The sequence below is a fragment of the Fistularia commersonii genome, chromosome 6 (assembly GCF_037954325.1).
Source record: "Fistularia commersonii isolate RoL2024-O1a breed Wild chromosome 6, RoL_Fcom_v1.0, whole genome shotgun sequence".
Classification (NCBI taxonomy): Eukaryota; Metazoa; Chordata; class Actinopteri; order Syngnathiformes; family Fistulariidae; genus Fistularia; species Fistularia commersonii.
In genome coordinates this window covers 3,253,168-3,315,000 of record NC_141289.1, presented here as the reverse complement: position 1 = coordinate 3,315,000, position 61,833 = coordinate 3,253,168, and the positions used below count along the sequence as shown (strand labels likewise).

The following is a 61,833-nucleotide window of genomic DNA, read 5'->3' as shown; positions in this document are numbered from 1 at the left end:
ATGAATGAGAGGGTGAATGGTTGTACGTCTATATAAAATATAAACAAAAGAGTGAATGGTGTTTTTTCCAACATGGCGTGAATGAGGGGGTGAATGATTGTAAGTTTCTGTTGAATGAATGAATGAAAGAATGAATGGTTGTAAATAATGCATGAATGAGAGGGTGAATGGTTCCATGTCTATATAACCTGTGGATGAATGGCTTTATGTCTATAAGATAAAATATAAAACATAAACAAAAGGGTGAATGGTTTTTGTTCCAATATGGCGTGAATGAGAGGATGAATGGTTGTTATTCCAATATACTGGTAAATAAGAGGGTGAATGGTTGCATGTCTCTATATAACGTGTTGATTAATGGATTTATGTCCATATAAAATATAAACAAAAGGGTAAATTATTGTTGTTCCAATATGATGTGAATGAGAGGGTGAATGGTTGTATGTTTATACAGCGTGATTGACCTCTCGTCCAATCACAGCCGGGATAGGCTCCATTCCCCTTGACCCTGAGCGCAGGATAAGTGGCCTGGCTAATGAAAGAATGAATTAGAATTTTATACATATATATTTTTTACCTTTTTAAATTCGCTATTAATCAGAATCTGGACGGGACGGATTCATGTCCTCGTCTTATCTTAAAACTCACCAAATAACCTTCCTGTCCAAAACGAACCGTAAACGTTAGTTTGCAATGGTTCTCCGGGTCGTTCGGTACCTGAGGCGTTGCCGCGGACGACGGAGGAGAGCCGTCTTGTCTTCAACGGCGGGATCGATTATTGCGCTCGTACCACCCGCTCCGTCGGAGTTTGTCGATGAAGTCGTCAGTCAGACTCCTCCGATATCGGACTTTTTTTTTTTTTTTTTTTTTTGTTTTATATCCGACCTCCTCCCCTCCTGTGCCGAGCGGACGTTTCTTTTCGCTTCGCTCTTCATCTTAGTCTCACGCCTGATGAGTTTTCCAAACGACGGCTAGGCGATCCTAGGGGGGGGGGGGACGAATCCAGTGATGAATCTCGGAACATCTGCTCATTTTTTTTCTGTTTTTTTTCGACCGCAGCAGTCGCCGCGGCGTTTTCGGAGATCGCGCCGCGTTGTAAATTTATACCGGCGTGCATGTTAACGCCGTCAGCCCCTGGATTAACCCCGAAACCCTCGGAGGTCAAGGGGGGGGGGGGGCCTAAAGCTGGAGGGGGGGGTCAAATCATCACAACAAATCGGACAGCGTCTTCTTAACCTCCTGGTGGGTTTTCCAGATCTGGCAACATTTTCCCCGCTTACGCCACGACCTGAGGCAACAATGAATGAATGCTAATACCGTTAGCGCTAACAGATACTCATAATAGAAATAACAATAGTTACAAGATACTATAACTTGTTTTCCATTACCCGGCGTTCGGGGAAAGGTTAAATCCCCGTTTAACTTGTGTTAAACGCAAGTTAACCCAATATTAACCAAGCTAGCCCAACCAGTTAGCTTAGCATCTTAGTGGCTGAAAGTGCTGTCGCCGCTCACGTCTTTTGTTTTGTAGCGAGTCACGAATGTTGGAGTTCATGTTGCTTGTTTTCTGTGTGATTTTGGGGTTTCTGGGAATTTTCTGGATGTGATTTGGGGGTGCAAGGATTTTTTTTTCCACCTGAAATTGAGCGGGAACAGAGTTGTATCGCTAGCGTGGCTGCGGCTAACGACACCCTATTGCTTATCAAACGAACGTTTTACCGTCAACCGGGTGTTTTCCCAGCCTAAAACCCCCACCACCTCCACCTCACACTTTTTATCACCTACTTCGGATACTCTTTGAGTACAGTAGATTGCTTTTAAGCTTCCTTGTACCCTCACCTACCCCTGTACAACTCCGACTTCGCCGTCTCTTAGTTTCGGATCCCGGACGAAGGTGATCCTACCGGGCGGTGGACAACAACAAGCGAGGGCTTTGTGTTTGGGAGGGGGTCAGGAGGTCAGGATGGTGGAAGGTGGGGTGAGGAGGTGAGGTGAGTTGACAGGGAGACATAGTTTGGGGAGGGCGGGTTGGGGGTTTTGGGTGACAAGGCTTCAGTTGTTTCGCTATAACGGGGAGGAACAACCCTGACATTATGACACCGTGGACACAGAAAAACACACCGACGCACACACACTCCGCTGCCGTGACCCCGCCCCCCAACCCCCACACCCACCCCACCCTCCCGAGAGAAAATAAAACCACTGATCAGGTGGAAACATTCACCCGCTCCCTTTTTTTTTTTTTTTTTTTTTTCCCCTCCTCCCCTCCGTAAAATACGTTTTTTTTTCACGGCTTGCGGAGGGATTTTCAGGGGCAAAAAAAAAGCATCATACATAAAAAAAAAATAATAATAATAATATTAACAAATAAAACTTTAAAAGTTTTGGGGTAAAATTAGCTTTCCTCTCATTAGCAAGAAAATTAAAAAAAAAAAAAAAAAAAAAAAGGAGCTATACCGAAGGCAGCCATTAAGAATGATTGGATTAATGATGTTTCTTTGCACGTTAGCTTTCAACAAGTATGCTTTCAAGTCGCCGGGGCGGGTTTTTTTTTTTTTTTGTCTTTCTTTTTTTTTTTTTTTTTTTTTTAAACTCCTCCGGTAATCCGCCTGTGAGCGAAAGAGGGAGAGGCGGAGGGGAGAGCTCGCAGGGACCACAGTCCACGTTCCTGCCCGAGGTCAAAATGTCACTGTGGGTTGCAGGGTAGAAGTAAACAGGAGTGGAATAAGCCTCCTGTCTTAAGAGGCCCGCGGCATAAATCCTTAGAATAAGAGAGAGGCCGCAAACACAGGGTCAGCTTTTAATCGCTGGTAATAGAAATCCTGTTGTGTTAGCTGAATAGAAGCCGCGTCTTATCAAAGGTCCCCTACTTAAACCTCTGGTGGCGGGATTTTGTGTTTTTAAAAAAAAAAAAAAAAAAAAAAAACAACTTGCGCCTTCCTCCGGGTCGCGCAGTCGAATGCAAACAATGCGAGGCAGAGGAATGCCCCGACACACACACACACACACACACACACACACACACGCCCTCACCCGGGGCTGTGAATAGTCATAAATTCATTAGCGGAGCGCGGCGCGGGCCCGATGCGCAGGAATGAGCGCCGCGGCGATGATAAACCAGTTGACCCCGTCAACTTGGCAGCTGTCATGACCTCAACCTGTGGAGGTTTCAGATGAGGGAGAAGGCGGTGGGACAATATTTGTTTAAGCTGATAACTAGAGGTTGTAGAGGTTGTGTGTGTGTGTGTGTGTGTGTGCATATTTAGTGTCTTGTTTATAGAGCACGGGACTGGGAGAGAGCATGTGTTAAAAACAACGGCGCCGGCACCTTCAAAAGGCCTGTTTATTCCAATAAGCCCCGCCTCCAAACTGGATTCAAATCAAATATTTATGTAAAAAAAATATAAAAAATAATAGCGGCCAATTTTTTTGAAGTAATTTTTCAGCTGTTTATTTTATTTTATTTTATTTTTTTATTTATTTTTTTTTTTATCAAATACATTTCAAACTAGTGCAACATGTATGGTAATTAATTGATTAATTAATGGATTGATTAATCAACTGGTAATCAAGTTAATCAACTGATTAACTTGATTAATTATAATTAATTAATTAATTGCGAAAAAAAAATCAATATTTTTAGATGCAATTAGATATTAAGGTGGCGCGGTGACGCACTTCTGCCACATGGAGTCCAGATCTGTGGATGAATGAGTGAATGTCTCTATGTGCTGTGTGAATAAGGGAAAAAATTAATTAGATATTAAAAACTAAACCCTCAGGGTGAAAATAAAAGTTCGGTTCTACCGGGTTGGAACTCTGGACCTCGACAGGTTCAGTTTTTTGGCCTCCGAGGACAGTTTTGGGTGACTTTCGGGTTACCAAGGAGACGAGAACCGGCCCAAACACCACACCGGGGTTTTTTTTTTTTTTTTTTATTTCCAGCTTTCAGCCGATTGCACGGAGGATTTCCAGGCCAGGTCGCGCTCTCGATCTCCTCGTCTTTTTCTTTTGCACAGGAATGCCGTGCCGTAGACCGCGGCGCGAGGGGCGGGTGCGCGGTAAACATGGCCCGCAGCAACCGCCGCCGCCGCCGCCGCCGCCGCCGCCGCCGCGCATCATTAACATTCCAAGCGCTGAGATTCTGGCACAGGAACACGACAGCTACACATCACCTGTCGACGCTCTGGCGAGGTGATTAAAAACGTCACTCAGCGACTGACGGATCATTTCTCATCGTGTCTGTCGGGGCTATTTGTTTTTCCAGGGGTCCCCAGGGGCCGCCCGGCCCCTCCTGCTGACTCATCCAGGTGTTTACCGCCGCCGCAGCCACCCTCCCTGTTTCGCCCGCCGGCCCGGCTATATTTAGCTCGGCGGTGTTTTGATGGAGTTCCTTCCAACATGGCCGCCGGCAGGTGTTGACACGCGGCACAAGAACCTGCCCTTTAGAAGAAAAAAAAAAAAAAAGAAAAATATTTACAAATACAGGAGAAGGAGCTGCAGAAACGGCTAATATAGGAAAAAAAAATAAAATAAAACATCGGTCGTCACGGTCGCGCCACCTCGACGCGTCTATATTTTAGTAAATACCCAAATCCCATATCCTGTCACTGCTGTTTTGAAAATTTCTAATCAAACACCAATGATGTACGCAACTTTTTCCCCTCCCTTGAAATTCCTTTTAATTTGCAGAGGAATGTAATTAATTACCGTAATCTTTAATCACTAGTAACCAGTAGTTGTTATTAATTCCGTAAATCGCAGTTACTTTGCACCTGCTGCATAAAATACGCAGGACAAGAACTGCAAAGAACTGTAAAATTGTAGTACTAGTAGTACACCTGGTATTGGTTAGTAGTTTTGGTTAAAGATATTCCCACTCTCCAGCATTCTCCAGCATGCCGTGGCCCCAGTTTACCTCTGACTAAAAGTATTGTGGTTTAGTTTATATCATTCCTTCATTTCATTTTAACCCCTTCGCCCATGCTTGATTTTGACGTTGCTCTGAAAGTTCAGACGCCCCAATTTTGGCCGTCAATCATCGTCAGACGTTTGGCTGTTTGCTGACACGTCTGTCAGTGATTCAACCGATTTCACAACGACTTTGTTATGAAAAAAAAAAAAAAAAAAAAAGTACCTTCACCTCCACAGAGCTGTTCTAGCGAGTCTCCCTTTCAGTGGGTTCTCCAATCTTTGACATGGATAGTCATTATAAGAACAGGATATTCTTCTTAAACCTTCAACATGGGCGCCACCGGTATTCGGAGTTTCCTCTGGAAGGAAGTTCTCAGAATATCGGATAGAAAATTTCCAAGAACTGTTGATCTGGGAGGCCAAACTTTTCAGTTTGGCCTTCCCGCAGGCCTTGAAACCCCTTGCAGACCAGAAAAGCTCGGACTTCCTTGGTCCATTCCTTGGTGGTTGTCAATTTCTTCTGGAGAAAACAGTCGACCATTAACAGAGTAAGCTTTTTAAAAAGGTTTGTATCTGGTAATGGCTTATGTGTTCCACCAATCGGCAAGTACCGACTGGTCCCTGGTGAACCATAAAAAGGCCCTTCCTGGGAGTAGAAGCTAAACTGTTTCTAGGAGCTGAGGTTCAAGTTGTACCTCTGCTGCCTGAAGGGCACAAAAGAGTTGCCTAGTTCCTGAAAAAGTTCGAGGAAGTGCAAAAAGTCGACTGTTTTACTGTTCTGCATTAAACCGGTATCGTAGCTAGGTAAGCGTAGCTACATAGCCTAGCGTTACGTGCTGTGTCTTCAAAAATGTGGACCCCATTTTTGCAGCAACGTTAAACAACAGCAACAATGGCAAGAAATTGAGTATTTTTATGGACCGATGATGAGGCAGAAGTATTGCAAGGGGTGACCCAGAACAGCAGGGCTGGGTAAATTGCAAGAGAATGGAAACCAGTTGAAATACTGAAGTACTATGAGGTATTGTTGTCATAGTCTACCTACTCGAGTATGGCACTTAGTGTTGCTTTTTCCACATCTCTTTGGAGTCCGAGGTGATTTCAAATCTTTCTACTCCGGATCCTGTTTCCGTTTTTTTCAGGCGGCGCGAACCGACGTTTTCACCTGTCAACATTGTCGCGCAAACGGGGCTTCTGGTAACTCCGGTAAACGGTTCGATTTCGGGCGTTACTTTCCGAGGAAGCTTGAACACATGATGCATTCAGGGCCCGCTGTTGAATTTCAGGTTTTTTTGTAAAAGCAATTTACAAATGACTGCCCACGTTGGCCCGACGCGGCGGACCACGTTTCATCATCGCCAGACTGAGATTACCAGAGTACCGAAAGCAGAGCCCTGTGGAACGCCCAAATTTATCCGCTTGTACTTTTTTCACATTCGTAGGAGCTTAAACCATTGTATCCGATCAACATGACAACCTTCTAACGGTTGGGAAGGATTTAAAATGCCGTCTGGTAAATTAAACGTGGGAAAACTTCGGAAAAAAGGAACATTCCGATTGAAGGACTACTTGGTACTTCTGGAGGGATGATTTAACCCGGCGGGCCTCAGTGGAACCCCACATGGAAACAATAAATTCAACAACATTTTTACACGTTTCACCTGAAACTCGTAAGTAACATATATAGCAGCGGGACCGGACGCAACGCGTGTAATACGAAACATGTATACACGACAATAAATTTAAAATCCAATATCCTCGGTAAATATGTGCAATATTGGGTTTATAGGAGTTGGACGTTTATGGGACTTTCTCTTCATTATCCTGTCAGAAGGAATCTTTCGGCGATCTCGAGTAAATCATGGAGCGGGAAATGCAAGAGACGGACAAAGCGCATCCATCAGAAAGATTTACAACTGGAGGAAATGGGAAATTCTTTTTTTTTTTTTTCTGTAACGCGGGGGGGGGGCAGCAAGATTTCTTTTCCATATGTAGTCCCTTTGGACTACAAGCCAAGCTGTATTAGATGCAGGTAATTATTTAGCTCCCTCCTCGTTAAGTGGAACATTCCATCTTCCGCTAGCAGGAAATTGTCTCACGCCATGGTAACGCATCCAAACAAGCGCTCTCATCTTCAAAAAAAAAAAAAAAAAAGGGACGTTTCCTTCGTTTCCAATTTGGCAAAGTGGTTTACGTGACCCTTTCAGCACGGAGTTGTATGCTCTTCCTTCATCAGAGCTTCTGTTTGGTTTAGCCCAGTTTCCTAACCTCTTATCTTCTCCCGAGTCCCCGGGTTCTCTCGTCTTGTAGGTTCCCATGGGGGACGGCTTGATCTACCGCCACAGTCCTACCACCGTTGTTCTACTTTACAAGTATTGAAGCTAGTAATGTATCCTTTCAGGACCGCACAGTGATACGGCACTTTCTCTTCACTGCAAGACGGTTCCTTTCTCCGTTGGGTTCCTTCAGGTTCCAAGAACATGTTTTTTTGGAGACCCCAAATTGTCCAGAGAGGTGAGCGAGAGGGTGAATGGTTGTATGTCTTGATTTGATATGATGCTTGTCCAAGTGTTGTTGAGCAAGGCACTGAACCCCTAACTGCACCCCTGGCGCTGTTCCCTAGCTACCTTCTCCTCATGGTGCACCCATGAGGGGTTAAATGCAGTGGTCAAATTTTGCTCCAATCAGATGGTTGGCGGTTAGATCCCTGGTTCTGCCTGTCGGCATGTTGGGATGGGGCAAGACATGTAGTCCCCGCTTGCGCCCGATGGCCTGGTTTAGCACCTTCAGGGTGTGAAAGCATGCGTAAAGGCTCTATTCATATGACGAGTAAATTTAAGGGTGAATGGTTAAATGCTTTTTAATCGACCGGCAACCGGTCCAGGGTGAATCCTACCTCTAGGCCAATGACAGCTGGGATAGGCCAAGTTGTTCCGAGGCTGATACTTCGACAGAGAAGCCGAGAAAGAAGAGGTAGATGACGAAGACGTCACCGACCCTTCCTCTTCCTCCCTGGTTTCTCTGTGGGTGGATTATGACGTCGTGTTAAACCGTCCCATTGATCGGTTTCTCCAAACAAAGTCAGATAAGAGTAATTTACCCAGGTTGGGGTCTCAGGAGAAGCAACCAAAGACGTCCCTTTCCGCCTCATCCGTGATCTGCAGGGACGGCGATGCATCGGTTAGCGCTTCCATCTCACAGCACGAAGGACCCTGGTTGATTCCCACGAGGGGACCTTTCAGTGTGGACTTTGCGTATTGGATGGATAAAACATGCGGCAGGTTAAATGGAAAAAATTGGGGAAAATTTGCCCCAAATGAGTGAGTGGATGTACCCTGCCTCTCACGACCCTGAGTGCAGGATAAGCGACAGAAGATTAGTTTTTATTTAAAGCAGCAGAAATGGAGAAGAATCAAAATAAATAGTAAAATAGCGAATAGTGAAAAAAAAAAAAAAAAGGATAAAAATAAATAAATTAATTAGTAATAATAATGGGTTAAAGGTATATAATATATGTAACATAAACACATGTGTATTTACAAGTGTGTATACAATTACATATATTTATGTATATAAATGAGGGTGCTTCTGTGCTTCACTGTCCTTGTGAAGAAGGAGCTGAGCTAGAAGCTCTCAATATATTATATTGAGAGCTATATATATATATATATATATAGAATGAATATATATTATATATATCATATACGTTCCTACCGTCGCCTATGGTGACCAGCTGCGGGTCGTAACTGAATAAATATAAAGGTCATGGATCCAAGCTGCTGAAATGAGCGTTCTCTGCAGAGACAGGGTGACGAGGTCATCCGTGGAGAGTCAGATGAGGTGGCGTCCTTCAATACAGCAATGTCTTCTTTTAAAAAATAAAAATAAAATATTAATAATACCAGTTATGAAATATTTAAGAAAACATTTTATTTTACATAAAACTGTACAGGTGACATTTATTCGACTAGATGATTCTTAAAACAGGAACTAAAAAAAAAAAAAAAAAAAAAAAAAAAAAAAAAATCACGTTTTTATTAAATAGAAAACCGAAAACAAAAAAAAGAATTAAAGATAAACCCGAGAAAAAAAAAACAAAAAAAAACAAACAAGTTTGCGTATTGTACAAAATAAAGAGATTGAAAATAGAGCTAAGAAAAGGAAATCATATATTATACCCTGATATAGTAGGCCTTTTCCAAACGCATATTTGTACACAAAAAAAAAAAAAAAAAAAAACTCAATGGCCTGGCCATCCTGGTACGACGTCTCGGCCTCTTTGGTTCCATTAATTAGGTAAAATACATCTGAAGACAAAAAAAAAAAAAAAAAATCAATTTACTTCTATAAAAATAACATTTCAATGGCAGTTCTTTTTCGTCGTTTGTCGATTTCTTTTTAATTTTTTTTTTTAATATTCGCCATGTATGTGTGTGTGTGTATGTTTGTGTGTGTGTGTGTGTGTGTGTATGTGTGTGTTCGCCAATCCCGCAACTTTTTCAGTGCAAAACGTCACGACAATCATTCGCTTTTTTTGAAGGGGGAAGGGAGGGGGGGGGGGACGGGAGCGAAAGATTTACATTTCAAGTATCGATAAAGAAGCGAGGGGCCGAAGAGAGTGTGTGTGTGTGTGTGTGTGTGTGTGTAGGGGGCGGGGCTTGAGACTAATGGACGTGGGTTGCTATACATTGCATAGTTGGCGTGGCACTTATTCTGCGATAGGACAGGACACTCGGTACCCTCGGAAGGCATTTCTTTATACAAGTGCTATTTCAGGGTGTGCATTTCAGTCTCTGCAAGTGCTGCGCCGCACCCGTGGCGCCCCCCGCTGGGCCGGAGGACCAAAAACAACCAAAAAAAAAAAAAAAATTAATTTACGAAAAAAGACGACCCCCTCCCCCCGTCCCGAACCCGTGGAGTCTCTCCCAGCGCACCCGGTGGGTTGGGGTGGGAGCGAAGTGCACTTATGAGATCTAAGTTCTTTGTCGGCGCCGTCGGCGGCGCTCCTCTGGGTCGGGTTGGGAGTAAGCGGGAGGGGCGACGGCTCTCCGTGAAGTCCGAGTGGGAAGTGCTCGTGTTCTGAGTTGTAGGAGCCGATGAAATGTTCAGTGCTTTAGGAAAAAAAAAAAAAGAATAAAATGTGCTTCAAGATGGTGGCGTCCGATCCCACTCCCCCCCCCCCTCGTCCTTTTTTCTCGTCTTCATCCGACGGGGAGGCGCCAGAGGGGAGCGTCGTTGTCGTTGTTGTTGTTTTTTTTTAACTAGAAATGGCAAACTAGAGCGAAAGTTTTTTGGTGAGAGTCATTCCCTTCTCGTCCCACCCGCCAACGGACGGCTGACGCCGCCGCTCGGCCCCGGTTGTATGCGCCGGTTTTCTAAGCGTATCTGCGTTTCATTATCGCCCAACTGCGTTTTAGTCAGTAATGTAATAAGTGAACATCGGAGGACCGAAAGCGGAGCCTTGCGGGACGCCTGTATGCTTTTTGTCTGCTCCGCGCCTCCGGTAGCTATGGATATATGGTATATGTGTACCGTAAGGTGACGTCCTGTTTGTACAAAAGGCCCGGGCGGGAGCGCGGGCGGGCGTAGGTGGGGACGGACGGAGGTCAGGCGCAGCCGCACTCCTCCACGATCATGTTGGGCACGTCCCTCTTCACGATGTTGTACTCGTCGTCGAAGTACAGCATGGACATGGTGCTCAGCTTGGTGGGGATGCAGCAGGAGTTGACCGACCCCGGGCTCATGCCTCTCATGCGGTACTGGTTGACCACGGCGGTGTGGAAGGAGGAGGCGGAGCCCGGGACGCCCGCCATGTAGGCCGGGCAGCTCCCCTCGCAGTAGTTACCGTAGTAACCGGCCGGCGCGATGATCCAGTCGTTCCAGCCGATGAGGCGGAAGTCAATGTAAAACTGCTGGCGGCAGCAGAGGCCGCCGCTGGTGCCGTCGCATTCCAGCCCGCGTTTGCGGATGCGGTGCTTGCCGTCCGCCTGCCGGGCGCGCACCACCAGGAAGGGCCGATGGGAGGGATCGGCGGCGTCCACCAGGACCGGCGCCACGCCGGCCGCCTCGCAACCGTCGCAGTGGACTTCCAGGTCCTGCCGCCGACCGCCCTTGCCGAACGCGGCGCGCACCGCCTCCAGGAGGGGGAAGGTGTGCCAACCGCTCCGTTTCAGATCCACCCGCTTCTCCACCAGAGCCCAGCGGCCGGTACCCCTCCCGCCGCCGCCGCCGCCGCCGCCGCCGCCGCCGCCTTCCGCCCCCCCACCAGCCGCCGCCGCCGTCGCCTCCTGGTAGTGGATCTTGACGGTCACCTTCCTCCGGAGCCCCTTCTCGGGTCCGGCCGGCAGCACTCGGAAGTAGAGCCACAGGTTGGCCTGGGAAGCGAACAGGTTCTGGTTGCCTTCGTTGGAGATGAGGAAGAAGAGGCTGGACTTGGACGGCGTGTATTCGTCTGCGGAGACAAAGAAAAAAAACGACGCGCGAATTCTTCGTCAGTCAGAAAAAGATCCGGTTTTAAAGGGTTTTTTTTTAAAGCTCATGACCTCCAGAAATAAGAATTACCATAGTTTTGTCATTCGCCCTTGCACAAATTTCGCCCCAAAGATTTAGTCAAGAATTCCGTCATCCGTCAAGAGGGCACGTCATATCACCGCTGGACCGTTTCCATGACAACCAAGCACAGCGACATTTAACCCTTGTGCGATCTTAACATTTTATTTACTCCCCTTGTCCTAAAAATGACTAATAAGACAATCTTTGTACCCTAGTGGTGTACAGCTCACATGTAAACAAAAACAAAAAAAAAAAGAAATAACACTTTTTCTAATTATGGGGTCTCTTTCGGAAAAGTCATAAAATTTCAAATTGGAAAAAAATAGGTTAAGGTGTTTTTTCTACAGCTAAACATGGTAGTGGGTCACTTTTGACCCGCAAGACAACACAGGGGTTAAACTGTTCCAGGTGTGTGTTGTCACATCAGTTGGACAACACACACCTGAACGGCGGGTTCAACGAAGACAAATGGAATCGGTTTATTTTTCACGCCGGTAAAAACACGGGTTTCGCATGTTTTTGTACACACAAGTACTTCTAAGTACTCGAGTATCAATGCGGTAACTCAACAACCGCCCGAGTGAGACGCCTCCTGTCACCTAAGCTGACAGGAGGCGCCCTGTTCTCCCTCTGCGGTCAATCACTCTGTCAGGTGACCTCGGCGGCCGTTCCCGATTGGCCGTCGGAGCCCGGAGCCGGTCCAACTGGCGGCGAGGTCCGGTTTTGTCAGGGGGGAAAGAGAGAGTGGAATCGAGGTGGGAGGGTGGTGGCCGAGACTCCTGGGTTGGGGGGGTTCACCGAGTTCACTGTTGGTACCCCAGTGAACCCCACCCTCCTCCTTCTCCTCTTCCTCAGAGTGACAGCACAAAGCCCACTGTGAGGCGCCGGGAGACGGCAGCGCCGCGCCGCAGCGCCGGCCATTCAAACGCGTGGCTTTCCAGCGACGAGGGCGGGGGGGGGGCGGCGACGGGCGGGGGTCCATTTACATGACACAGGGTACTTTTCTGCGACGTACAATGAAGAGATTCCGGGGTGTCCAAAAAAGGTGGCGATGGGCTCTCCCCTGGCACCTTTTTTTTTTTTTAATTTCACACCCCCTCCACCTCATCCCTCTCTCCCTCAAAGCCCTAATGATGTCTTCCAAATTGCCTCCCCCCCCCCCCCCAAAAAAAATCCCCCACCACCATCCTTCCACCCCGAGGCGACTTGAAAGGTTTCTATTTCAGGCGATCCGGTGGCGACGTCCTCGAGCGTAGCGACGCCTTGAAAGCGGCTAAATTACTTTGTTTGCCGACTGATTAGTGCGTGTCAGTGTCAACATGTGGCCACCAAAGGCGGAGGGGGGGCAACCCCACCTCCACCTCCCCCCCAACCCGCTGCCCTTCCTCTTAAAGGCGCCTCTTCCCGCCGCCCGCAAGCTTTGCATTCGCACTCGGACCTGTTTAGACCGGCATCGCGCACATTCACGTCCACCCATGCTGAACCAGAGCTGGGAGGGGGGCATCTTGAGTTTTTATGGTTTTTTTTTTTTGGGGTGGGACGCTATTCTTGTTTGTCCGAATAAGGGGATCTGACTATCCAGCATGTATTTCTGTAAACGCATGGCTAATCGCCTGGGTAGCCTATGCTGTTTATTCTCCCTGGGTAGCCTATGCTGTTTATTCCACAAATTGATTGATATTTACATATTTTAAAAGAATTAATTCATATTTTCCCGTTGACGTTCCTCCCCTGGTGGATCAGAGCGGTTAGCAATCGGTTAGCCGTTGTAGGCTAACTCCACTGGGCGATATGACATAATATCTCCATCTCGGGCTGCACTCACACCGTCATTAGCGGATGCTAGTAAGGTCACATCTGGAAGCTTGGCCTAATGTACTATTCGTAAAAAAAATTGACTTTTCAAAAAATTTTGATAATTAGCTTTCTGCTCCTGAATGTACACCAATGAATATTATGAATAGGAACGCTTTATTGGTGAAGCTAAGTATCAATGCTAATGCTTTTCATAGCAATTGATCAATGAAAACCCCCCGCACTCTTTTCTATCTCTTTCCATCTCTCTTTTTACGCCGACCGGTCGAGGCAGAAGGCCTTACGTGGGAAATTTCCCCCCGAGAAGACAGTTTGGCGCCTCGTAAATAAAGAAATGTAAGACTTAAAAATCCGCCGCGGTTCTCATTTCGGCCCCAGAACAGTTCGCGGGGAAGCTCGGGGGGGTGCAAATAAAAAATAAACAAAGTTACATGTCAAAATAAAAGGGGGGGATCCCAGAGATGGGAAATAAAAGCGCTGGGGAAGATAAGCGCGCCGTTGTTATTTGTTCAGATGACTGGTGGATGACTGCGTGCGTTCATAAGGTTCCCATTCAAGTTATTTTTACCCACCTTCGGGAAGGTCGGATACTTTCAAAGTTAAGATTTCTCGCTCGGGTTGGGGGGGGGGGGGGGACCGTCACGCCACTTTAGCCACTCGGCAAGGTGATTTCCGAACGGAGACAGTGAGATAATTCAACGCAAGACTGGGGAGCGTTTTTTTTTTTTTTTTTTTTTTTTGTGTGTTTGTTTTATGACGCTGTCAAAAACTTTGAAATTCCCCCTTATGGGAAAACTAAAAGGGGTGGTGGTGGTGGTGGTGGGGGATGGAAAAAAGCAAAAAAAAGTCACGACTCCCTCCAGATATGTGTCCCGCGCTTTGTTTGGACCGCTTCAATGTGCAGGGAGGGAGGGGGTTCCCAAACTGGAGGTCATGAGACAAGGATGCGAGGAGGGGAGGAGGGAGGGGGGGGGGGGGTCACAAGATTATTATTAAAATAAATTTTAAAAAACTCGCTTTTATCCTCAAAATACATATCAAAAAGTCCCCCCCCCCCCAAAAAAAAACAAAAAAACGCAAGAAAATTCTTCATCGCGGAAAGTTTTTCTGTTGTTTTTTTCAGCTTTTTAGTTAGAATTCATATGCTGTTTTTAAACCAATTTAAAGGTTATAGTTATAACACTGCGACACCGATTCCAAAAACAGTATTTTTACATTATATATATATATATGTAATAATACAAAGATAATTTGTTTTTTTCTTTCTTTTTTAGGACAGTGAGCCTCAGCCCTTCGACGCCTAACATTCAAGCTGTTGTTACTTTGCTGCTTCAACAGAAAGTGGAAGCGGGAGCTAACCGCTAACCGCTAACCGCTATAAGACCTGGCTAATGCTCGTCTGCCAGTCTGTGAGGCTGGTGTTGCCGTGGAAACGTGGATGACAGGGGGCAACCAGATGATGGTTTAATGATGATAAGGTAAGTAATTACTTTATAAATAACAAAAAATTGTGATGGCATCCGGGTGGGATGATTTGTTTATCAAAAACACACGCAAACATGACGCAAAAATCCCAATTCGATTGTTTAAATGAGACACGACAGGACAATAAGAGGATGTACGGCCGATTGTGTGTTTTAAATGTCATAGCGGATGAAAAACAAAAGCACTAGAGCCGGGCGTTCTCCATCTTTTTCACACTCTCAAGGTGTTCCCGCTAAACTGACACCCGCCCACCGACGCTTTTTCCTACGCGACGCCCCGACAACGCGGATCCGGCCCCGACACGCCCGGCCCGCCGGGATCCAGGCCGTCAGTCAAAGCCGCCGTCGACAGGACCACACGCGGCGAGGGGGGACACGGGTGTGGCGTGGCGGGGATGAGCCGCCGCGGAGGCCTCCGGGGACGGGCTCCGCATGAGGTGAGGAGGAGGGGCCACGTTTGAAGCGGCAGCAGTTTGGCTCTAAAAAACACCAAGCCTTTGTTTCGAATGGGAGAATGCACGCCTGCTATTACATAGGGAAAATAATATTATTATTTTTTTTATTATTTTAATTATTTATTTCATTATTTATTATTATTATTATAATTACTTTAATTCAACTTTTTTTTTTTTTTTTTTTTTTTTTAAGACCTTAAAACAGTTGATAGCCTTAACTTTGACACTTTATATTTTATTGTATTTCTTATTCTCTCTCCTTCCTACTATTATCTATGATTGTTATGTTTAACTTGAAACTCTGGCACAACAATTTCCTTCGGGATAAATAAGGTTGTTCTTATCTTATTTTATTTTATTATTATTATTATTATATTTTTTTTAATTCAACGTCATCAAAAATCCTTTTAATCGTGACAATTTAAACATTTCAATCGCCATATTGATCAAAACTTTAGGTTCAAAACCCCATTGTTTTGCAAGTCAGTCTAGTTATTACCGCTTTTTTACAAGTCGAATTTCAGCGGTCAACCGGCGGAGGCCGTCTGTGCCGCCGTCGCCGTGGCAACTCGACTTTCTGTTAAATTCGGGATGCGGCGCTGAAACCGATAAAAAAAATTGGATGGTTCTTTCTGATTGGTTCAGCCCCAAACCCCATGATGACCTGTCAATCATGCTGTGTGTGTCCACGTGTGTGTGTGTGTGTGTGTGTGTGTTGTGGTAATGGCGCACAATTCTCATTCGGATCAAACCAAACAGTGAGCGGTGCTCGATTGGGTCGGTCCATTCACCTGGGAAGGGGGGGGGTGGGACAAGGGCTCGATGACCGCCATTTTTTTTGTCAATGACGCCGCATGAATGATTCATGGGGGCCGCTGGGGGACGGAAACACACACACACACACACACACACACGTGCACTCGTGAGGGCTCTGCGTCGAGCGGCTCCAGCAGCCGTGATTGACAGCTCCCTCGAGAAAGACCCGTGTCCCCAAATAAACCCGGCGACCTGAACGGAGGAGGAGGAGCGTCGCCCGAGTTAATGACCTCCCGTCCTCATTCTCCGTCTCGGACGCCGCCGCTTCGACGGGCTCACGGAACCCCCTAGCGGCCGCGACGGGAAGCGCACATTGACGAGGGGCGAGTCGTCGTGAAAATGTTGATAAAAAAAGAAAAAAAAAAAAATGTATCGAAAAATATTCTTGAAAAAAAAAAAAAAGTCCAAAAGGATCCATTTAAAAAAAATAAATAATCATCTGGAAAAATGAATAATAATAAAAAAAAATCACCTGAAAGAAAAGCAAAAATTGTCATGAAGAATTTAAAAAAAAAAAGTGTGGCGATAAAATAATAAACACTTACAAAATAATCCGCCATGCCCCGACCAGTTTTTAAAAAAGAAACGGGGGAACGGGTTCCCATCCTGGAAAAGAGGGGTCCATCTCCACCCCACCCGTGACCTCTGACCCCTAGAACCCCCAAAAGGAAAGAAGGAGCGCCGGGATGAGCCGGTAGCGGGAACCCGCCCCCCCAAAACACACACACACACACACCTCATCCCTTCCCCTTGGCTCGCCGCCGCCTCCACACATGCCAACCCCCCCCCCCCAAACTAAACTGTGACAACAACAACCCCCCCCTTTTTTTTTTTTTTTTTTTTGAAGGGAAGGGGGGGTTCGCAGCTCTCTGGAGACCTCGCCTCTGAGCCGCGGCCCCGGCTGGCAGCGTCCGATCTGTGGGGTCGCGAGCCAGCTGGCCAGGAGGCAAGACTGGAGGGAAGGGAGGGGGACCGGGGAGCAAAGGGAGCAAAGGGAGCCGGGCCAGAGCCGGCGCACAATAACACACAAAAGGCTCAAAGGTGTGAGGAAGAATAGAACCCGGAGAGAGAGAGAGAGAGAGAGAGAGAGAGGAAAAAGTAGAAGATGAAGAAAAAAAAAAAAAAAAAAAAAAAAAAAAAAAGGAGCCCAGTGAACCTTTAGAACCACAAAAGCATTCTTTACAACGCTGCAATATGGACACACACATGCACAGACGCACACACACACACACACACACCCTCAGCCCGCTCCGTGCTCAAATGTCTCATGCATTATTCCGGGTGATTTCCTTTTTTTCAAATTCTTTATGTATATATATATATATATATAAATATATATACGCAAATATACACACACACACACACCAATTATCTGTGTGTGTATGTGTGTGTGTGTTTATTTTGTTCTTTTCCAGGTCTTTACCGTTGACATGTGGGCTCAGGAGAGAACACAACGAAGCTGTTCTAATAACCGCTGGCTTCTTTTTTTTCCAAGTGTGTGTGTGTGTGTGTGTGTGTGTGTGTGTGTGTGTGTGTGTTCTCTGACGTGCCTGGGGGGGGCGGCACACAGATCCGCTACCGTTCCAGCTCCCAGCCTGTACCGGGCTCCGAGCTGGTGGGAAAAGACACACTGTGTACATGTGTGCGTCAGTGTGTGTGTGTGTGTGTGTGTAGGTGTGTGTGTGTGTTCAAAGAACTCAAGACACTGTGGTTCTCACACAGCCACCTGACAATTAGCGGATTTTGTCAAGTGGCTGATGATTTCAATTGTATTGTGAGTGTGTGTGTGTGTGTATGTGTTTGTGTGTGTGTGTGTGTGTGTCCACGCTTACACTGTGAGAGGACAGAGACAAGCAGCCAATCAGAGAACTCCTTATTGGTTCCCCACCTAAAACTGGGTTCTTCCATCCAGTGACCTTTATGAGCATCTGCCGGATTATCAGTTGAGCGTGTGTATGTGTGTGTGTGTGAGTGTGTGTGAGTGTGTGCGTGTGTGTGTGTGTGCGCATGCACCCTGTCATGTGCACCCCCTTATTTATATCAGGGTGTGTATGAGCACGTTCGTGTGATCATAAATGCCCCCCTGAATTATCAGTGGATGGTGTGTGTGTGCGTGCATGACACCCCCCATGTGCACCCACTGATTATCAGTAGTGTGTGTGTATGTGTTTGTGTGTGTGTGTGCGCGCATCACCCCCCCAAATGCACCCACTGGTTATCAGTGGAGTGTGTGTGTGTGTGTGTGAGACCCCTTGATTTTCCGTAACATAAGTGTGTGTGACCCCCTTTATTATCAGTGTGGGGTGTGTGTGTGTGCGCGTGCGTGTGACCCCTTCATTTTCCTGGAGTGTGTGTGTGTCTGTGGGTGTGGGAGACCCCCCCCCCCAAAAAAAAAAAAAATCAATATTAAAAACGTTTTTCCCTTGTTAACATGAGGCGTGCGGGTTCATGCGGGTCTGTGTGTGTGTGTGTGTGTGTGTGTGTGTGTGTGTGGGGGGGGGGTGATCGATCGAGTCGATCGATTACCTGATTCGGCGAAGCTTATGATCTCCGAAGTCTCCGCCTGGACGTCGTTGCCGTAGGCGGCGTGTCCGTCCAGTGCGGGGATCTCCACCCGCCCGTCCTCCCGCACCTTGCCGGCGTGAAGCCTCCGCAGCGCCGTCACCATCGCCGCCTTGGGGATCGGGTGCGTGATGTTGGGCCGGTCCCGCATCTGGAGCCGGTTGAGGATGTGGCGCTTCACCGCCTCCAGGAAGTCCACATTGACGCGCTCCGCCTGCTCCGCGCGCGCCCGCAGCCCGCACGACGCGCACGACTCCCGCACGACTCCCGCGGGCTCCGCACCGCCGCCACCGCAACAACAGCGCGCCGCCAGGACGCACGCCAACAGGCACGACCACGCCACGCCGTACGCGCTCATGTCGCGAAAGGGTGGAGAGGGGGGGGGGAGGGAGGGAAATCACGCGAGATTAAACAAAACAAAACAAAAACAAAACAACGATGACGAGATTTGAGAGAAGAAAAAAAATTGAAGTTCTAAAAAAATATTAAATCTTGATAAAAACTACAAGTCCCAGGTGCACATCCGCCGCTGCTCCAGGAATTAGACGCAGCCCAAAAGATCCAGAAGGTGTTCAAAATAAAAATAAAAAAACAAAAAATTTATATATTCCACAGCGAACTTGCGTGGCTAATTAAACTCCGGTCACCGTGGACGGGCCGTCCGGCGGGAAACCATCTCCGTGGCGTGGCGTGGCGTGGCGTGTACGCGGACACGCACTTTTAAGAAAACACCAAAAAAAAAAAAAAAAAAAAAAAAAAAAGTCCAGTTGTAGTCCGGTAGTCTTCCGGTCACACACACACACACACACACACCTGAACACACACCCCCCCACGCAGGAACGTGTGCGCGTGCGCGTGTCGCACCCCACCCCCTCCCCCCCCCACGGACCGGTGCGCCCGGTGTCCGGTGCGCGTCCTGACGAGATGCCGCCTCGGTGAGTCGCTCTCTCACTCTTTCCCTCTCTCTCTCTCTCTCTCTCTCTCTCACTCCTCCTCTCTCACTCTCTCACTCTTTCACGACCACGGGGGCTCGCGCGGCACCCGAACTCTTTATAGAGGCGCCCAAACCACGTGGGTCGCTCGACCAACCGGATGCGAGGGATTACCGGGCTACTACGACTCTCCGCCGCCCGGTTGTTGTTATGATAACACGACCGGTGTTATTTTTCCATTTTCCACCCGTGACACATCATCCGATCGTCACCGTGGAGATAATTACCCGCACGGTGGAATTTATCATTATCCCTCTTTGTTGTTTTTTTTTTTTGTTCTTTTAAAACCCTGTCATTTTCATGTCATACTTGTGTTATTAACGCGTAATAACGCTTGTGTAATAACACTTGCGCTATTCTGATGTCAGAAATGAGGCGGCATGCGCCACACCCCGGCGCGCGTGCACAAGACAGACAAGCAGATATACTTTTTATTTGTATTATACTAATTTTTAGGATCATAATTCCCAATTTTTGGCCCTCAATCTTGCATTATAACTGTGTAATGAGGAATGAGCCACACGCACAGACAGACAGACATTAAATTTATTATCAATATTATTATTATTACTGTTACTGTTGTCGTCAGTGTTATTATTATTAACGTTATTATTATTTCACACATTTTACCTTTAAATCTAATATACTTTCCCTCAAACGCGTTATTACCGTGTTGCCGTGTACGCGCGCGCACACCTTGTTCTTTTCGGTGTGCAAAACGCTCATTTTTTAAAATTTTTTTTTTCGCCTAATAAACCAAAAAACAACAACAAAACGTTACTTTTGTCAAAAGTGAAGAGAGGGAAGTGAAGTTGGAAAGAAAAGAGAAGAAAAAAAGAGGAAAGAAAGAAAAGCTGTGAATGACCGCAAACGGAGTTGGAAGCGGCGGGACAACGTGAGCGCGCGTTACCGGACAAACAGCGCCATCTACTGGCCAAGATGCGTCATTACACCCAGGATAGGATTAAATAAAAATAGAAATAATAGAAAACCGGTGAATAAATACATAAATAAAAATAGTGCAAATCTTACCGTTATTTTCATTTGATTGAAAAACTCATTTTCTCCCTGGTCTTCTTCTCGATCTCCAAATCTAGAGGTCTTTTCTACATGGTATAAAAATATCTCTTGTATTAGATATTTATCTTTAAATTCATCCAGGTTTTTTTCATTTATTTAATTTAAAAAACTCCCTTTAATTTCATTTAATGTACAGGTTGTTTAATTTAATGTAAAAACACCTCCAATTATATATATACACGCATAGCTGTTTAAATGTATCTACACGCTTTTTATATATTGTTTACTTTTTTTTTATTGCTTAACGATAGGTATGTTTCCCTAGTCAGATATTTTTTGTGATAATTTATAATTCTAGTCTTCTTTGGTGGTGAGACAGGCCGGCTATTCTCTAATAATAGCAAGAAATAGCCCCTCAAATAATTGATAAATTATTTAAAAATCGCGATTAATCGGCACAGATGCAGTTAATTGATAGTCATATTGATTTCTGGGCCAACAAACCTGTTCCTTATACCTGAGTTCATAATGATTCAATCACATGCAAATTATTTTTTACAAAGAAATCTTCCAGATTTTGCCTGTGTCACTTTGCATTCAAGGAGAAAAAAACGACCGCGATTCTCTGGCGCCACCTGGTGTCTGGAGGCTGTAGGATTTCAAAAACCCATTTATATTTACCTTTTGTTTTTTATTTTGAAGCAATCGAAAGAGATGTGGTTTTTCATACACGAGCCGTTGTTACGCATCTATATGTGTGTAACAAACAAAGTATACGCACGTGAAATCAAACTGAAGCCAGTTTATTGCCCTGAATTGGAGAAGGCAGCGGTACAAAAATAACACATTGTGTTTATATCTGCTTCGGTTAAATATGGACAAGAAAACAGCAAAAACAGTAACACTCACACTTTTAGTATGCTCTTATTTTGTAATCTGGCGGTTATTTTTTTTCAGTCTTTGATATAAAAAAATAATCTCTGGTTGGGCCACTAGAGGGTGGGGGTTTCCTCTTCCGCGGCTCAGAGCCGGAGGTTCTACTCCCTTTCCTGAAGTGACGAATAGGTCGTCCGAATAACCGACGTGTAAAAATAGTGTCAGTGAAGGGTTCGGGTTCAGAGGTCAGGGGTCACCGAGGGTCATCTGCCACACGGCGAGGGGGCCGCTGGGGGAGCAGGGCCTCCCTCCCAGCACCAGCAGCAGGTCCGGCAGGTGCTGGTTAATGTTCTCGTCGTCGTCCTCCTCCTCGTCCTGGTCCTCGTCGGAGCAGCTCCAGTGTTTCCTGAAGGCCTTGTTCTCGAAGGTCAGGCAGCTCCTTTGGACGGCGCGCCGTTCCGGCTCTGTCCGGTCGCCGCCGTCGCTCTCCCGCAGGGCGAACGTCTGCAGCTCGATGGCGCCGTCCGAACCCAGGAAGGTCAGCGGCGCCGGGAAGCACTTGTTCTTGAAGGGCCTGATCCTGGTCCCGCGGCCCTGGGACGCGGGCCCCGCTTTGGGCCCCGGGCCGTATCCGGAGCCCAGGCCCACGCAGCCGTGGTGGATCCTGTACGGTGCGCCGGCGCCGTCCAACGCCGCCACCTGCCTCCACGTCTGGGAGGCGTAGCTGAAGCTCCACAGGCAGTTTTGGGGGTCGTTCTGGCTCTCGCCGCCCCCGAACAGCAGCATCCCGTCCCGGTGGGTGACGGCCGAGTGGCCCATCAGCCTGGAGGGGCCCGACCTGCCAGAGGGAGTTGGGTGCAACCATTATGACCTTGGGACCGTCACTTGTTCCAGGTGTGTGTGTGTGTGTGTGTGTGTGTGTGTATGTGTTGCCAAAGGGGGTTTACTTGGTCTTGAGTGACGTCCACGTCTGGCTGGCAGAGTTCCACCTCCAGAAGTCCCTCTGCTCCCTGAGGCCCTTCAGGCCCCCGAACAGGTACATGCAGCCCAGGTGGGAGGCGGCAGAGTGGTTGTGGCGGGGCCCGGGGCCCGGCGAGCCCGGCTGGGAGCCGCAGAGCCGTGACCAGCTCAGGGAGTCTGAGGAGCCGAGACGCTTTTAGATTTCTCGTTCGAGTCGCGACACGCCGAAGGAACCCGACCGACCTGATGGGCCTCTCCTTCGCCCTCCTCTTCGTCGACTTTTTTTTTTTCTTCTTTTTTTCTTTACACAACCCGTCAGGACTTTTGCTCCTACTTTGAGAACTCACCTGAAATCAGTTGTTTGGGTCATTTTTGTCCCTTTTTTGTAAGGGCCGGGTTTGTTTCCTGTTGCTCAAATTCATTCATACTCATTGATTCGCTCATGACCTTGTCTTGACCTCCGACCTCCCGAGATCCTGCTCTCACTGTCATCATATAATCATACAAGCGTTCATTCACTCATTCACTTGTCTGGATAATTCAGTGCCTCCACTGAACCTGAATAATATTTAAAGGGTGATTTCGTCCAACCTTGGTGGAGAATTATTGCTAATTTCACATATTTCGTTGAGATATTTTGCCAATTTTTGAAGTTGATTTGCGTGAATTAAAAAAGCCTTCTTTCTGAATTTCCAGGTTAGTTAGTTGGTATTTCATTCAAATATTGACCTCATTTAATGACGGCAGTTCCGTGCGACTTCTCTTTTTCTGGTTCTTGTTTAAATCGCTTCTCATTTCCCCCCTTTGGTTTCTCCATTGGCTACTGTGAATCATCTTTCACTGTGTCCCGTGTCCAAACCATATAAGACTAAATTTTATCTCCAGAACATCTAACGTGTGCTGTCCCTCTGATGGACTCAAATGACTTCTGGCTCGCGTTCTTAATACGTTTTCTGTTTTCTTTTTGGCCTGCGGGGGCGGTTGAAGCTCTGGGGGGGTTGGCATGAAGGTCGGGGCGACTTCCATAACATAACGCGCCTTCACACATCGGGAGCTAAAATGTGCTAAAACCAAATACTTGTACGCTCGAAAAGCTCATCACAGTTAAGTTTCAGCAAACTGTAATACTTGTTTCTGGATCCTTACTTTAGGAAAAATAAAACGTATATTTAGGGGAAGGAGGGGGCTCACCTAAGTCCAAACTCCAGAACTCCTGCGAGGACCCCTTCATGTCCACCAGGCCTCCATAGAGCAGCATGGAGGAACCGTCCACCACCGCGCTGTGGCCCTTCCTGTTTGAGGGTGTCCCCGTCTGCACACACACACACACACACACACACACACAGTTAGCTTACTCATCATTGTTCTGTTCCCGTTTTCCATGTCTGTGTATGTTAATGTTTTTTTAAAACCTTAAAGCGGGGGGGAAACCGCCAGGCTTCCATTTGGAAATAACAAAACCAATAAAAACAAGTAAAAATAAAATGCCTGTAACAAGTAAAAAAAAAAAAAAAGTCCAGTGCATATACACAATACATATATTTTGAGATGTAAAATCTCAAATTGATACATTTATTAAAAAGCACCAAAATGTGAAAAAGATTTCCTGAAAGTTAGGGAAACTTGTGTGAACATTTGTCAAAAACAGCCTAAAGTCAGCTTAAAAAGACATCAGATATTTCCTCAAAACAACCAACCAGAAAACTGTTATTATCAAAATATATACAAATATATATATAATTATATGTACTGCTATAATTAAAAAAAATATATGCATGCATGTGTATAAATAAATATATATGTATGTATATATATATGTATATATATATATACACATGCATGCATATATTTTTTTGCATGCATATATATGCATGTATATATATATATATATATATATACACTGCTATAATTAAAAAAATATAGAGATCTACATATATATATATATATATATGCATACAAATATATCTGTGCATACACACACATGCATATTTAAAATCTCAAATTAATTCAAAAAGATCAAAATATGAGAAACATCCCTTAAGAATTTTTGGAAATTGTGCAACAATTTGACACCAATGGCACGAAGTTAGGCTAAAAAAAAACGTTTGCTTAAAATGTGTCGAAAATGTGCAGGAAATTGTTTCCTTCATGGATTCATTTTTTTTCCCCCCTTTTTTTTTTTTTTTGAATCCCCCGCCAGCGGATAAAAGGTGACAGCCGACCAGCGTCAGCATGTGAGGACGGTCATACCTGCGGGCGACACGCCTTCGCCTGCCGCTGCACCCACTTCTGTTTGGCTGCGAGAGATGGAGAACAGGAGAACACCTGGGTCACAACGAGGGAACGCGAACCAACAAGCCCTGGTATTTATTTTTTTTTCTTTCCCAGGCTGGAGATGTGTGTTTACACCTTGGAATGACTGTAATCCACAAATGGGGATTTTGTATTGTCCGCAGCTTATCGTCCTATTAAATGGTTATTAAGCACACTTTTGCTTGTTTAACGGCATACTTCAAATATTTCTGATGGACAATGAGCTGGTTATTACCAGCTCATCACCTTTTAATTAGCACTCAAATAACTTCTGTTGTAACTGATTACCAGGCCTTGTTATGAAGTTTTGATCATTTGTTTTTTTCTCGGGTCCAGTTAAAGCATGATTTTCCGCCATGCTGACTTGTATCTGAAGTGTGTTTCCCCCCCGCCGACGTGACAGGAAGTTGCTGATAACCCCGCAGCTTCCACAGAAACTCACCGATGTCGAACACCCAGAGAGGACATTGCCACCGGCTGTACGCCGAGTCGAGCGCGCCGCCGAACACGTACAGGAAACCCTGCGGAGGTCAGACGTCTTCAGCATGACGGCGATACGGGGGGACGTACGGAAGCAGGGAATATAAACACGATGGCGGAGACCGGACAGGAAGTGGCGTGGATGTGTTCGCACCTCATGAGCGACCATAGAATGCTCCTCTAGCTCCTCTGGTGCTGCTTCACCGCTGCAGCTCAACTCCGTCCAGGCGTTGCAGACTGCAAAGGCAAGAGTCACACAGTTTGTAGAGTTTCCACATCGATCGGCAAGAAGTTACGCGCGAATTAGGGTTGAATAGCATCGTAGATTTAGTCTAATCATCTCTGAATGTTGAAAAAAAATCATCAGAAAACTGTAAAAAAAACAATTTAAATAACATAAATAACCACGAAGGGTATTTCCCAGAGAATAAGCCTGAAAAGCTAGAATTATATTACAAATCTTAACAAATCACATCAACCTGCTTGGTAATGATTAAGATATATACAAAAAAAAAAATAATAATAATTATTTGCAAAAGAAAAATCAGAATGAAATAAATCAATAAGGATGAATGCAGAAGATGCCGTAGTTTGTTTGATTCGATTTCAACTGTTGTGTCAAATTTGTATTTCAGTTGTAAAACTGGAGGTTTAGAATGCGGTTTCTCCCGTCGGCCGTTGGGCTCTTGAGTCGCCGTGGCAACGCCGTGTTCACCCCGGGGGTCTCTTACCCACACTGTACCTCCAGAAGTCCCTGAGGTAGCCGGTGTCTCTGCCCCCCAGGACGTAGACGTCCCCTTCCCAGCTGCAGCAGGCCAGTTTGAAGCGGTCACAGGGGGAGCGGCCGCTCTGGGGGAGGCGGGTCCACAGGCACGGAGCGCCGTGACTCATGGCGCCGCCGTCAGGGGACCATGGTCTAAAAGAAGCACGAAAAACAAGCGCGGGTGGCGAGATCAGAGGAGGCCGCGCTCGGCTGCTACACTCCCGAGGAACGGCGACGGCGGACGCCTCCTCTCGAGGTTGCGGGATTTAAAAACTAATCTCTGTCCTATCAGGATGTGATCACGTTTCCACGACGATCGCATCTTAACATCTTCAAAGGCCCTCAAACTGTTCCAGCCTTTATTACGACAACGGTGTCGTCGGTGACTGTAGCGCCCCCTAGAGGCCGGTGTGTCTCGTGTTTCTGTGCGTGACTGTTGGCGCGTGACCTTTGACCTCCTCAAGATCTCAGGTCAAATTTTATTTATACGTTGCCGAATCACAACGCAGTCAGGTGACACTTTAGCAGATCACTCTTTAAATGATTTACGGAAAGGCGACAGTGGCAAGGAAAATGCTTTTTGCTGAGCTTTATGCGCACGGCCTTCTGCCTGGACCATTTCGGGTAGTAAAAGAACGCAAGAGGGGGATCAGAGGGGGCATATGGTCAATTTTATGCTGAATTTTCCAATCCTGTGCTTTTATTTTGAAGGGACGTGAACCGAAACGCAGCAATGAAGCAGTGACGTGCGTTGATGTTCATGGCTGGTGAGGCGCTGACGTCATCGCCGTACGTCTCTGCTTCATATTTGAACGGTAAATGTGAATGTTTTTTAGCGATTTTGAAAAAAAAAAAACTAAAAATGGTGAAGCTACGTGGAAAATAACTTAATAGTACAAATCACTGAATAAATATAACCATTTATTTTTTCATTTTGCATTTTTTTTTCTTTCCGTGACGACAGGTGAGGCCCGGCCTCCCCTGCCTCTGCACACGTCACTGCAATGAAGTAATAAATAATGAAGATTGGAAGGTAAACACTTGAGTTCCTTTCTGTACCAACAGGGCGGCGAACCAAAGCGTGACCTTACAACGGCGTCCTGAGGTGAACCCTGAGTTTGGGTCTGGCCTCCGTGCCGTCAATCTCGCATCCCAAGAGAGAGTTTTAAAAAACAGCGAATGAAGATAAGAAAGTGAAAGTATCTTTTAGTGGACGAACATACAAAACCTGGACGGTCGATTCTTATCTGTGGGCATTTTTTAAATTTACGATTCAGGTCTGCGCAAAGACGTCGGTCTTGCATCACCACGGGAGTTTACATCCTGCTATGCTGTTCGTTGATGGTCGCCATGGCAACATCCCCGACCAACAGCTGGATGGAACTACAGACTGTACAGACTTACAATAAGGTCTGAAGCTGCTGCACAAGGAGGGAGGAATATTATGGGATGGTGGGTTTGCTTCATGTTTCCATGGAGGAAAGCGCTATTGGGGTCACGACTGATGGATTGAACCCCGTTTCTCAAAATGACGCATTTGGGATACGGGACCAGGATCTGGATCGGCTGACCTCAGGCCAGGACAGGGAGTGTGACTCCCCGCTGCCTCTTCTTTTCAAGGCCATGCCGAGGACGCGTGAAATATTGATGGCTGTCGCTCACACTCGATCTCCACTGCCTCACCTAAGAACACATTTTTCCACCATGACTCATATCCGAACATATCTGTGTTCATATATATATATATATATATATATATATATATATATATATACATGCAGTACTTTAGAAGACAATTCACTGCTGAATGTTTAAACAAGTCGGGCCCTTGCTGTTTGCAATCTTTGTGTGTCGGATTAATAAATGACGGTCACTGGGTCCTTGAGCTAATGAGTTACTTGCGGCCACGATACTTTCGGCTGCGATAGTTTTAGCGATTTTTTTTTTTTGGGGGGGGTGGCAGTAAAGTGTGTTTTCGGGCATGTCGTCGTCCATCATCAGACCTCTGATAATCTATGAGAGTCCAATTTTTTTTCCCTGGCCAACTCTTTTTTGCAGCTAGATGTTACATTTAATGTTATTTATTGATCTGTCATTCATTTCAGAAGCTACAGATACTTTATCTGGTCCTGGGTGTCTAAAAGTTAGAGAGCATCTTTGTCTCCGTGCTTTGTATTTCTAATGATTCGTTGTTGTTTATTCCTCTCATCAGGGCGGTGCACTACCAGCAGCGCCTGCTGTTCTGTTTCATCAATTTATTGTTATCTTGATTATTGCACTTAATGTGCCGAAATACCGGCAGCGGGGAGCTCTTTATAATGGCTCCCGTGATTTTATTGGGGATAATTTGTGTTGCCGAGGCACTTCAACGCTACTTGTGGTTATCTTATTTCTTCTTATCACGGCCTCTCCGCAGGTTTATCTCACAGTTTTTTCCTGTAACCTTGCAATTAATAACCCGCACCCTCATATGTGTCTGTCTATTGGGTTTTTACATGCAAATGTTTTTTTTCTTCCTCGAGCGAAAACAAAGTAAGGAGGTTTTCTTGATTTTGATCGGGCTTAGTTGTGTTTAAAAATCCCGTCGTAAAACTAAATATCACCTCGCATTTTGATCCCTGTGAGAAGAAAACGCCTAAAGTGTGAGACACATTGACCACATTTCCCAACCTTCAAGATACAGAACCTGTGTATTTGTGTGTGTGTGTGTGTGTGTGGTGATTTTCCGCACTGTGACACCACTGACTAATGAAGCGTGTGGGTCTTTTCCACAGTGACACACAGGCCACTCATTAAGCCTCACTTTGACCTCTTTATCACACCTTGACAAAGTCACATGATTAAATAGCTGCAGGGTCGTGACACCGTGGTTACACACCTGTTCGCGCAAACTATACACGCTTTCCAATTCAGGTCTGTCTTTGGGGCGCGTTAACACCACGGCTTTATTTGTTTTGGCCCGTTTGATGCCGATCAGTGGGATTTGTTTTTCAAAGCGTTCAGGCAATGTTGTCTTTAGCGTAAATTACTGTCATTGTGTGTTCATCAACCAGACAGTCGTCATGGTTATGCGTCACTTGCATCATCTGTGTTTACCTCTGAGACAGATGAATTAGAGGAAAAGTAAAGGGGGTTCTAAAGGACTGTATTAGAATATCGTGATTAAGTTCTTTATCTTCTGTAATGCAATTAGATAAACAAAAATTACTTTTTCATGATTTTCTAATATTTTGAGATAGGATTTTTGAGTTTTCTTTAAGATGTAAACCATGATCAGCAATATTAAAATAATAAAAGGCTTGCAATATTTCAGTTGACTTGTAATGAATGCATGACATTTTTGTTTTTGTAATTGCATTACAGAAGATAAAGAACTTTATCACAATACTATAATTTTCTAAGACAGTCCTGTATTTCAAAAGTAAATGCTTTGCATTGAAAGTTGTATTGATTTCTTTAGCGTCTCCAAAAGTTTGCTGTTTTAATGTGTTTTGTTTTGTTTTATTTTTTTGACAGGAAAAAATACCTGCAAAAGTCACGCAAGTATTAAAAGTAGCTGGAAGGCCTCCATTCATATATATATATATAAATATCGCAAAAATTACACAAAAACAAACTGAATTTCGTGAAAATACACACAAATGGTAAGGAAATGGAGACTGGACAATGTTAAATTAAGATGGGGGGGGCAACCATTATGGTGTAAAATAAAACGAAAAATAAAAGTAAATTGAAAGGACATAACTAGAAATTGAATAAAAATATATATCATACCAGAATAAATGAAGTTTTATTATATCAGCTAAAACTTTATCTTTTGGGAAATAACACCGACTAGCTAAAATGCTAAAATGTAATTAGCTACTCTTACAAACTATTCACGGCATAATTAAATCCGTAAAAACCTGGGTGCCCCCCCCCCCGCCTCACCCTGAATACTCCAAAACATGATAAAATAAACAAAGTTTACAAATTAAGAAAAATAATAAAACTCTGAGCTGAACACTTTCCGTTACCGTTAAGCTAAAGTAACGCCCGCTGGCAGCAGCGTTACCCACAAACACCACAGAAGGAATGCGGTGCGTTCACTTACCCGCTGGGAACATCAAACACATCACGAAACGAGCCTTTTTTTATTAATTTATTCATTTTAACCCCCCAAACTCTACTTTATTTTGTTTTAATAAGCAATTTTTAACTCGTTACACATAAAAATCCGAACCGCCACATCCGTGAAAGTCTTCTATCTAGCGAACTCACTTTTCTCGTCTGATAACGGTGAAGCGTGGGAGGAAACCAGGGAGAAGAGAGAAACGGACTTATCTAAGAGCTTCTGGGTGTAACTGTTATTTAAAAATTACAATTGTATTCCCGTCGTTGAGCACCTCTGCCAGTCCCGTTATCATTTCGCGGTGTAAAAAACATTTAACCTCGGTACTCACGGAGAAACCGGCCGCTCCTCTTCCTCCACTTTTGTCGCCCCTCCGAGAATGGTACTCATGGTGCGTTCATGGAACCTCGGAAATTATCACATCCTCTTTTTGCATGCTAACTATTTGTTTATATCTTGTTTTTGTTTTTTTCACCGTCTCTCCTTATTCTCGAATCTAATTCAAAAATAAAACTTTATTAAAAATACACCCGAAAACAACTCTCTGTTTACATTAATATATAACTTTAGTTAACTATTTATTATATATCCAATTATTTTTGAGGGTTTTAAACGCATCTTCGTCACAGGCAGGGATTCGGCTCACTGGTCCCTCTAGCGGCCATAATTAGGAAGTACAAGTGAGATGATTTCAAGAATTTAATTTATTTTTTTCTCTTAGAATAAATAAAATGTGAAACATTTATTTAATTAAAAAAACAAATATAAATATTTGATTTTAAGATATTTCATTATAGACAAATGTAATATAATAGTTATAACAGTAATGATAATAAGAATGATAATAATGATAATGATATTGATAATGTCAGGTGATGGTTGTTAAAGAAGCCAATATATATGCTATATTTTCTAAATATAGTATTTTGAAAAGTTGAACCATAATAAATAGTAACTGGAAAAATAAGTCAGTTAGTTAGTCAGTTGGTGCGTAAGCAAATATATTGATAAATAAAGCAAAATAAATGAATGAATTAATAAATATACTGTATAGATAGATAGATAGATAGATAGATAGATAGATAGATAGATAGATAGATAGATAGATAGATAGATAGATAGATAGATAGATAGATAGATTTAATCAAATCAAAATCTATTTTCGTAAAAACCATATTATCCCATCTTTTCCACGAGAAAACCAAATGAACAGAGTAACCACGTTAAAGCAAAGAAAACATAATTCAAGTTGAAAAAAGATTTTTTTAAGGACAATGTTGCAAATAGAGAGAGTTGGCAAGTAAACTGCAAGTTTTGTGCAATGGAAAATCAAACATGTGCAAATTGAGATTTAATGTTCAAGTACAGGAGTGGATGTGCAACTTGACAAAGTACGAACTGAAATGTAAACACTTAAGTAAGATATATAGATAGATAGTCAAAACACAATCAATTTTTTTTATATAAACTGTATAATCCCCTTTATTCACAATAGAACCAAATGAACATATCATATAAAGTGTAAAGAAGGCCATTTTATAAAAAGTAAAAAAAAAAATTCCACGGTAATTTTACCATTTAATACATATGTCTTATATGTATCAAGTGGTAAAATGAATATATGACAGAATGAATTAATGAATTTATTTATTCATAAAGTAAATAAATATATGATTTTCTTGCTGATTTTTGTAGGACAATATCAAATTTTAAACTTGACTAAATTTTATTCATTTTTAAATAATGTTAATCAATTTCATCCAAAAGCCTCCCATAACTTACATAGATAGACGGATAGATTGAGAGAGGGAATGAGAATGATACAAAAATATTTATATAAAAAGAAGTGGATAAAATACATAAATACAGAATGACATTGATTCATTCCTGGAGAAAAAATATTTTTAATTATTTAGTTTATTGAATTTCAATTTCAATTTTGAATGCATCACAGCAACATGATATACACGAGTATTTGTTTTCAAATTAATCAACACATCATTTGATTTTATTGTATTTTATTTCATTTTTGTTTTTGTGCTGTGTTGTTTTGTTTTGATTCTGTTTCCGGTTTTGTTTAATTTGTTTAATTTTTTTTTCAAATTTTTGCTTTCTTATCATCTGCTGGGGTTTCTCTCTTATTTATAGATGCATTTCTGGTCGCAGTATTTTAGCACTATTTCTGAGAGTCCGTCCCCAGTTCTATAAATATATCCAAACACACACACACACTTATATATGTATATAAGTATAATCCACACCATGATTTCCTTTTTAACAACTTTTTAGAAACAATGAAATTGTTTTACTTGTGTGTGTTTTCCCACTGGGAGCACCAGTGAGCCCTAGGAGCCAACGTAAACTGGAAATCTGCGAGTTTATTGTAACTTTAACGGCGGGTTTATTGTCAAATGGCAGCAGTTAAAAATGCGGACGTGCTCGTCGTTCCCAGTTTGAACTTTGTGCCAAGAATTTAATGTAATGATTTTATGTTCGGTTCTGCCTGTTCTGACCTCGGAGCAGGAAATCGGGCGCGTCAGCGTGGGTTTGACAACATCCCCTCCACGCTGCACCTGAGTTGGTGTGACTTGGCGTCCTGTCACGTGTTCTGGTGTTTCTTTATCCCCTCACGAAAATACAGAAATATAAAAAACAATGATGGAAAATAAGGCTTAAATAAGGCATATAATCTAACACTTGTGTAACTGTGTGTGTTTGCATGTATGTTTTAATTTCATTCATATGTATGTGTGTATATACATATGTATAAACACAAACACAAATATACACTGTATAAACTGTATGTATAGGCCTGATAAGTGCTTTGGTGCGAATAGTATAAAACTGTCTCCCACACATATTAACTTTATTTTCTGTTTTTTTGAACAGTCTTCCATTCATGAATTTTTTTTTGTTTTCAGATTTTTACTGTATTTATTTATTTATCTATTTATTCATCTAGTTTTCAACTTGTTGTCATTTCATCCAATCCAAATTTTCGCTTATCTTTCTTGACTTAAAAAAAAAAATGTCATCAAATAAACACAAAAATATAGGGGTGTTTTTTTTTTTTTCTGAATCTTCATTCGTTCATAAGTTTTCAAAAAACTTTTTATTCATACTTTCTTTATCCATTCATTTGGTATTTTTGGTAACATGGAATCAATTGGCTTCAGGTGTAGTCCATGTAGTTGGTCAGATCACTGCTTTGTAGTCCAAAAGTTGAGTTTGAGCTGTCAGGTCTGTCATTGAAGACTCTTGTTCTGAGTTTGGCGTAGCCTCCACCGGCACACCAAGGTTTGGGAAGTGGTCCTTGTTTTCCAGAGTGGTGTTGTCCACTTTAGTAATGGGCTGGTATGATGGCTTGTTGGTACAGAGCTTGGGTCCTCTAGATGTTTAAGATCAGACCCACAGCTCGGTATGCCTTGGGAAACGCCTTACGTATGCTCCGAATGTCTTCTGGGGAGTCTGCTGTAATGGTGTTGTCATCAGCGTATTGTAGCTCCAAGATGGTGGTATCTCGGACTTTACCCTTTGTCTTTGAACCTGTTGAGGTCGAAGAGCATACCATCAGTTCTGTAAAGGATTGGGATCCCCTGTGGCAGATCTCAGCCAATGAGTTGGAGTATGGCTGCAACGATGGTGAACAGGGTGGGAGCAACAATGCAACCTTGTTTGGCAACTGTTTCCACGAAGAACAGCTCAGATTTGGAGTCACCGTTGCCTACCATTGTGGCTGACATGTTGTCATGCGGTAGCCTAAGTGGTGTATTGATTGTATACTCCAGATTGTCGGTCGAGCAACAGAATCGAAGGCCTTCTCCAGGTCTATGAAGGCCTTGTACAGGAGCAGTTGCTGTTCCCGACCTTTTCTTGGGGCTGATGTGCGATCTGTTGTTCCCCTGGATGGCCGTAAGCCGCACTGTGATGTCCCCCATGTCTTCTCTGATGGGGTTCGGGTGGGACGGGACGATTCAGGAGTTACTCGAAGTGCTCCTTCCAACGCACAATGTTGGAATCATTGCTCTTTAAAAGAGTGTGTCCATCTTCGGAGTACAAGGGATTTAAACCGCGGTACTAAAAGAGCCTCTAGGGTCACCTGAATCTGCCGATTTCTCGAGTTCTAGAGCCTTTCTCATCTACCAGTTGTTCTTTAACTCTCTCAACCCTCTCTGAACGTTGGCTTTGGTTCTGGAGTATGTTGCCAGACTTGGAAAGCTTTTCTGTTTTTGGAGATATGCTGTTCTGGCACTATGTCATTGACGTCAATCCAGGCCTGATGTTTCCTGGACTGATACCCAAGGGTGACTGAGTTGGGAATGGTGGATGTGAGAAGACCCCGGTATTCCTGCTTGAACTCTTTCACCAACAGAGTCCTGAAGTAGCTGCCGGGTGGCAGTTTCTTTCAGACTGCTAATATTCTGAATATTCTGAATATTCAAGCAAGTATAAACAGCATGCAACATGCGGTAAGCTAATAGCCACAGCTACTACCATCTAGTGCTACTGCACTAACGCATCACATGCACTTGGTATAACCCACCTGGCACGCACAGTATACATATGTAATAGTTAATATAGATATTGTATTACTTCTATCACGATTCAATGCATTTATTCTTCATCTGTATGTTTTTTTTACTATATTTGTATATGTATACAGTGGTCCCTTGCTATAACGCGGTTTACTTTTCACGGTTTCGCTACTTCACGGATTTGCATCGTGCATTGTGTTCTGCATTCTGATTGGCTAAAAAGTCACTCTGCTTCTTCTCTACCTGTGCGTCAATAATGTCGCAGTTTAATATGTACACGTACATAAAACAGCTTGCCAAATTTACATTACGTCCATGCAAATTCTCTCGCAATTTCAAGTTTCTCTAAAACCCATGTTGACAAAACGCTCTGGACCGACAAAAGCGCCTGTGGCAGGGCCCAAAAGGCAGCAGAAGATGCTATCTATCGCAGATAAAGTTAAATTTCTGGACATGCTAAGGGAAGGTAAAAGCTATGCGGCTGTAGGTCGGCACTACGGAATTAATGAATCTTCCGTTCGTTCCATAAAGAAGGAAGAAAAAAACACAAGGACGACAGCAGCAATAAGTTTTAATAAGGATGCAAAAAGGGTGGCAACTGTCCGCAATTATTTTCATAACTGTAAAATGTTTTTTTCTTTCTTTTCAATGTATAATAGAATATTTAATTGTATAATAATTGTAAAAAAAAAAATTAAGGTTTCTACTTCACGGATTTTGCCTACCACGAGTTCTTTTTGGAACGTAACCCCCGCACAAAACAAGGGTTTACTGTACATGCATATATATATAGATATCCTCCACTGTCTCAACCTGTTGATTAAGTGGGCTGCACTACTCACATGTATGAAATTCATCCGTCTAGAACAAACATGTATGGACATCTGCAACCATATAAATATAATGATATAATTTATGTAGTCTTTTAAAAAATATGATGACATCTGGCCTTTCTGTATAATTATACTGACCTCAGCTGTTACCGGGCGAAAACAAATGCTTGTCCTCCAATCGGTTTACAGTCTCTTTATTTGAAGCACACTCGAGTACATGAAGAGCTCGAACGCACAATAAGGTCACACTCAAAGTAAACAATAAATAAAATCACTCACACAACGTACACGCACTGATTAAATAGTATTAAATATTGATAGTAGACAGTGTTGAAAGTTGTCACACTAGTGGGAGTTACTGGGAAAATGTTTTCTATGTACGTGGGAAGATGGCCTCCAGGCCAGCAGGGGGCGACAGACGCTCAAAGTTTGGTGTTTTTGTCCGAGTGCTTCCCCTTCTCCTCGGTGTTGTCGTTCTCGTCGCGCTCCAAAGCGCCGCTCTCCTCGTCGTAGTGCTTCTCTTTGACCGTCTCGCCGGCGTCCCCCTCTGGCGACGCGCAGTCTTCCCTCGGCGAGCCTCGGCCACACAACCTTTTGTACATCTGGTAACCTGAAGCGGACAAATTCGGTTTGCATTGTTTTGCTCCTCCAGTGACCTTTGACCTCCGCGTTCCTATGTTCTCACTATTGTGTAATTTTTTGCATTTTAATTTTTATGATAAAAAATATTTTACTTTACTATGTGGAGGAGAAAAAAAAAATCAGACTGATTCTCCACTGCTCCCTTTTCATATTTTTTGTTGTTTGGAGGACTTTATCTCGAATTAATTTCTGACATTTACAAAAGAAATTTCCTTCCTTCCTTCTTTTTATCCTTCTTTTAGATCAATTTAATTTTGATTTTTATCAAGTTGATTTCTTGATTAATTTAATTTATGATCATTTGTTTGAATGCATTATTTTTTAATGATGATGATTTAATGATTACAATTTCATTTCACTTATTTTCATTGTCACTTCATCTAATTTAATCTAATCTAATTTATTTTATTGATAAATTTATATATTGTATTGATTTCACTCAATGTAATACAATTTTATTTACAGATTCCTGACATGTTGTTTCAGCTAATCAATTGCTGTGTTGGTGTTAGATCTTGATTAATTAAATTATTTCCTTTCATTTTATTAATTTTTTTTTACAAATTTCCAGCAAATCCTTTCAGCTAATCATTTGCCTGTTTAGATTTATGTCTTGATTAATTTAATATAATTTAATCTTTCTTTTTTAACAAATTTCCAGCAAATTCTCATCATTAACTAATTTGGATTAATTTCCTGAAAAATTAAATCCAAGTAAAACAATTGACTTTGTTTTTTTAATTACATTTCATCTAATTTCACCAAATGCCATTCAACCTGATTTAAATGGATATGATTAATCTAATTTAATCAAATGTAATTTTATCTATAAATTCCAGGCATATGTTTCATCCAATCAATTGGTGTACTGGTTTTAGTTCTTGATTAATTAGATCAAATGTAATTGATTTTAAACAATTTCCAGCAAATCCCCAAGATCTGCAGTTTTAGATTTATTTAATAAAATTTAATTGAATCTACTGTTATTATACATTTCCAGCAAGTTCTTTCTCATCATTTATTAATTTGGATACATTTCCTGATATATTTATCGAAGTTAAATAAATTACTTTATTTTTTTTTCCAATTTACATTTAATTTGATTTCAATTAAAGCCCTTCAATCTGATTAAACTGATTTGATTTATCTAATTCAATTTCATCTGTAAATTCCAGGCATATTGTTTCAGCTAATCAATGAATCAATGACCGTGTTGGTGTTTTCATTTCATTTCAACATTTTTTTCTTACTAAATTTCCAGCAAATTCAGTTGATTTAGATTTATTAATTAATCTAGATTAATCTAGATTAATCCCTTTTTTTTCCCCCACTGTAATTTAATTTAGCGTCTTACCTCCCACACACATGACGGCCACCACCAGCTGGAAGATGCTGTAGATGAGGGGGAAGGCGAACATGATCTCCAGCTCGGCGGGGCTGAAGGACAGCTGGACGATGGTGCTGCACAGCTGGGCGTTCTGGAAGCCCGTCTCCAGGGCGATGGTCCGGCACCTTGGGTAGGGGTGAGGTTCGTTTATGCTGTTTTAATGGCGGTTCGGCGGCGGCGGTGGGCGGGGCTTACCTGTACCAGGGCTGACCGACGAAGCGGGCCAGCAGGAAGCCCAGGCCGAAGCCGATGAAGGGGTAGACGGTGCCGATGACCCAGAGGGACGGGGCGATGGTCCAGGAGGACTGGTACAGGATCCCCCCGACCACAGCGATGATAACGATGAGGGCGAAGCCGGAGATTGAGCCCACCTGTCAGCGGGAGAAGGAGGCGGGGTTTGTTAACAGCGGCGGCGGCGAGCAGGATTGTGAAAATATCCCTTACCTTGAGGATCTTCTTGGCGTGATGGGGCCAGCGGCGTTTGACGAACATCCCGAAAGTGATGGGGACCAGGAGGGCCACCAGCGTGATACCTGGGGACGGGGGGGAGCAAAGGCTTCGGATTGGCTGATGGAATGCACGCCGACGCCGTTACGAAACGCCGTGTCGTATAAAAAAATAAAAATATTTAAAAAAAAAAAACCCTGTTGCTAAGAGGAATGTTTATTCCAGCTGTAAAATCTCATACCGGAACGCGGAGGCGGATGAACCCTTTCCCTGCCGATGGCGGGATTTCAAAACAAAATAGATGCATACATTTTATTCTTAACATTGATATATATATATATATATATATATATATATACTGCTCAAAAAAATAAAGGGAACACTTGAACAACACAATGTAACTCCAAGTCAATCACACTTCTGTGAAATCATAGTGTCCACTCAGGAAGCAACACAGATTCATTTTGACTTGTTTTAAGGACATTACATCAAAGTTGGATCAGCCTGGAGTTTGTTTTTACACTTTAATTTGGAGTGTGATTCCTAATCCAGACCTCCATGGGTTGATACAATTGATTTCCATTGATCATTTTTGTGTGATTTTGTTGTCGGCACATTCAACTGTGGAAAGAGTTTCATAAGAATATTTCATTCATTTAGATCTAGGATGTGTTTTTTAAGTGTTCCCTTTATTTTTTTGAGCAGTGTATATATATATACGCCTACCGATGCTGTCGTAGGGGATCTGGATAGTGCTGGGGGACGTCCAGACGCTGGTGTAGATGAGGAGGCAGAGGGGCATCATCCCAAGGGCCAGGATGGAGGAGCAGGCCGTCATACTGATGCTGAGAAGAAGAAGGGAGGGTCAGCGAGGAAACGGCGTTCTTAAAAAGTTCACGACCCCCAACCTGATTGGAAAACTCCAAATTCATCTACGAAAGCATGCGTTTAACCCAACATTTGCTTTAGGAACGGCTGTGTTTTTAATTGAAATTTTTAATTTTGGAGAGTTTTTTTTAAGAACGTCACACGCGGTAAATTTGCTAACTTGTGCGGATCGAGACTTTGAATGATTATATATAATATAAAATATGTCAAAAATAAATAGAAAAATTCCAAATGTAAGAGAAAATGAATGGAAAAACAAATACATTAAAAAAACCCAAGATGATTTATTTATTTATTTATGATTATTATTATATATTACATATTCCATTATATATATAACTATTATGATTGTTCTTTTTAGAATAATGAAAATAAAAGATTGTCAATTTGGAATTCAATATAGGCCAATTATGACGCTGTTTTGTTCAATTTGTTTATTTATTATTTCATTTTATTTTACTTTTGTGAACTTAAATGTATTTTAAGTATGACATGGTCAATTCTTGAAGGTTTAGATTTTATTACCATTTTTTTAGGGAATACTGTTTTATTTATACATTTACTTTAATGATTTTTGTTAAATTTATTCTCATTTAATTCAACAGATTTTTGGAGTTTGGCCTGACTGAATTTAATTTAGTTTTTTCTTTCACATTTCCTTTTTATTTTTCCATTCATTTTTGCCGAGCATTTCCCCTCAAATCCTATTTTATAAGATACAAAATACAGTTATTCCTTTATGATTTTTAATATGGGCAAATTTACAACTAACATAAAGAGCAGAGAAACTCAAGCCACTGCTTATTTTATTGACAGTTTATGGTTGCTTCTTTATCAACAATCTCAAATCTGACCAACTCAACCCTGTCCAATAAAATAAAATAAAATAAAATAAAATGAAATTAAATAAAATAAAAAAATAAATAATAAAATGAAATCCAGGATTTATTTATTTGGATCCAATTTTTGGAAATCATCAAATGTATTTATTTTATATTATAATATATATGTTAGTATTATTTATTATCTCGATGAGCCAACGGAATCTGATTCAGTCATAAAATAAAATCAAATAAAAAATAAAATAAAATCTAGGATTTATTTATTTGGATCCAATTTTTGGAAATCATCAAATGTATTTATTTTTATATTACAATGTATACATCATTATTATCTATTATCTCGATGAACGAACGAGTCTGATTCAGTCATAAAATAAAATAAAATGAAAAATGAAATAAAATAAAATCCAGGATTTATTTATTTGGATCCAATTTTTGGAAATCATCAAATGTGTTTATTATCATATTATAATGTATATATCATTATTATTTATTATCTTGATGAGCCAACAGAATCTGATTCAGTCATAAAATAAAATAAAATGAAAAATGAAATAAAATAAAATCCAGGATTTATTTATTTGGATCCAAACTTTTGGAAATCATCAAATGTTTCTTTTTATTTTATTTTTTATTATAATGTATATATTGTTATTATTTATTATCTCGATGAGCCAACGGAATCCGATTCAGTCAACAAAAGGACGAGATAATATCAATGATATTATCACACTCGCCGTCCTCACCTGAGATCCATGTCTCCGTCCAGCCAGTAGCAGATGATGTTGGAGCCGGCGCCTCCGGGACAGCAGCCCATGATGATGATGACCACGGCCTGCACCGGCAGCACGCCGAAGGCCAGCGACAGGGCGAAGGCGGTGAACGGCATGATGCCGAACTGGCAGAGGAAGCCGATGACGATCCCCCACGGCCTCCGGAGGTGACCCCACAGCTTGGCGGCGTCCACGGTGCAGCCCATGGAGAACATGACCATAGCCAGCATGATGGTGAGCACCGTGCTGAGAACCAGGCTCAGCACGGCATTGAAGTCGTCGACGGGGACGACGCAGTTCGTCCCCGAGCAGACGGCGGCGTGGGAACGGCAGGTGAGCGGCGCCTCGGCCGTCGCCATCAGCATTGACATTTTGACCCTCCTTGAAGATTTTAAAAACCTGCCTCACACACACACACACACACACACACGGAGAAAATTAGCCAAATTATCTTGAAAGAGAATAAAAGAATCTCCAAGGTAACGGGGGTATAAAACCGACCTGCTCCTGAGGAACGACGGCGGGCCGAATGTGCGGCCCGGCGATGGCTCCCCCTGCTTAAGACGGTTCGGAAATAAAAAAAAAAAAAAAAAAAAAGTTAAATAAAAAATTAACCAATATTCGTCTTTTATGGGGTCAGTGCTCCGAGCACGTGCACGTAAAGCGAAGACGCACCGCGAGGCTTCTGTTGCCCTTTGGCCTCTTAAAACTCTTTATTGGAGGCTCGGCGGCGGCCGCGTCTTTGCCGGATTCTGGCTGAGTTTTTTTTTTTTTTAACCCCCCCCAGGAATATTTATATTAGTTTTGTTTTAAATAAACATTCAACTATTTATTGCCAGGTCGACATTGTCAATACAGGTTTTTTGGAATAATGAAAATAAAAGATAATTGATTTGGCATTGAAATTTGGGTTTGTTCCCTTTTTTGTTTTTTTTATTTTTTTTCAATTTTCTTTTATTTTACTTTTCTGAACACGATTTTATTTTATTTTAAGCATGACCAGACCAACGTCAATTCATTCTTAGTGGATTAAATTTTTTCCCATTTTTACAGAGAATACTGTTTCATTCATACATTTACTTAAATCAACGTAGTTAAATTTATTTACCTTAATGCATCTGAATTTTTTTAAAGTTTGGCCTGACTGAATTGAATTTACTTTTTCTTTCACATCTTTCTTTATTTTTCCATTCATTAACTTACTTATTCTTGCCGAACCTAATTTTGAACATTTCCACTCAAATCCTATTAAATAAGATATAAAATATATTTATTCCTTTATGAATTTTAATATTGGCACATTTACAACGAACATAAAAAGCAGAGAAACTCAAATCAACGCCCATTTTATTGTAGTTATTTTATTGACAGTTCATGGCCGACAGTTCATGGCCATTTAAAAAAATATTAAATCAAATCCAGGTTTAGACAAATAATACAGCTGTTGATCCAATTTGGATCCAATTTTTGGAAAACATCAAATTCAGTTTAATTTAATTTCATCAAGTTTGGCCTGACTGGCTTTATTTCAGTTTGCACTTTAAAAAAAAATAAAAAAATCCATGTATACTTTATAATTCATTCATTAATTTCCTTAAATGAACTTATTCATTCTATCATCAATTTCATTTCATTTCCTTTTTTAAGTTTGGCCTGACTGAACTTATATTTAGATTCTTGCACATTTTAAAGACATTTTTGCTCCTTTTTTATTGGAATTTTTGGTTATAGATTTAGTTGAATTTCTTCACGAATCAGGCAAAATATAATCAGATGGAAAAATTCTGCAAAATCATCTGAAAAAAACACACAATGAGAAACTTTATCTCCGGTGACGACCATACTTAAAAAAATTTAAATCCACCCATCCGCGTTCCCGCTCCCCTTATCTGACCATCTCTTCCTTATCGCCGTATCGTTACGCAACTCGCACTTACGTCACGGTTTTTGATGATGAATCGGCAACCGATAAAAAAGGCCGACACGGACGTGTTTGGTGGAAAAAAAAACAAAACAAAGAAGCACACAAATAAAAGAGATTGAAAAGGAATTTAGCGAAGAGGGAATTGTTTTTTAAAAAAAAAGGTCTCTCTTACCTCTCCGTCTGGATGATTTAATGCCTAACTGCGGAGTTAAAGGACAACGTTGGGGGGGGTGGGGCGACCTTCTTCACCTGAAAGGGGGATGGTCAGGATTTTGAAGCCATCTTTTAGCTGTTTTTTTTTTTTTTTTTAATTTGAAAATCATATAGCTCTTGCTACCTGTGTCGAGTTTGTCGTTCTCCCGCGTGGGAATCTGGTGTTAGAGTCGGATGTTGGAAGGGCTTCGGCTACGGAGAGCTTCCCAAAAAAGCCTCCAGGTATTTCTCACGTCACAGATTTTATGATTTTTCATTAGATTTTATCCAATTCCTCCTTCAACGTTTCATCACTGTTATCATCATCGCTTTCAAGGCTCGTCACCGGTAATTCATTACAAAGCAAAGAAATCGGCGTCGCTAACGCTAGCATCCAGGATCCAGGCTATTTGCCGGAGACATTTGTTTTTATAGCGATCGGGAGTTTAATGGCAAAAATTCCGAGCGTTTCTATTTTATTTTTTTGGGGTTAATGTTCAAGCTTGTCTGCCCAAACTTGCGCGGCTGGATGATGATTACCGGTCAAACATTTCTTCATCGGCTCGTCGACCCTTCAATCTGCAGAAACAAAATGTCACGTCTGGCAAAAATGAACCAATAAGACCATTAAAAGACAACCAAAATCAGGAAGATTTGCCATCGGCAATGCGAATTTATTTTTTTAAAATAAATAATTAAACAATTAGATTTTTTTTTTGATAAAAAAAATCAGGTACTTTTATTTTGAAGGTCTGCAAACCAGCTGCATCTGCCCACGTTTTTCCCAGTTAAACCGCGGGGCCGAATAACGAACCCGTTGGAATCTGATGCGTCGAAACGAGAAATGCGCGGCTTGTAAAAAAGTTTTTACGGGCAAGAGAGACGAAGGTCAAGGTCACAGTGTGTAGTTTCCTTTTTTCTTTTTAACGGCCCGGACAAAGAAAAAAAGGTTTCCCAAAAGACGGAGATCAGATCCTTATCTGGATTTAAGATCAGCAGAGATAACACAGGGTTGTAGTTTCAGGAGACGGCGCTTCTTCATACTGCGCGCGCACACACACACACACAACACACACACACCTAAAAAAAATTCACAGATTGCTGGTAAGATAATTTCCCACTGGTTTTCGGGGTCGCTCGGATTATTTCTCTTATATTAGCTACATTAAAACGTTCAAAACATGCATTATTTTCTTATTTTGGACAATTAGCATAACAATTGCTATCATAATTAGCATTGGTAATCAGCCATGATTATATGCTATGCTGTTAAGAAAGCCCTATAGGGCCTAGTGTGTGTGTGAGTGTGTGTGTGCAGAAAACAGCCTGTAAATGTCCCACTGTTAAGTCAAGAATAGAATTTAAACATAAATGACACTGATTAATAACTACTTTTATTTACATCAATCATAACAACCTTGTTGAAATCTTCCCTGTGGTGACAACTGGACTTGAATTTCTTCACTTGAAAACATTTCAGCCTTTATCCGAGAGGCTTTTTTTAGTTCTGCGGGGAGTTTCCCAATATAACTGCCAGGGTTTTGGGCGGGTCTTGGTTATGGTGGCTTGTTATGTAAATGTTCGGTCGTTCGGCAGAAATCAGGTTGTTCCCAGTTGCCACGACAAGAAGATTTCGACGAGAATTCACCATGACCTGATGACTGAGAACCCCCGCAGCCAATAACAGCCGGTAATGTATTTTACTCACGTTGTCATTGGATGACCGTCGGGTCACATGACCCCAGGGTCACACCCACGACCCCGTCACAGTCCAGAAGGGGACGTGCCTGACTAGAAGACACTCGGCCCTTGAAGATCGCCGGTATTTTAAGTTTTCACTTAAATGGCCAAAAAAAAAAAAAAAGGCCGCGTTCGTACAATTGTACTTCTTCGGAACCCCTCCCGGGGAATTTTCCGACAAATATGGCCGTCATCGCCGCAAAGGGAGTCCGTCGGGGTGGGATGGAAGGTGGGGGGTGTCAGCTCTGAGACGTGTCCTTCAGCCGGATGCTGCCCGTCACGTGAGCGATGAAGCACCTCAGCAGGTAAATCCCCGAAAAATGGAGTGAGCTGGTTCGCGAAAGGAAGGAAAGAAAGAAAGGGATGAGTTTGTTTTTTTTCTCTTCCCTCCCAACTTAAGTTTCTGATGATTGCATTTTTAATTTTTTTTTTTTTTCAGTTAAACCTTTTTGTTTTGATGTTTTGGCGGAGTGATGTAATTCGAATAGAGGTGTGTTATTTTGTCTTTCCTCCCAGAAATGAGGTTTTCCATTGCTTGAGTCACATGGAGCAGAGAGTAGACTGGCTGTGAGCCAGTGTGTGTGTGTGTGTGTGTGTGTGTGTGTGTCACCTGACAAGGAAGGGCTGAGGGAAGCAGCTGGTGGTCCCAGTCTGGATGAGCTGCTGGAGGTTCAACAGGTACCTCAGCAGTAACCCTCGACTGCACTTGTCCACCTTCGTCACCACAATCTGTGTGTGTGTGTGTGTGTGGGAGGTATGAGGTTAAAGCTGGAGTGTACACACTGACGCACACTGATGAACAGCATGACACCCCCCGAAACACACACACACACACACACACACTAATGGACCATAGAATACAATGACACACAATACAACAGACAGACACTTGCAAAATCACATTGAAACTGACTACAGAATGACACACACACGCACACACATACATACACATACACACACAGGCATACTACATCCAACTAATAAACAACAGGGTATACAGACACACACTACAGCAACACATGGACGCTAGCAAAATCACATTCAAACTCACTACAATGTGACAAACACACACACAATACAACACACAGGATACTAATAAAATCACATTGAAACTCACTACAGCATCACACACACACACACACACACTAATGGAGTACACTGACACACACTTAAACAACACATACACACACTAGCAAAATCATATGATACTGACTACAGAATGAGACAGACAGACACACACACACACACACATACACACACACTAATAGAATACACTGACACACACTAAAACAACACACACACACTAGCGAAATCCCATTGAAACTCACTACCACATGACACACACACACACACACACACAGATGGAGAACAGAATACACTGACACACACTACAAAGCAATAACACTGATACACACCACAACGACACACGGACACAAGCTAAATTGCATTCAAACTCACTACAGCATGACACACACATCTACACCTAGACCCACACACACACAGATAAAAACACATTGATGCGCACTACAACACACTGATGGACAACGGAATACAATGACACACACTGACGCACACTATAATGCCCTGATGGGAAATACAATACGATGACACACAAAATGACAGCGCGCAACAAATGAAAGACTGACACACACTACAACACACTGATGCACACAATAACAAAGAGACGCACACTAGAAAACACTGACACAGACGACAACACACCAACACACTAAACAAAGACACAGATGCTTTGCTAAGTTCCATTTGACCTTGAAATCAGCCTGCTGTCGCACACTACAACACACAGACACACACTAATGAACAATATAACACACTGGTGCACAATAACATGCATAACAACACACTGACACACAGATAACAAAATCCCATTGACAGTCACACGCACACTGCAACGCATGAATGTGCACGACAACAACACGCAATACACTGATGAAAAATACAAAACACTCGCACAAAATGACACACACACGCATTTAAATTAAACACACTGATGCACATTAAAAAAGGGACACACAAAAACACAGTTGCGCACCTGACATCGCACATTCACACGATAACACACGGATTCACGCACAACAATACACTGATGCACAATATCACACACTAATGCTCACTATAATGCGCTGATATACAACAAACCACACAAAGCACATACACACTGATACCGAACCAAATCATATTTGACACACACTACAACGTACTGACGCACAAGTAAACACAAAACAACGCAAGACATTGTGAGATACACTACAAAGCACCGACACACACATCAACACAATAATGGACAATAGAATACATTGACACACACTACAACAACAGACAGACACTCGCAAAATCACATTGAGACTCACTACAGCATGACACACACACACACACACACACACACACACACACACACACACACACACACACACACACACACACACTCACTCACTCACTCCAGCATGGTGTCACACACTACAATACACGCACAATGCACTCAATGCACTCATGAACGTCACAAAACACTTGGAACAACAACACAGTGACACACACCATAACACACTGACACCTGTTACATGCTCTGACACACACACACACACACACACACACGCGCGCTTACCAAATCACATTGATTTTCACTACAGCATGCAGTCATACACTCCAACACTGACACACACAACGAAGCATTGACACACACGAAAACACACAAAACACTAGAGATACAAAGCAAATCACATTGTCGCACACAAAATGATGCGTGACAACAACACAAGATGTGCTGATGTAAAACACACACGCACACACACACACATGCACACACACGTGTGACCTCTGCTTAGATTTATTCTGATCCCTACTGGCCGGATTGGTGAACTACAGCTAAACGCAAATTTTTGACAGTTTTTTTTTTTAATATTTAAACCACTGTTTATTTCCCATGATTATAAAGGTAAAATAAAAAAAACAAAAAAAAAAGTGAAAAACTTTTAAATGTTCAACATTTATTTTATTTCTTAATTTCTTAATTTTCTTAAGTTTATTTCTTTATTTCTTCTTCCCTCAGGGAATCTTCAATCTTTGTAGTTACTGCTAACAGTTAAGACAATACATATTTCATTATATGTCTTATTCTTCCTCCTTTCTACTATTATCTATTACTGTTATGTTTTTTACGTGAAACTCTGGCAGAACAATTTCCTTCGGGATTAATAAAGTTGTTCTCATCTCATCTTAAATTTTGGGATCGATTGTGTGTGTGTGTGTGTGGGGTCTCACCACATACGGCCGCCTGGTCTCCTCACACATCTCCATGGCGACCCGGTCGGCCTTCTGGATGCCCACGCTGCCGTCCACCAGCAGGAAAGTCCGCGCAAGACTGGGGAGACCAGTGCACGTGTCAGGCGGTGTGATTGTTTTCCAAGTAACAAAGGCCTTAAGACGGCTGATGAGGGCAAAGCGTTCCCTTGCGTCAGGCGTCTCACTTCTTCCTGGTGTACAGGTAGGGTTCCACCATCTCCACAAAGTCCGCGGGTGCACGGTACCCGTAACCCGGCATGTCCACCACAGTGAAGGCCCGGCCCACGCGGAAGAAGTTCATCTTCTTGGTGTGACCCTGGTGGACGCACACATTAACGTATAGAAATCAAACACTAATAAACACAAGGAAAATTGTGGTTTTCATGTATTTGCTAAAGCTTTGTGGAGTTTCCATGTTCTCCCCATGTCTGCTTGGGGTTCCGCATTGTTCTCCGGGTTCCTCTACACCAGGGGTCGGCAACCCGCGGCTCTTTCATCTTTACACTGCGGCTCCGAGTGGAAAATAAATCATAAAATATAAAATTATATTTATTATTTTTCGCCGCTCAAAATAACGTCACACTCGCGGAAGCCGGTATACCCGCCAGCCGGTAAAGTTCGCAGAAGTTCAGGAGCAGAAGTCCCATAAACCAGGTAAAATAAATATTTATGAAGATATTTTGCAAATTTTTTTTTTTTTTTATTGTTTACTGACACAGTGATTTTTTTCCCCCGATTTTTATTGGAAATTCAGGTCAAGGCTCCGCTACACGCTCTGAAAGCCCAAAGCTCAAAATGGGTTCATTACATAAATAAAATTTAATTTTTTTCCGTTATTCTTTGTGAATTTCAGAAGCGACACACTTCACACTTGTTTATACTAAGTGTAAAGGTAATGAAAAGCAATATATACAGTGGTACCTTTATTTTAGATGTGTTTTCTTTTCCGAGGAAACCGGGTCCAAATGGCTCTTTGGGTGTTACGGGTTGCCGACCCCTGCGCTTAACAATCCCAAAACACGCAAGAGGTTAATGGGAGACCCTGAATTGCCCGGATGTGTGTATGAGGGAGTGAATGGTTGTATTTTTTGTGTGACGTGTGAACGGAAGGACGAATGGTTGCGTATCTGTGTGGCCTTGCGATCGACATCAGCTGGGATTAGGGGGGTGGAGAGACTGACCGGGGTCTTGGAGACTCGGACCTCCACCTCCGGGCTCAGGGAGAACAGAGCTTTTATGAGGGACGACTTCCCCACATTGCTGCGGCCGATGAAACACACCTGAGGAGACAAAACCTTTCCTTTTAGCGAATGCTTACAGTTAGCGCTAGGCTAGCTCCTAGCTATGCTGCCATAGGCTTACTCTGTGGAGGGATATCCCAAGACGTTACTTAATTTATGAATATTGAAGTCGTGGTAATCCTGCTGGAGTAAGACGCTTCACGACGGGATGGATTAATCCTTACACATGTGTTTATTAAGCAAAGCATCTTTAAAAACCCCAAATACAAAAATCATCTAATACAGGTACCCAGGCTTATGCTGTTTACCCTAGCCCGTTTATTTACTCTGGGACTCTTAACCCAATACATTGTTTTCTCTAATTTTATATTTTACACGGTCATGGAATAGCACAGTACTGTGTCTTAATTTGATATATACAATGTGGAGAAATTCAGTTCTATATTGGCTACTTCAATATTATCATTTCAGCACCTGCTATTAGCATGTAACGTTAGCACCACCGTTATTATTCATATGGTATCGTTGCATTTGTCCAAGGTTTCAGCATCGCTAAAAGGCGGCTGTTTCTCCCCTGTTGTCGCCGAGAGCTCGCTTTTCGGGGGGAATGATGGGATTCTTTAGATCATCTTAAAGAGAGGCGGCCAAGATCTACTTTATGTAGGAAGCGACATGTGTTGTGAGTCTCAACCTAAGTGGACTCACCGACTTCTTTTGTTCTGCAAAACCTGCACTCTCATCTAGCTACTTTTATTGCAAACTCGGCTGCAAACTTAAGTTTGTGAAAAATGTCCAGGACAATAGCGCATTCATGGATGGATTTAAGTTGACTTTTGGATAAAACTTTATATTAGTTTTCATTATTTTGGTCATTTTCACAAGAATACAGTACCGCAATACCTTGACCTAAGTTGATCCACAATTTAATTTGTACAATATTTTTCACACTATAAGACACATTTAGAATCCTTAAATGTTCTCAAAAATCAGCTGTCCGCCTTATGTAAGAATTTTTGTTATGCTTATTGACCTCGAACCAAATTTATGTGGTAAACGACGCTCAAACATCTGTCAAAATGTTTTAGTGCGACTTTGGTAAACAACAAAGTCGCTCCACTCAATTGATTATCGAACCATTCCCACCTGAAACAGCGACGCTGTATTAAAGTCGGCCCTTGGTGGAAAATGGGTTGCAATGTCAGACAGCGATAGATATCTAAATATGTAGTGCTGGAATGCAACGTTGTTCCGACCTTACACTAACTTTAGGTGTCCGGAGTCACTGGCAACGATAAACCAATCAGAGAACAGTACATAGTACGCTTCCCTCTGCCACTTTTTTTGCAATACAACATCATATTACTTTATATTTGTGTGTATGAGGACCCCCAAAAATGGCACCTGTTAAGAGACACGCTTACATAGCGGAATTCAAACTCAAGGCTATCAGTCACGCAGTATATCACGGTAATAGAGAAACTGCGAAAGAATTCGATATTAATGAATCAATGGTACGGAAGCGGAGGAAGCAAGCAGATGAGCTGCAGCGACTAGAAAGACTAAACAGCGTTTCTTAGGGAACAAAGCGAGACGGCCGCAGTTGGAGGACAAAATTGAACGGTGAACAGCAGGTAGAAGAGTATCTACGGTCTCAATTCAACTCAAGGCAACAGCGATAGCGTCCGACGTGAAGATCGATGACTTTCGAGGAGGTCCTTCTTGGTGCTTTAATTTTATGAAAAGGCATCAGCTCTCCATCCGTACAAGAACTACAATCTCGCAGTAGCTGCCAATGATTACAAAGACTAAACTGACTTTTTTTTCGCTTTATATACTGTATGTTTTATCAGCGCCTTATGTATGAACGTAGACCATTGATGGTCTTATGGTCCACAAAATACGATATATCATATTTCCCTATTAAAATGAATGGAAAAGCGACTAATACCCTTTTTGTTATGATATAAACTGTATTTATTATGTAAATTTGGGCTGAAGATGCGAAAGCAGTTGGGGGGATTTTTTCATTTTGTGCTCTATTGCTTACCTTGACTTACTCGCTGCACACTTAATGCTACAGTGCATTGCTAGATGTAACTAGCACACTTTGCTACGTTTTATTACTAAACTTCATTTAGCGACAGAAAGAATGCCACTCCTCCTTAAAACAATCAACCGTGGTTTTGAACGACTCTTCCTGTCCTGATAAAATCGCAAAATACGTTTTTACATTCTTTCTACTTTCCTAAAATAGTAATTGGGGTCATTTAACTGCTGACCTCTGGCTGTTTGAGGTCCGGCGCGTGATCCATCCGCTCCGCGGACACGTGGTAATCGATCCTGTGTGACGGAGTGGAGCAGAAGAGCTTCTCCGCCCTCAGGATGTCCTCGACGCTGGGGTGGAAGAGTTGGAAGGGCTTTGTGTCCACGGAGCTGGACGCAAGAACCAACGGTTGGGGAGTCAAAGACGACTGCATACATTTTCCAATTATTTTCTTGTTGTTTTCTTTGGTAATTCTGTTGGATTCAGTTAATGTCCTGCTAGTTCTCTCACCTGTCTAGGTAAGGCTCCAGGCCGCTGAAGGGGTAAAGCAGACTCTGCATCTTCTTCTGCGGAAGCGTGGAGGCTTTCTGCAGCGACGCTAGCTTGTGGACGGAGCGTCGGGGAACAGAGTAGATGCGAATACTGGTAGCGAACATGTTTCCCTGAAGATTTCAGACCAGCTTGCTGAGACAAACAAACACACACAGCAGTTGCTCGAGTTTATACGTGTCACTCGCCATAGAGGATTGGATTTTTGAGTCTCTGAGCTGCTGAGTGAGTTTGTTTTGTGAATGGGGAGGGAACCACTGTGCAATGTATGAATCACTGAGTGATCATGTTTTATGAAAGACATATCTATCATTTTCACCAGACATCACCAATTGACAGACGTGTGCACGTCCCATGATCCAAAAACTGTGCATGAAAGGGGCAAGGTGAAGCGCCGCTACGAAAAAAGAAGGACAGCGGTCTTGAAAAGTCCGAGCTGAGGGAACACAAAACAAACGACTGAAAGCATTGTACGTCAGAACTACCCGGATCATAAAACATAAATTTGCAGCAAAGAAACGTGCAAATGAATCTTCACTGAAGGTATCAGGCATTTTTAGGCTAGATGAAAAATAATTAAAAATAATACTTAACAGAGAAAAGGTGTTTCACAAAGATATGTTTGCATGTTCCCTTAAAACAGACACATTTTCTTTTTTTGAAGATGTTGACTTTTTTTTCCAAATTGAAAAGTAGGCATTCGATTATTTTCACGCTGAGACCTCTAATATGCAAGAAAACAAGAGAACAATGTTTCGTTAATGCTCCAGTTTTACCGGAAGAATCGCTTTTTATTTATTGTATTTTTGTTTATGAGTGAAAAAGGTGATTCAGCTCTGTTTGCACTTTTTACATTTCTTTTATTCTGAAGTTCCCACTATCCTAAATCTGAAACACAGACCTTAAATGTATTAGCCTGGGACTACTTTTATTTGTGGTCAGAGAGGTTGCTGTTTACTGAACAACATCACTCTGATTTAAGAGGCTTTTGGGGGTTCATCTGAACATTTGTTTATTCGGTCATTCGAGAAAAGAGTCAGAATTTCAATATTTTTCCCCAACTTTTCCCAGTTTCCCCCTGTTTACGTTCAAGTAATATCTTCCAAACCAATGGCTTTAACGCGAGTTTAGCAGCTAAAATTACTTCACATTTCAGTGTCCAGTTTTGCGTCATGCCTGAATCCTAATTAAGACAATTTCGCGAGTTTAAAACTACTACACCAAGCGCCTATCATGAGAAAAATACAAATTACCAGTTAAATCCGTATCGTGAACCGGCTTTTCCCTCAGCGTCGGTCGAAGTGTTGAATCCAAATGAAGCTGATACCAACGACTAGCATTCCCTGAAAAAATGCTGAATTCAGATGTCGTATATTCATAAAAAGACGCAACCTAACGTCGTGTTTACGTTGGAATCAAGGCATGCCTTCACATCAAATATATACATCTCGGTTTAACTAAACTTTTAACGAAAACACCACAAGCTAAGGCTACATACGCCAGTGTCCTCCATGATGGGTGCAGCGTTTAAATGTGTCCGGCTGAAACAACAAGACTAGCACTTCCGGTAGCTAGCACTTCCGGTGGCCGTTTAGAGAAACAACAAGTTATTATTTCCACTTTTGTTTTTCTGTTATTTGTTTTCTAGTTAATTTATTCACATAATTTCATGGTGCTTACGTTTTTTTCATGGTAAAGCTAAATATATCCGAGGAAAATTACCTTTTTTTTTATTCACCCATGACATGCTTCTCATAATGTGAAAATTGCAAATTACCCAAAGGTCAGAGAAAAATAGCGAAATAGCAGGAAATCTACTAAGATCTTAGTTATTTCCATGTTTTCGTTTGTTCACAGTTGAAATTGTAACCAAACAATATTAATAGTTTCATTATTAATTGCTTATGTCGAGAAATTATTTAATCTAGTTTTCAAATCATTTTTCAGTAGCTTACACAAAATGCAGCACAAATGACACAAGAAAATGATATAGTAAAGTAATCAACAAATAGTTTCTTCTCAGTACCTGCCCTTTGAACGAAAACATTTATAGTGAAAATACCAAAATATTTCCTTCTCATCCACACGATGGCGCCGCAGACCAAACCTGTATTGAAACCCTATTGGGATCTTTCAAATTCAGCTCTTTATTCAAATTCTGGCCCCCTCCCCCTGGGTTTAATCAGTCACAACTTAGAATAAAGTAAAATCAACAATAACTTAATTGAACTTTGGGTTTATTTTCATATTTCAAAAAGGATATTATTATGGTTTCTGTTTTTATTACTGATCTTTATTAATCTTCATCCCCTGAAAAATTCTACTGATCATTCGTAACATTTTATACATTTTCATGTAACTTCCTGATGATAATAATAAGAATGATGATATAAATAATTCTCTTGTTATCTTTAAAATTAAAATTTAGAGGCTCTTTCAAACGAATATCTCCATTTATACCGTGTACGGCAACTGGCGGGCGCTGTTACAGAAACAATTCAAACTGCACCTGTGGCTTTTGCTGTTCATCATTTATTACGGGAGAGAGAGAGAAAGAGGGAAGGCGGGGTGTTGGGGGGGCTGATGGAGGCCTTTATTAGACATTTTTATGTCTTCGGGAACAAAAAGAGCCCTTTAACGGCGCCCTCCTTAAAGTAGAAGAAGAAAAAGTTGTAGAAACCACACAGAGAGGGATGTATACACCAGCAGACGGGTGGAGATGGATGGATGGCAGGTGGGGGGGGGGGGGCGAAGGGGGCGACTCCATCACCCCGCCATCCGTCATGGCGGGCCGGGGGATCAAATGCCAGAACAATCAATCGCACAGCAAGCCCATGTCTGTAGCGCCGACTGCCGTGACATTTACCTCCCCGGGGCTCGTATCAATAGGTGACGAAGACTTGACCCCCTCTTCCTCCTCCTCCTCTTCCACCCCTAAACAGCTGCCCCATCACCGAACCTTCTTCATCTTCTTCTTCTTCTTCGTCTGGTTGACCTCCCCAGGTGCTGAACTTCTCTCACTGAGTGACTGATGAACCTGCAGGGCATGGGGGCGCCCCTAGTGGCCACAAGTGGAACTGCAGGACACAAAAACCTCAAAATCTCAACAGTTAAAAAATTATCGATTTTGAAAATTAAAAAGAAAAAAATCAACTAAAATAAGGTCAGGTCATTCCGATTTTTTTAGATTTAATTTTCTGGTGAATCTTTTTTTTTTACAGATTTCCACAATATTGCTTCCACAATCCAGTTCCAGCTTATAATAATAATAATAATAATAATGATGACAATGATGATAATAATAATAATAATAATAATTTATCCTTTGATAATTATTATTAATAAATTCATTCTCTCAACAACACTTCGACACACTCGGATGAGCCAGGAATCAGTTCAAAAGACTACTGCTCTTCCTCCTGCGCCACGCCGCCTCCCCCCCAAATGTTTATTTTTTAATTTCATTTTTGAATAATGCATCCTTTATTAATCCCCATGGGGATTAATATCCCATGTGATTCTATCCCACTCATTGTTTTCCTGTGTATTCAAATATGTCTTAATTGATATTTCAGCAATAAAATACCCAGTAAATCTGCAAATTAAATAGTAATCATATGTCAGTGTTTTCTGTTTTTTTGTTTGTTTTTTTTTCCCAGGGAATCACAAACGGTCCCAACGGGACAATGAATTATTACTCGATGCAGTTTGACCCTCTGGGACGTTTCCAATTCCGCCGGGGCCAAACATTTGCATGTTAACAAGACGTCAGATGCGTCTCACCACCATGTGACCTCTGCAACTTCCCCTGTGACCCCAAGTCACCCCCATGTCAACACCACCTATGATATGCAACCTCCTCTGTATTGTTTAGGCAGAAGGATGAAGTACTGGGGGGAGTCTATTGAGCTAAGAGGTTAAAGTGTCACACACACACACACACACACACACATACACACACGCACACACATGAAAACAAATACAGGATATTTCGGAGGAGTGGGGATGTTATCAAAACCGCGAGAATAAAAGCGAAAACAAAACCAACTGAAAATTTTGCATTTTAAAATGTTTAAAATAGCTACATGTAACAATAAATTCCCGGAAGTGATTAAAATGAAAGGACCTGAAGATTTACAGCTAGTTCACACAAAAATGTTGGAAATTGTATGAAAATGAAGAAGTGATTTCTTAGAATATAAAACACTAAAATATAAAAATGTATAAAAAAAACCACAACAAAAACACAGAGTGAAAATAAGGACCGAAAGGGAGAAAGTCTGTGGGAAAAACTCAGGTTGTTTATTTTTCCGTTGCTGTGATTTAATAAAGACGGATGTGTGTTTCCACAGGTGGAGAACTTTTTTCGGCCCCGAGGAGGTCAAAGGTCAACGTCCCAATCGGTCCCACTTGTTAAAGCCAGATATCCCTGCCACCAATTTGCTGGTATATCAGACACCCAGTTCCAGGATTTAGACGGGTCCCACTTCAACAAGACCATTATCTCTGCCAACACCTCTCCTCCACACACACACACACACACACACACACACACACACACAACCTTCGGCCCACCTCTTTGTATCTCCTGATGATTTATTTTGCTTCTTCTCCTCCCCCTCTTCCTCCCTCTCAGGGTCGACCCTGAGCTCCGGCACTCTGTCTGGATCCTTAATCCCCCGTCCGTACCAATACAGGACAGGAACAGATTGAAAAAAAAAAAAAAAAGAATATAACCACCCCTACGCACAGATACGGGAACACACACACACACACACACACACACCTTTATACCAGATAAGTGACAAAGTAAACCTGGAGACGAGGAGCGGCGGTCCATCGACCCGAGGATGACGGAGGGGCTTTTCAACGCCGCCGCTAATGAAGGCGATGCCTCCCCTGAGCTATGACAACGGAGCCGCGGCGAGGACGGAGGCCGCCATTCCCCCCCCCGCCCCGACACACACACACACACACACACACTTACCCCTCCACGGGAGGAAAACTGTATATATAAGTAGCAGAGGGCCTTAAAAAATAATGAAACCCCGGGCGCCGTTTTCACGCCGGTCTGGAAATAATGGCTGTTTTTTTCACAGGAGAAGAGGTCACTTTCCCTCCGAGTGGAGGTTGGGGGGGGGCGAAGGGGGGGGAGCGGGGTGTGAAGGATTATTATGGTGCATGTAGACAGAAAATCCCCGGGACCCTTATTAAGGGCGGTTAAATTTAAGGACAGTGAAGGAGAAACTCTGGCAAAGTGACAAGAAAAATCCGGCGTCGACACGGAGGCGGCCATTTTTTATTTCACATGACGGACGTCAACGTTTGGATTTTTTTAAAAAACAGGGAGTAAACTCGACGAGCTGAAATTTGAAGGTTGATAATCAATAATCAATCATCCATAATAGAGGGAACAATGAGGAGCAGGAGTAGTTGTGATGAAGGCAAGAAATAAAATGTAAAAAGTGAACCCGTAACCTTCCTTCCCGCTGGTGGGACGCCTGCCGGCCTCACGACGGGACAGTCTGGACTCACATGTTGGGTTTTTTTTTTTGGAAGCAGGAGGGAGGTTGGGCCACGAGGGGCGGGTGGAGTGTGTGTGTGTGTGTGTGTGTGTGTGTGTGTGTGGGGCTGTCGTCTCTGGAGTCATGTGATCTTCAACATCAGAATCAAACATGGGTGGGAGGAGATGTCAAAAAGAACCCAATAATAAACCTGTAGGAGAACCCTGGAATGCACACACACACACACACACACACACACACACACAAACACACACACAAACGCACGCACATGCATGTCTGCACAGTGGGAAACAAACATGGAAGAAACAAACAAAGGTACACCAATGCACAAAGCAATGACTACTGCTTTCCTACAAACACACACACCCACACACACCCACACACACCTACACCCACACACACACACACACACACACACACACACAACTGCAGAAATTCAGATTCTATACAGCAGAGAAAAAAAAGTTATAAATACATCCAAAATAAACACTTTCATAGAAAAAAGGTAAAAAAAGCCAAGGCAACAAGTGATGCTTGCCTACACACACACACACTCACACACGCACATGCACATGCACACACAGGCATACACACACACGCACACACACACACACACATGCACATGCATGTCTGCACAGAGGGAACCAAACACGGAGGAAACAAACAAAGGTACACCAATGCACAAAGCAATGACTGCTGCTTTCCTACAAACAAACACACACACACACACACACACACACACACACACACACACACACACACACACACACACAACTGCAGAAATTCAGATTCTATACAGCAGAGAAAAAAAAGGTTATAAATACGTCCGAAATAAAAACTTTCATAGAATAAAGGTAAAAAAAGCCAAGGCAACAAGTAATGCATGCCCACCCACACACACACACACACACACACTCACACACACACACACAAACTGTTGCATACACTTTCATACATAAGCACTGTTTTCAGCACGTATTAGCTCTTTTGAAATAATGAAAATTCAACTATTAAATAAAAAGAATTAACCGTTTTTCAGAAATTAAAAAAAACTACAATTAAAAATGAGCAAAAACAAAGATGTATTCCCATAATAAATCCAAGATTATAAAAATTATAAATATACACCTCTTAATTGCCTATAAGACCTATTTTTTGTTAATACTTCAGACAGTTTAGGTAAAGTTAAAATTATTTTAATAAAAGGAAAAATAATTCTTTGAATCCTCCTTTGGATGGGATGTCTGGTGACCTTTGACCTCAGAGCTGAAGAGGCGTTTGGTTGGACGGGCAGACGAATGAGCCGCCGCGACTCCTCCGACGCCCGGCGGTCGCGTTTGACTCCGGCGGCGACGACAAACGCCGCTGACTCCTTCTCGTTACCACGGTGATGGATGGTACCCCCCCCTCCCCCATGCATCGGTTCATTTGTTATACATTTATAGTTCATAATCCATCTGCTCTACCCCCCCCATCCACACACCCACAGCCTCGTTTTTTACCCTCCTTGGTGAAGTGTGTGTGTGTGTGTGAGTGTGTGTGTGTGTGTGTGTGTGTGTGTGTGTGTGCCGTTGGTGGCCATGACGGATGACCCGGTGTGTGAAGCCCCACATGTGTTTGTCGTTTGAGAACGGGGGGGGGGGGGGGGGGGGGGGGGGGGGGGGGGCGGGCGAGTTCCTTCATCATCAGCAACAGATTGATTTTGAGACTAGTAATTATTTTCAAATCTCCATATATATATACATATAAATTTATATGTATATATATATCAATTGTAATCGTAGACTCGATTAAAATAATAAAATATCGCATATTCAAATGTAAACGTTTTGCACTGATTGATAGTCAAGAAGCTTGTTACTGATTAGTCATTAGTTTTTCATTGCGTGTTTGTGTGTGTGTGTGTGTGTGTGTGTGTGTGCAAGCGCTTGCACACACACACACTCATGTGATGGACGACCTGCTCTGCGACGCCTTGCATGTGTTTGTCATTATCCCTCCGCCGTCGTCCTCACTACTAGCTAATTTCAATGTAAAGAATCCCCTTTATGTATTATTTATCCTCATCGATTTTGCGCATTTATTTCCAAGTTAAATCTAATTAAAGTTTATTTTTCGGAAACGTATTTCTTGCAGATGTTTTCATTTTTTTTTGAAAATTTTTAAGCAATTTTTTTTTAAATTCAGTTTGATAGATGTTTCACATGTCTTGTTTATTCCCAAACTGTGCCTGTCCATTTGTGTGTGTGTGTGTGTGTGTGTGTGTGTGTGTGTGTGTGTGTGTGTGTGTGTGTGTGTGCGTGTGCATGGCCCTGATGGATGAGTTGGTGTGTGAAGCTTCACATGTGTTTGTTGTTAGACTCTTCATCATCATCACCTTCATCACATCACACACACACACACACACACGCACATGCACACACACGCACACACACACACATGCACAGAAACTCGTGTCGAGATCTCAGCGAAGTCACTGGATTAAGGGATTCTCACAGACGTGTTTGAAGATGCGTCTTTCCTGGAAGAACCGTCTGGATTTATCTCACGGCAAAGAACTTCTACCCCCGACACCCGAGAACTGACTTGCCGGACTGGACTGGACTGATCTGGATCTAGTTAAATCCAATTTAGTTCTGTTCAGTTCAGTTCAGTCAAATGCAATCTTGTTCAGTTCAGTTCAGTTCAGTTCGGTTCAGTTCAGTTCAGTTCAGTTCAGTTCGGTTCAGTTCAGTTCAGTTCAGTTCAGTTCAGTTCAGTTCAGTTCAGTTCAGTTCAGTTCAGTCAAATCCAATCTAGTTCAATTCAGTTCAGATCAATTCAGTTCAGTTCAGTTCAGTTCAGTTCAGTTCAGTTCAGTTCAGTTCACTTAAGTTCAGTTTGGTTCAGTTCAGTCGAATCCAATCTTGTTCAGTTCAGTTCAGTTCAGTTCAGTTTGGTTCAGTCTAATGCAATCTAGTTGAGTTGAGTTGAGTTGAGTTGAGTTGAGTTGAGTTCAGTTCAGTTCTGCTCAGCTCATATCAGTTTGGTTCAGTTCAGTCAAATCCAATCTACTTCAGTTCAGTTCAGTTCAGTTCAATTCAGTTAAGCTCCTTTTGGTCCTGAACTGAACTGAAGTAGACTGGATTTGACTGAGCTAAATTTGACTGAACCGGACTGAACTTAACTGAACCAAAACGAAGTGATCTAGATTGGATTTGACTGGACTGGACCGAACTGAACTGAAGTGAACTAAAGTTAACTAGTCTGAACTGAATCGGATCGGACTAAAGTGAACTAAACGAGACTGGAACTAAACTGAACTGAACTCGACTGAACTGAAATGAACTGAAGCTTGAAAACCAGTTTTTGGATTTTCTGCAGACCTTTCAACATTCCTCAAGAGACAAAAGAAGTTGAACAAGCACCGAATCAGACAATATCTATATATTCAATGTAATTTCTTGCTTATTTTATATTTGTTCTCTTTTCAGACAATTGTTCTAACACTTTCCTGCTTGCATATTTTAAATATTTAAAAATCGTTTTTTTTTTTCCAATGAATTCAATTTATCATCATATAATATTTGAACAATTGACAACTCAACATAAAAAAAACAACCTGTTAGAAAAAAAAAAAATGAATCCCAGAAGCCTGAGATGGCATTTTTTAATCCTCAGACAACTTTTCCTTCAAGGTTCCTCAAAATATTTCTCCACGACATGTTTTTCCAAAACATTTTAAAGACTATATTCACTCATTTATTCATAATATCCTTATCCTTCTTACAGGGGGCAGGGATATACAACCATTATTCACAAGTCTGGACACTTTCGGACAGGGGTCTCAGACTCACGGCCCTCGGAACAATATTTTGTGGCCCCTGCCTGAAAACAAATCTTTGTGTTAGTCTTTTCTCACATGCATCCGGGGGTTTTATACAGCGGGTTTCCAAAAAAAAAAAAAAAAAAAAAGGGTCAGGAAAAAATGAAAAAGTAACTTTGCAATGTATTTTTTTGCTTTAAAATTTGAAAAACAAATTTTTTTTTTTTGTAAAAATGATCATTTCTTCTATTATTTCTATAAAAAAACAAAAACGATAGCATAAAAAAAAAAAAAAATTAAAAAGATTGCTATAATAACCAGAATATCCTTGTAAACATTATACCTCCTCTTATATTTGCTACCAATCCATTTTCTAATAAATTCTAGCGGTAAATTTTCCCACCGTGACAAGATTTTCTCTTTTAACTCAACAAAATTTTCAGAGTGTAATTTTGTAATTTCATCAGTTTTAATATTAATTCATCATGTATTTTTTTAGAGGAACAAATCATGACGTATAAAGATTTTTATTTTTTACCTGTTTATTTCCTCTACACTAAAACGAAGGCAAAATTTGGACTTAGTGTTACTTTTAGGTAATGATTTTACTGGTCCGGCCCCTTTGACATCAAATTAGTACCCCTGCTTTAGTGTCTCCAATGAACCATTCCAACCTTATTTTTTCAATTAAAAGAAAAGAAAATAAATTCTTGCAGTATTTTTTTTTGGCAGTCAATTCCTTTATGAAATTTCCACTTTTTTTTCCCTTCTGAGGTTCCTCACAGGTTCCAGAAAATCTGAAGAAACCACCTTGTCTGAAATCCATCATACATGTAATTCCACACTCTCACCGCTAGGTGGCGCTAAAGGACCGCGAATGAAGATTTCCTCTCCGCCTGAAGCCATGCGGACTCTTAAAAAACACATCTGTTGCTCGAAAACCCCTGGAGGAGCTGCTTATTCGGGCTCATCCGGGCTTTTATTGTTATAACTTTATCACCATTTACCTCCAGACACCATGTTGATGTTTTTTCTTTTCTCCTTTTTTTTTTT

At 42.3% G+C, this 61,833-nt stretch overlaps 4 protein-coding genes across 6 annotated transcripts; all 4 read right to left on the bottom strand.

The window, feature by feature from the left end:
- Positions 1–8,826: 8,826 nt before the first annotated feature.
- On the bottom strand, positions 8,827–19,469 carry inhbb (inhibin subunit beta B). Its single transcript, XM_086147746.1, has 2 exons — positions 18,563–19,469; positions 8,827–11,365 (listed from the first exon to the last, which is right to left on the bottom strand). Exons 1-2 carry the CDS (start codon positions 18,954–18,956, stop codon positions 10,521–10,523), a joined length of 1,239 nt encoding a protein of 412 aa, XP_086003872.1. The 5' UTR covers positions 18,957–19,469; the 3' UTR covers positions 8,827–10,520.
- Positions 19,470–21,398: 1,929 nt separating this feature from the next.
- On the bottom strand, positions 21,399–30,487 carry klhdc3l (kelch domain containing 3-like). Its single transcript, XM_086147745.1, has 8 exons — positions 30,445–30,487; positions 25,971–26,155; positions 25,394–25,476; positions 25,202–25,280; positions 24,697–24,743; positions 23,638–23,758; positions 22,434–22,623; positions 21,399–22,324 (listed from the first exon to the last, which is right to left on the bottom strand). Exons 2-8 carry the CDS (start codon positions 26,128–26,130, stop codon positions 21,733–21,735), a joined length of 1,272 nt encoding a protein of 423 aa, XP_086003871.1. The 5' UTR covers positions 26,131–26,155; positions 30,445–30,487; the 3' UTR covers positions 21,399–21,732.
- A 5,140-nt stretch (positions 30,488–35,627) lies between these two features.
- Positions 35,628–41,027, bottom strand: slc10a2 (solute carrier family 10 member 2). Its single transcript, XM_086147759.1, has 6 exons — positions 40,434–41,027; positions 38,684–38,802; positions 37,955–38,043; positions 37,706–37,881; positions 37,478–37,635; positions 35,628–36,091 (listed from the first exon to the last, which is right to left on the bottom strand). The coding sequence occupies exons 1-6, from the start codon at positions 40,829–40,831 to the stop codon at positions 35,904–35,906; spliced, it is 1,128 nt and encodes a 375-aa protein (XP_086003885.1). The 5' UTR covers positions 40,832–41,027; the 3' UTR covers positions 35,628–35,903.
- A 2,202-nt stretch (positions 41,028–43,229) lies between these two features.
- On the bottom strand, positions 43,230–52,964 carry gtpbp8 (GTP binding protein 8). Of its 3 annotated transcripts, none has more exons than XM_086147743.1 (8): positions 52,704–52,964; positions 51,780–51,886; positions 51,412–51,585; positions 51,137–51,290; positions 48,798–48,896; positions 47,802–47,932; positions 47,596–47,695; positions 43,230–44,646 (listed from the first exon to the last, which is right to left on the bottom strand). In XM_086147743.1, the coding sequence occupies exons 3-8, from the start codon at positions 51,555–51,557 to the stop codon at positions 44,416–44,418; spliced, it is 861 nt and encodes a 286-aa protein (XP_086003869.1). In that variant the 5' UTR covers positions 51,558–51,585; positions 51,780–51,886; positions 52,704–52,964; the 3' UTR covers positions 43,230–44,415. The 3 variants fall into 3 exon arrangements, with proteins under 3 accessions (XP_086003869.1, XP_086003867.1, XP_086003870.1); XM_086147744.1 differs by lacking the exon at positions 51,780–51,886 and adding an exon at positions 44,927–45,045 and having other exon boundaries at positions 44,423–44,646; XM_086147741.1 differs by lacking the exon at positions 51,780–51,886.
- Between the last annotated feature and the right edge of the window lie 8,869 nt (positions 52,965–61,833).

Excerpts from the sequence above, each read along its gene's own strand:
- inhbb (XM_086147746.1), bottom strand. The coding sequence starts at position 18,956 with ATGAGCGCGTACGGCGTGGCGTGGTCGTGCCTGTTGGCGTGCGTCCTG. Across the intron at positions 11,366-18,562 it reads CATAAGCTTCGCCGAATCAG|ACGAATACACGCCGTCCAAG; the intron begins GTAATCGATCGA and ends TTGTCTCCGCAG.
- klhdc3l (XM_086147745.1), bottom strand. The coding sequence starts at position 26,130 with ATGAGTCACGGCGCTCCGTGCCTGTGGACCCGCCTCCCCCAGAGCGGC. Across the intron at positions 25,281-25,393 it reads ATTCTATGGTCGCTCATGAG|GGTTTCCTGTACGTGTTCGG; the intron begins GTGCGAACACAT and ends TGACCTCCGCAG. Across the intron at positions 24,744-25,201 it reads TCTCTGGGTGTTCGACATCG|CCAAACAGAAGTGGGTGCAG; the intron begins GTGAGTTTCTGT and ends CATCTCTCGCAG.
- slc10a2 (XM_086147759.1), bottom strand. The coding sequence starts at position 40,831 with ATGTCAATGCTGATGGCGACGGCCGAGGCGCCGCTCACCTGCCGTTCC. Across the intron at positions 38,044-38,683 it reads GATCCCCTACGACAGCATCG|GTATCACGCTGGTGGCCCTC; the intron begins GTAGGCGTATAT and ends CCCCGTCCCCAG. Across the intron at positions 37,882-37,954 it reads ACGCCAAGAAGATCCTCAAG|GTGGGCTCAATCTCCGGCTT; the intron begins GTAAGGGATATT and ends TCCCGCTGACAG.
- gtpbp8 (XM_086147743.1), bottom strand. The coding sequence starts at position 51,557 with ATGTTCGCTACCAGTATTCGCATCTACTCTGTTCCCCGACGCTCCGTC. Across the intron at positions 48,897-51,136 it reads CGGACCTCAAACAGCCAGAG|GTGTGTTTCATCGGCCGCAG; the intron begins GTCAGCAGTTAA and ends TTGTCTCCTCAG. Across the intron at positions 47,696-47,801 it reads TACCTGTACACCAGGAAGAA|TCTTGCGCGGACTTTCCTGC; the intron begins GTGAGACGCCTG and ends TGGTCTCCCCAG.